The sequence below is a fragment of the Uloborus diversus genome, chromosome 4 (genome assembly GCF_026930045.1).
Source record: "Uloborus diversus isolate 005 chromosome 4, Udiv.v.3.1, whole genome shotgun sequence".
Lineage (NCBI taxonomy): Eukaryota > Metazoa > Arthropoda > Arachnida > Araneae > Uloboridae > Uloborus > Uloborus diversus.
Genome location: NC_072734.1, coordinates 23947434 through 24013334, shown reverse-complemented (window position 1 = coordinate 24013334; position 65901 = coordinate 23947434). Strand labels below are relative to the sequence as shown.

General features: G+C 34.0%; 2 protein-coding genes and 1 pseudogene across 2 annotated transcripts; 1 reads left to right on the top strand and 2 right to left on the bottom strand.

The window, feature by feature from the left end:
• Positions 1 to 3100: 3100 nt before the first annotated feature.
• Positions 3101 to 10165, bottom strand: LOC129220068 (eukaryotic translation initiation factor 3 subunit A-like; annotated as a pseudogene).
• A 9557-nt stretch (positions 10166 to 19722) lies between these two features.
• LOC129219630 (eukaryotic translation initiation factor 3 subunit A-like) lies at positions 19723 to 23824 on the top strand. Its single transcript, XM_054853888.1, has one exon. The coding sequence runs from the start codon at positions 19913 to 19915 to the stop codon at positions 23390 to 23392; it is 3480 nt and encodes a 1159-aa protein (XP_054709863.1). The 5' UTR covers positions 19723 to 19912; the 3' UTR covers positions 23393 to 23824.
• A 17020-nt stretch (positions 23825 to 40844) lies between these two features.
• On the bottom strand, positions 40845 to 63780 carry LOC129220242 (ras-related protein Rab-27A-like). The gene is made up of 4 exons (XM_054854610.1): positions 63607 to 63780; positions 56770 to 56855; positions 47451 to 47678; positions 40845 to 42350 (listed from the first exon to the last, which is right to left on the bottom strand). The coding sequence occupies exons 1-4, from the start codon at positions 63775 to 63777 to the stop codon at positions 42155 to 42157; spliced, it is 681 nt and encodes a 226-aa protein (XP_054710585.1). The 5' UTR covers positions 63778 to 63780; the 3' UTR covers positions 40845 to 42154.
• Between the last annotated feature and the right edge of the window lie 2121 nt (positions 63781 to 65901).

Below are 65901 nucleotides of genomic sequence, written 5' to 3'. Positions count from 1 at the left end.
AAAAAAATTACTTAAGAGGACTTTTTATTCTAAATTTTCTGAAGTATATTTGTTTATTTTAATTTCTGGTAAATGGGAAATAAAAGAAATTTTTGAGTGACTTACATATAGTGATGTAAAATACCCGGGTATTTATTTTTAGGGGTAAATACCCAGGAGGGTATATACCGGGTAAATACCCAAAACGGGTATTTATTTTAAAAATTTATATTAAACTAAAATACTTTTCTGTATGTATTTCACTATGTATATTTATACAAACCAAACGCGTTTAAAGACAACATCCTACGTAGGCTTTCATTGAATTTTTTTTTCTAAATCATTCCTTTAATTAAAAAAATTATAATGATAAATTAAATTTTTATATTTTTAATGTTTCATTTTACGGTTTATGTTTTAAAAAGAAAATCATCACTTTTTTATACTACCTAAATTATTTTGCAAAATGCGCAATTATTGGGAGATTTACCCTGCCTTCGGATAAATACCAAAAAAACAATATTTTCCTTCCCATCTTACATCACTAATTTCGTGTATTAAAAATAGTTTGAATAAATTTTCATCATGAAGTAATGGGGAGCAAATACAAATGAGCAAGGCAACAGAAAACAATATTTTGACTTTTTTTTTATTATTAATGTGAAAATTGTTTCTATATTTGCCACGTTATCACTTAAACAGCAATAAAATAAATAACATCATAGTCTAAATAACTTCTCAGTTTATTTTTCCAAACATCCCTCATGCTTCCTTTTTTTTCGTTTTGGATGACTAACTTAGATTGTGATTTTGAAATCCTGAAGTTCATCATTGAATTGCTTATACTTCTCCAATTATGACATTGAAAAGAAAGATTCTTTGGTTCACGATATGTTTCTTTCATAATTTCATCAAGTCTTTCAATAAAAAATACTATAAACTGTGTAATACATATGTATGTATCAGTTTTAACCAATTATTTCATATTTAGATTTTAAAAAAAATCCCATTCACTTTTTGCATTTTTTTGTAAAATACCCAGTTTTTGGGTATTTACCCAGACCTTAGGTAAATACCCAAAAAATTTTTATCTACCCGCTGGGTATTTACCCGATCCACATCACTACTTACATATTAACAGAAAGAAAGTTTGCTAATGATTTTTTTTTCTTTTTTGATAAAAAGGTCCCATTTTGATCTACTGCTTTTTTTATTTACTTTGAAAACAATCAAAGAATTTATTTACAGAACAAACAATAGATTATTTGCATTATTTCAAAAAGTGCTAGTGCTTCATCTTTTCCTTTATTTTTTACAGATCTGTTTCATCACATGAGAGAGGCATTTTTCGTGTCTAGAAATCAACTTTAGATGTTAAAATAGTAAGATTGACATAATTTGCAGTCTTAGCTAAGTAAGAGAATATTGACCAAATGCTAGACCGTCGATGTTGGTATACAGGAAAGAAGGCTTGTTATATTTCTCAACAGAACTTCTTGTTTAACATTACATTACTGTAAGCAAATGGAATTATGACTCTTACTTGTTGCTCTAAACCAGTGGTGCCCAACCAATGGCCTATCTGTCTATAGAGCCCGCAAAGCTCATCCATGTGGGCCCTTGCTATGTTCATTGTTACAAATTGAGAATAGAGACGTACCGAGTACTCGGTAACTACTCGGTACTCGGCTAATTTGCCGAGAGCTCAGTACTCGGCCAAATTCTGATCAGATACTCAGCCAATACCGAGTAGTTGCAAAAAATTGAATAATGTCCAAGACAGATACTAAAATTTATAAAAAAAAGAGCAAGCATTATATTCTGCAATCATTTACAATTAAAATATTAAAATTTATAAGTCAAATTTAAATTTTGAGAAAAATGAAGTTTGTAATGCTTCAATGGAATAAATCTTTATTTTAATGTCCCCAAAGTTAATAAAATTTATTTATTAAAAATTATGCAAAAAAGGTAAGTATAGAAAATATGGAATTTTTATATTAAGAATGGATTTTTGCTACAAACAAAGATTAGTTATAAAAAATATAAAAATAACTTTGCTTAAAAAATAAAAGAAAATAAAACAACGTTAAAAGCACAATGCAGTAACACTGCAGACACGTGTTTTGGCGTTACAAGGAATTTTTTTTTTCAATGCACAAAATGGGAGCTCGTGGATTTAAAAGCATCCGACAAAAGTCGGATTTTTTTGTCATATGTCTTTACATTCTTTAGTTCACATGTTATGCACTGAAAAAGACGTTCCTTGTAATGGGGGGTCAGAAACACGTGTCTGCAGTGTTCCCGCACAGTTGTTGTATCTGCTTTTAAAAATTATTTATGTTTAGCGGACTAGAACTATAATTAATTGGTATACAGTGAAACCCCTCCTAACGGACACCCCTCTTATGCGGACAATTTTTAATTCCCCAGTTCCAATGCAAATAACATTATTAAGCTCCTGTCCTGCGGACACCTCTCTATTGCGGACAAAAAAAAAATTGTCCTGTTAGTATCTGCATTAGAGGGATTTCACTGTAATTTGTTATAATTCCAACTTGATTAATCAAACCTTTTATTTATTTTTAATTTAAAAAATAATTTTTTTGTAAAATTTTTGACACAAACAAAACTGTTTATACAATGCGTAATTAAATTTCAGCAGGAATTTAGTTTTAAAAACTATTATATGGACAAGGAGGTCTATACTACTATTCCAATAAGTTCAAAATTCATCACATGTGTGTCGGTGGTTCTTCTTAAAACGTAATTGGTACTTGGTAACTTGGCCGAGTACTCGGTAACTCGGTACTCGGCCGAGTAGTGAAAGGCCGAGTACTCGGCCAAAGTGCTACTCGGTACGTCTTCAATTGAGAACTATGTTTTAGAACTTTGCAAAACAACAGATCATCTTCATTAGGTATTAGAAATGATTGTTACAAATTCGGAGCCAAATAGTCTCAAATTCGTTTCTAAAAAACAGATAGAAAGTTCGTATTAATAAAATAAACTTGTAAGCAATTATAACAATTTTTAGTTTGTAATTTTATTTTATTTTCCATGCTACCTAGAAACAATTTAAATACTTAAATGTTATATGCGCTCTCTTGCAAAATCCATTTCAATATGAGGTTGGCCACCACTGCTCTTGACTTAAAGAATTAAATACCTTTAAAATAAATAGAAATCAAAAGACACAAAAATGAATGAGGTTTAGATAATTTATTAAAACCAGCCTGTCATAGTAATAGATGAATCATTTTGAAGGTTACTTGTATTTTAATTTGGTAATTAATAAGCACAACACTGCTGAACTCAAGTTTGGATTCAGGGGAAAGAGGAGGGGAGAGCATGACTCCCCCCGCCCCTCCTTTAAGAAACCAAATATTGCCTAACAGTGGTAGTAACAGAATTCTCAAATGTGTGTCAAGGCTAAAAAAAAAACAAACTTTAATAATTGGAAATGAGAAGAGAAACAATCATAATTTGATATTTAATTTTACACATATAGTCATGTACATATAAAATTAATTAGACGATGAAAAATAATCTTTTGAAAGAGAAAAGAAAAACTTTTATTTCTGTTGTGGGAATTTCATTTGGAGTTCCCAGTGAGGGGTCTGGACACAAGGAACAACCCTCTTCCTATACCACTATTGCCTAACGCTGCATTGTGCTGACTTTTATTTGGAAAAATGCACCCCAGATCCACTACTTGTACCGAAAATTATTCCCACAGATGCCCTAAAGTAGGCACTTGGCCAGTATCCAGTAGCTGAGGATGAATGAAGAAAAAAAAATTAACTGATAAAAAAAGTATTAAAATATGAATTTATAGCATACAATCATTTGCTATTGCTTGACTCATAAAATATGCCTATATCCCATACAAAAATCAAGAAAATTTTCACACAAAAATGAATTTGGAAATTTAACTATACATTTTTGGGGTACAGATGTGATATACCCCCCCCCCCCCCATTTGGCGACATCCGATTTTTTGCACAAAATTGAAATATTTTTCTCGCCAATGAGGCGATAAATTTTTAAGCATGGCATCCCTGGTGAAACTAACCTGTGGTTGGCAACGCGAAGGCAAACTTGTTCGAACTTGTTTACTTGGGTTCTTTACTTGGTTTTACGCAGGAGAGATACGTGTTGTTTTGTACAATATACCTTACAGGAATGCTTATTTTGTGTTAGTTTTGATTCAGTAGTTGTGTTTTGAAGTAAAAACATTAGAAAATGCCAGTTTCTTCAAACTTGAAGGTTAATTAAAAGTTAACTCCAACGTGGTGTGTATCTGTAACGTGCCATTGTCATATGATGTATTGTTTTAGACTGAGTGTGAATATTTATACCATATAAAAAGGTAAGTTCTTTATTTTAGAATTCCAAAAAAACCTCTCACTTCCAAAATTATTTGTTTTTACAAATCCTTGAGGGGTTCTTGTAGTATACATAACTGTGACCATACTCCGACTGTAATGTATATTAACAGTCGGAGGGATAACGGAGCGAGGTCCTGGCGAGCCAGAGGTCTCATAGTACTTTCGTAATGAGACCGAGGCAGGGCCGGCGAGCCGAGGTCTCATTACGAAAGTACTATGAGATTAAGGGCTCGTATCCCGGAGAAATGATGAAAAAAAAATTAATGCATTAATTTCGACTTGTAAATAATACAATAATTTATTTCATTGTATTTTAATATGTTTACAAAAAACCCCGGCCCTGTACATTTTTGAAGCATATATTCGTGATGTTTTTTGTTGTGCCTTTATGTTGTTTTTATATATATTGTGTTCTGAAGTGCTTTGATCATGTTTTTTTATCTGATTTTTTCCTGTTGGCGCTAAAAAAGCATCGCTAAGAACGATGTATGACATATGTCGTCATACATCGTTTTCTTGGCGACGCTTTCTTGGCGCCAACAGGAAAAAGTCGCCAAGGGTGGGGTATATCTCATCAGTTCCATTTTTGGTTTTACCCATACCTTTATGAAGATTTTCAAAGATAATATCAAATTAAAAATTTTGACACTGCAACATTTAATCAAATAACTACAAATTACAAAAACTGGTTCATCAAAACAACTATCACCATCTATTGACAACTTCAACTACCTCTCAAATAGCTGAAAGATAAAAATGCTGGCAAAACAGAAATTAAATCAGAGAAAAGAATCTGGTCGTATGACATATGTGCAAATCAAGAAGTGGTAGATTAACGGTGAATGTAGTGTATGGTCAAAACTAACCAGGGCCGGATTTGAAAGCGTGAGGCCCCTCAACAGTGTTCGAAAAGATCACCATATTTTCGAAAACATCCGATACTTTGATATATATCCTAATATTTTGATATATATGTACATATCCAATATTTTCGACCCGTGAAAGTTGGGATATTTTGTAAAAATTTTATTGTGGGGGCCTCTTGATTGTGGAGGCCCCAAGGCAGTGGCCTCTCCTGCCCTTCCCTAAATCCGGCCCTGAAATTAACAAGTAAGCAAACCTGGGTTCACCAGACACCAACCAAGACACCAACAAGAGTTGTAATTGAGACAGAAGTTATCCAATTACATATAAAAACATTCTAAGGACACTAACCCTTTACATCATCAACCCCCATGAGATCAAATGCCAAGATTAACCGGTAAGTCTATTCGAACTTGACCTACTTTGAACTTGACTAATTTCAAAAATCCGAATAAATGGAGAAGAGTTTCAGAAACAATATTTATAAATTAAATTTTTAGGCTCAGTAACGGGACCTATGTATGAAATAAACATATATTTCTTAAATAGTTTCCTGAAATTTTCAAAATTTAATTGCATTACATTGAGTTTATGTTCTTCCTAATTTCATGCAATGAAATGAGGATTTAATACTCTTTGTGTTTTTAAAGGATATTTTGAATAAAATTGCTTTTTTTTCTGTTGCTATTCTTACTAAGAGAAGAAAAAAACTTCTTTATGTTGTAAGTTTAAATGCTTTAACAGAATATAGGCAGCGAGTTTTTTAACTTTCAAGAAAACAAATCTTTCAAGATAATAAAACTTTTTTGCAGAAACAATCTTGAATAAGAAGACGCAAATCAACTTTTTTTGGCTGATAAATTACAATGACTTTATCATGTTATTAAAACTAAACATTCAAAATGATTCCTCTAACACTAAAATATGACATTAACATTAAAATAGATTTAAAAATTACAAAAAGGTAACATTCATTATTAATTTCTGCATAGAATATTGAATGAGAATATTTTAAAAAAGCATAAAATACTGAATTGAATCAAGTCTCATAGAAATATTCTCAACAATAATGATTTTCCTTATAAAACAATGGAAGAAAATCATATTACTGTCAAAAAAGTTGAAAAAAGTTATCAGTACTTCAAAAATAATTATCTTCGCACTCTTGTAAAACCATCATCATCAGCATTATTACGCGTATCTTTTCGGAGGGGTTCTCTTTCATCTTTGGGATCCCCTCTTCTATCGGAACGATCATTGCTCGAAAGATTATCTCGAGCCCGCCAGGACGATCCACCAGATGGTGCAGAATCTTCCTTTCTAGCACTTCTCCAGCTATCTCCAGAAAATCGAGCACCTGTACTTCTCTCGGTTCTTCCTCCACGATCAAATCTATCTCTGCTATCAAAGCCCTGATCCTTTCCGAAGCGGTCTCTTCCGCTATCAGGAGCATCTGATTGATCTCTATCAAAGCCTTGAGGTGGTCTATCTCTCTGGTCTCGAGACCGATCACCTAGCGGCCTCCTCATATCTCTATCATCTCTGTTTCTGCTTAAAGCTCCAGACCTCCAATCACTCAATGGGCGATCCCTATTATCATCTGATCTTAATGGGCGATCTCGATTATCATCTGATCTTAATGGGCGATCTCGATTATCATCAGATCTTAATGGGCGATCCCTGTTATCATCCGATCTTAATGGGCGATCCCTGTTATCATCCGATCTTAATGGGCGATCCCGATTATCATTGGACCTTAATGGGCGATCCCTATTATCATCTGATCTTCTCCAGGAATCACCACTGCCATCCTGTGGCATGTCACGGAAAGATCGAGAATCTTCTTTCCTCCATACTGATCCTTCGTCCTTGGGCTTTCTTCTCCAAGCATCATCATCCCTCTTGTCATCTCTTTTGCGCCAGTTCATGTCTTCTTCAACAGGAGGCCTGGATTCTTTTTCTTCCCTTCTTGATCCCCAGCCTTCTTTTCTCTCTGGTTCCCGCTCTCTCAATGATGAGGATAAGGGTTTTTGAGATAGCATGGATGAATCCTTCAAACTCTTCTTTTCTTCATCTTTCTTCTTTTCTAAAGCAGCAAACTCTTCTCGGCGCAGTCTTTCTTCAATTTCCTTCTCTTTAGCTCGTTTTTTAGCTTCAATTTCTTCCAGCTTCGCTAAAACTTCTTCACGTTCTCGTTTACGTGTCTCGTCTATTTCGCGTTGTTTCTTCTCTGTTTGGTCCTTCACCCACTGTTCTCTTCTATCTAGCTTTCTTTGCTCTTTTCTCTCTGCAAGACGTTTCTTTCTTTCTTCCTCCAGTACCTTTTCAAAGGCAGCCAATTTTTCTTCGTAAAGAGATGCACGTTCTTTCTTCAGACGTTGTAGAAATTTATCTCTTTCTTCCTTCAACTTTACTAGGCGATCTCTGTATTGGATCGATATAGCACGCTCTTCCTTAATAGCTTTGATTCTCTCCTTCTCATGCAGCTCCCAAAATTCTATGTCTTTCTTTCTATGTTCTTGGTACTCTTTCTCAAGTAATTCAATCTCTTCTATCCTTTTAGCACGTTCAAGATGATCTAATTTTCTTTCTTGCTTCCTCAGTTTGGACTGCAGCTCTTTCTCTCCTCACGATCCAATTGTTCAACTTGCTTATTTAATAAATCATCTGGATCTAATGTTTTCCAATTCTGCTTCATCCATTCCTTCAAAAATCCTGCAGCCAATTTCAGTTTTTTTTAAGTTGCTCTATTTTCTCCATCACTACTTTTCGTTTCATTTCATCCTGTTCTCGTAGCAATCTCTGTTTCGTCCGTTCTTCTGTTTCTCTAGCCATTCTTTCCTTTTCTGCTTCTCTCAATTTCTGTTGTTTGTCCTCTTGTAACTTTCGTTCTTCAGCTTCCTTTTGATAACTCAAATTTTCTAGCATCTCCTTACGTTCTTCAATTATAGCTTGACGGTTCAAGATGCGTATGTGATCTTTTGATGATGTTAATAAGTAAGCTTTGATTATTTCTTTGCTAAGATCCTTCCTTTCTGCTTTTGTTTTATCTGGTCTTATGATACTCACTGCATTTTTCAACACAGAGTTTATAAATACCAGCTGATTCCGCATTTGTTCACTGGGCATACTTTGAAGATGAGGGCCTTCCACTATTTCCATTTGAGATACATTTAATTCTGAGCCAAAATGAAAAACACTCCTTTTTGTGATCAATTCGTACCTGCAAAGCATTTCTTCTGGATATCTGAACAATTAAATATTCTAGAGTAAATGGTTGAATAAAAGGAATTAAACTCAAAAGCCTAGAAAATTGGATAGTTTGATAAACTTGACTTATTTCCTTAACTAATCGAACAACCGTAATGTCCTGAAGAGGGTGGAATATATTGTCGAAGTTCGGGAAATTCATCCCAACTATTTAAAAAGTCAAAGCATTGCTGAATGCGTGAACATAATTTCAGGGGGTGGAATTCCGTTTCCAACCATTTGTAAAGGTCTTGAAGTTGCGTGGGGAGCATAGTGGATAATTCCAAATCTTACCAGATCTTTAATGAGATTAACTCGACTAGGAGGATTGGGGAGTCCAAGCAATGTAGATAACAGGCGGTGATTCTTATCAATCACATTTTCATCAGTTTCAACCAGGCGATCAATTTCAGGACGATTTGGAGGCATTGGTATAGCAAGCGTTGCAAGAATGACACGAGAAGCCATTTTTGATATTTCTTCAGCTGTGATATTCTTTTTTTGTTCTCTTGATAAATAGAATAGACGAAACAATGCTGCTGCATGAAACAGATAATTTTGGCTTTTCCAAAATACAAGAGCAAGTTTCTGATAATAATTTGCCATAAGCCTAGGATTTGGAGCTTTTTTGGAGAGATTCATTAAGCCATGAATATCTTCGATTGCTTTGTAAGCTTCCTGATACAACTCCATTTGAATAGCGCTGTCCAGCTGCACAAGTCGAGTTTCCAAATGCATTGCTTGGCTTTCAGGGTTATTCAAGTTAACAGATGTTTGCTGATTTTGATGCTTGTGTATGTGCCCAAGATGAGCTCTGAGATTATCGCAGAGCTTGCGAAATTCCGTCTTTCGATTGTATTTCAAACAAAATCGGAAGGCTTCTTGAGCAATATCATGGTAAAGGCGCTCAACTCGTGAATTATTACGCAACAGCTCCAAACATTGGCGATAAGACTCCCAGAGAAACTTTACCCAGGGAGCTAGGACGACTCGATCGGTTCTGTCTTGTGTATCTTCACTGCTCACAGCACTTAGCAGAAGATCTTCAGGTGTTTGGACTATATCTAAGTCATCTATGTCAACAACACTTTGCTTAGATTCTTGTCTTGCAGCTTCCGTCTTCTCTTCAGCTAATTTTAAGTAACCACGGACTACATCTTCTAAGGACTTAATATTAACTTGTTGACAGATATTTCGATACTGAAATAATCCTTCTTTAGCCACATGACTTTTCTTTAAATCAACACACAACTCCAGGTACTTGTTCATAATAGGCTCATGAATTTTTTGCCAAGTTCTATGTTTCCGACTTTTAATAACATCGTAGAGAGCGTCAAGCGCTCTCTGCTTTTTGCCAACATCAATGAATTCATTTGCTCTTTTAAGAGCATTTTCTGGTCTTTGGAAATAAAGCGGCATTTTGGTTTACTGTTCGAGAGATGATATCAAATTATAAAATCAGAATTAAGACATAAATCAATTAACAAGCACGGCGACAACTTCATGTGATTAGTGCAGCAGTCTCTAGAAAAATCTCTTACGAAGTCAAGACTTTTTTGCAAGCGATTGCTTTTTTTATGAACAACGATGATTTACTAATAGGAAAATTAATTAGTAAAAATGTAAATAAACTACTCAAATCTTATATGGAACTTCTATAAAACACAATGCTACACAATCACATATAACAACAGCGAATCGTATCCAACGTTGATGATTGATGATCACCGGTTACAGTTTAAAAATCTATTAAAAAATATTTTCTAGTATTTTAACTAGTTAAATGTCCTACGTGCTGCGCAATTTTGATTGGCTAATATAAGTTGTAGTTTAATGGGCTACTTTTCGCAGTAAACGCGCTTCTTTTGGCGTGAGAAAAATCAGAAACGCCTCTTGTATATTAAGTTCCATTAGAAGGTGCATGAGGGATTTCAGTACAAAAAGACGAATACGGCTTTTAGTTTCCAGGGAGAGAGGGGGGGGGGGCACGATAGGGGCGGACTGGTCGATGAACCTTCATCCTTGTGCGCCTTCGTTTTCTTTTTAATTAATTTTATTATTATTATTTTTTTTTTTTGGCGTCCTCAAACAATTGTGTCTTTGTTTCTTTACTTTCTAAGTGCTTTCTCCCCCCCCCCCCATCTTCAAACCTGAGTGATTTTGTTTTTGTTTTCTTCGTTTTTTTTTTCTTGTGCGCTTAAACATCCTTAAACCAGATCACCTTTATGTTTATTATTACTAGTATTATTATTTATTTATTTATTCATTTTGTGCCCTCGAATGCTTACTTCGTTTTTTTTTTTTTTTTCTCTCTCTTCTCCTCGAATCTGTGCACCCTTCTTTTTTCTTCTTGCACCCTCAAATCTATATGCCTCTTTTTTTTTTTAGCAATCACGATTGCTTATTGTTCTCACTTGACCGTCCTTGATGTTGTGGTTCCTTTTTCAGTTGAACCGGGGACCTCTGCAGCACCACCGCTAACCGGCCTCTGCAGGCGCGACTGCCCCCCGGTAGCCGCTTCTCCTGGTCGGTGGCGTCCATGTCCTAGACACACGCACGCCCATACACACACACACACACGCACTCATATACACACATATATACGCCTACGTGCAAACAGACAGGTCTACACACACACAAGTCTACACATGCACGGACGTGCACCTACACACACACATACACATAACCGCCCAGGAGGTGGGACAGGCTTTGGGGGACAGGAGCCATTTCTAGAAACAATAACTCCATGTCGCAACTCGTGATTGTGAAACACATAATTTAAATTCAAAGTTTCAGAATTCAAATTAATTTGTATTTTTAAAATTACTTTTGCTTAAAAACTTTGCTGAATGAATTTATTACACCTAGCCAATAGTTTAGAAGTGTTTTTTTTTTTTTTTTTTTTGAGCAATCACGACCGTTTCATTGTTCTTACTTGACCGTCTTTGATGGTCCGGTTCCTATTTCAACTTGGACCAGGGGCCTCTGCAGCACCACCGCCCACCGTCCTCTGCAGTCGCAGCTCCTCCGGTTCTGAACAATCCGCTCGTCCTGGTCGGAGGCGTCGATGTCCTACACACACGCACACTCACACGCCTTCACACACATACACGCACACGCCTTCACACACATACACTCATACATGCCTACGTGCATACACGCAGGTCTACGCACACACACAGGTCTACGCACACACACAAGCCTACGCACACTGACAAGCCTACACTCACACACTCAACATTTCACTCATTGAACCTTTATTTCAAACAAATCTAAGAAGGTTCTTCTGCCTTTATAGGAGTTTAGTAAGACCCCAATTGGAGTATGCTGTGCAGTTTTGGTCGCCTTATCTGAGAAAAGATATTTGTGTATTGGAAAGAGAACCTGGAATTAAGGAAAAATTACTACTTCAGTAGGATTGTGCATGAGCACTTGGAACAGCTTACCGGAAGAGATGGTGATGAGCAAGGGGTTGGATATAGCTATAAGAGGGCCATTGATCTTCATTGGGGACAAATAAATTGACTATAACCGGCCTAGTTGGACCAGAGCCTGTTGCTGGTGCAGTGTTGCCAGATGGTCAAATCCAGATTTCCCCAATTCCCTTCCAATTTTTCCCCAAAAAGCGATGTTTTCTACCAAAATTCCCCAAATTCAAAAATTATTTTCCCATTAATATTTTCAGAAAATGAATCGACTTCCTCTAATATTTTTGTTTCTTGAAATTTTTTTTTTCCCTAAATAGCCAAATTTTCTTATAAAATTCCCCAACTTTTTTCTTCCCATTTTCGGTTTTTTTTTTTCTTTTCTTTCTTTCTTTTTTTTTTTTTGGTCTTCTTAATCAATATCTTTCTTTATGTGTGCTAATAATAAAGCTGAAGTCTCTCTGTCTGGATATCTCTCTGTCTGTCAGGATCTCTGTGACGCGCATAGCGCCTAGATCGTTCGGCCGATTTTCATGAAATTTGGCAAAGAATTAGTTGGTAGCATGGGGGTGTGCACCTTTAAGCGATTTTTCGAAAATTCGATATTGTTCTTTTTCTATTCCAATTTTAAGAAAATTTTCCCGAGCAAAATTATCATAAGATGGACGAGTAAATTACCAAGCTATCATAACGTGGAACGGTAACGTGGGCAAGCCAATTGGGGAGAAATTCATCATGCATTATTTGTAAATATACAGGGGAACCAAAAGACCTTTTAATTTTCTACTACGGGCAAAGCCATGCCGGTGCCACTAGTCATAAATACAAGCGCCTGACTGAGAGATAAAAAATAGCCAAATGTTTTTTTTTCTACTTGCATTTACTACTCTGCTTCTGTATGTATATTTACGCTATGATTTTTGTATATATTTATCCAAGAACATTCTTCATCACACTTATTCTTACCCGTTTCACGAATCAACTAGTTATACTCACCCAGAACATTAATGCGAATTCCGTAGCATAACATTCCCCATAATGCGAAATGCGAATTCCATAAAGTTGAGTAAAGCTAAACCAACGCTGCTTGATACAAACAATGTAACTACTTCTGATGAAAAAAAAAAATATTTTTTTCCTTGAAGTTTTTTCCCCCAGGTTTTCCCCAAGAAAAAAAAATTTCCCCAAAGAATTCCCCTCAAAACCCATTTCCCCAAAATTTCCCCAGAGAGCACCAGATTTCCCCAATCTGGCAACACTGTGCTGGTCGTCACATTTGCATTTGTAACTATACACACGCAACCGCCCAGGAGGAGGGGCAGGCTTATGAAAACTTCGTTTTCATATAGGAACTCTAGGGGGGACAGGAGCCGTTTCTAGAAACAGTAACTCAAGTAGAGTCCTTGCAGCTCGTGATTGTGAAAAACATAATTTGAATTCAAAATTTCAGAATTCAAATTATTTATTTATTTATTTATTTATTTATTTATTTATTTATTTTTGTGCCCTCAAACTTATGCTCCTTTGATTTTTTTTTTCTGCACCTTCGAACGCGTGCACTTTTTTTGGTTACTTTTTCTCTGCCCTCGAACATTTTTTTTAATTATATATTATATATATATATATATATATATATATTACTTTGTTTATGTCCTCATACGTTTGCGCCTCCGTTTTCCCGTTTTCCTTTTTTTTTTTCTTTTTTGCGCACACTTGAAATTGGGCGCATGTCTTTTTTTTTTTAGCATTTTCGTTTTTTGTTTTTTATGTTCTTTTAAACCTTTTTTAAAATCCTCCCCTCCTCCATTTTTTTTTTTTTTTTTTTTTTTTTTTTGTTTCACCCTCAAACCCAAAGCTGCTTCGTTTTTTTCTTTTTTTTCCCTCCCTCGAGCGTGTGTATGCCTTGTTTTTTCCCCCGCCCTAGAAAATCTTTTTTTTAATTCTGTTTTGTTTTACCCTTTATTTGCGTCCTCAAACGTGTGCGCCTACACATTTTTTTTTTTTTTTTTGAACAGTCACGATTACTACTTGTTTTTACTGGACTGTCCTTGACGTTTAGTTCCTTTTTCAACCCTGCCGTCCTCTGCAGGCGCGACTCCTCCCAGTAGCCGCTACTTCTCCTGGTCGGTGGCGCCCATCTCCTACACACAAGCACGCTCATACACATATTACACACTCACACACCTACACACATACCAACGTGCATTCACACAGTTCTACGCAGACACACAAGTCACAAACCTACACATACACAACTATACACACGTGTAACCGCTCGGGGGAGGGTTGGGGGGACAGGACCCAAACAATAACTGCAATGAGTAGGGTCCTGTCGCAGCCCGTGATTGCGAAAAACATAATTTGAATTCAAAATTTAAGAATTCAAATTAATTTATTATTATTATTATTATTATTATTATGAGCTCTTATACCTATGCACCATCGATTTTACTCCCCGCCCTCAAACTTTTGCGCTTTTAGTTCTTTTTTCCAGTTTTTTTTTTTTTTTTTTGGTAGTCGAGGTTGGCGCCCTCTTCTTGGGGGACTCAGTCCGCCCCTGCGCAACTATAGGCTCAAGGGGTCCGAAGCACTCATGTTTGAGAATTGGACCTCCTCAATAATTGAGAATCGGACCCTCCGATAATTGTCAGGAGAAAAAAATTCTTGTGAGATACTACTATTTCAGCAAAAAAAAAAAAAAAAAAATCTTCATGCAATTGCATATACATCATTTCCTGTTTAATTCATTTCGATAGCCCAAACAACCAGGGCCGAGTAGTTTTGCCGCCCCAGGCGATGTTGAAGTCTCGCCTTCACGTCTTAATAATCAGTTCTGACGATTGGAGCTTAAAAGTTGGGAGAGGGGGGGGGGGGGGCACAGCCATGGAACCTATCGCGGCAGCAAAAAAGATGAAAAAAGAAAGAAAGAAAATGAATTACGTAATTTGAATTTTGACATCTTGAATTCAAATTAATCTTTTCGCAATCACGAGTGTGTGTGTGTATGTAGGCGTGTGTGGGGGGGGGGTAGGTATACGTGTGCATAGGCATGTGTGTTTGTTTCTGTGTGCAGGCATGAGTGTGTGGGTGGTTGTGTGTAGGTGTGTGGGGGGGGGGGTGTATGTGTATGTGTGTGTAGGCATGTGTCAGAGCCGTGTCCAAGGGGAGGGTTTTAGGGGTTAAACCCCTCCCATTGAAAAAAAAAAATCAATGAATCATTAAACGATTTTCCAAAACGTATTTTAAGTTTTAATTAATTTTAGAGTTAAACTCTGATACAGTATTCACCCTCTTTAATATAACAATTAACATTTTCCTCAATTGTAGGATTCCCAAGCACCTTCGCTTCTAAGTGCTTGAAAAAATGGAATGGTTGGGGAGTCCGGCAATGCTGTAAGCATGCAGGGGAAAATTATTTAAAAGAGTATTAGACAATGACGTAGCCCCCCCCCCCCCCCCCCCCCGCAAAAAAAAAAACCTTAGGGACAGGGAAAATGGTTACTTTGCTTTTTGTTTTTTTATGGTACGCCTTTAGTGTTGGATGAATTAGTCGTTTCACACAGTAGAAAAATGTTTCTATGCGAAACAGCAATATATATTTTTTTTAAATAAAATTTTTATTTTCATTCAATTCCTGTTCAATGTTATTTGATGGCAAAACAAAAGAAAAAAAAAGAAGGAAAATGAGGTGGCATAAAAGAAATGTGTGCTTTTACAAAATGTTCAACTGTACAAATAAGATTTCATTAAAAAAAAAAAAAAAACGCAAAACGTATTAAAAAAAAGCCTAGTTATCGAACTAAAATGAACTATTCAACACGCGTAGTTAGTTTTCCTTTGACAACGGAAGTTACAAAGGGAAAAGGTTTAAACCCCTCCTTTTATGAAATCCTGGACACGGGTCTGGCATGTGTGTTTGTGTGTGTTGGGGGGTGGGGATGTGTATGTGTGTGTGTGTGTAGGTGTGTGCGGGTGTTTGTATCTGTGTATGTGTAGGTGTCTGCATGTATGTGTGTGCGTGTGTTTGTGTCTGTGTGCATGCATGAGTGTGTGTGTATGTATACGTGTGTGTGTGTGTAGGATATGGACGCAAGCAGGAGCCTTAGCTCGCTAGAGGAGCAGCATCGGGAGGGGCTGGTCGCCGGTGGTTAAGCAGAGGGAGGCGAGGGGAAAATAAAAGCATAGTACACCAGAAACAGTCAAGTAAGAATAAGCAATCGCGATTGCTCAAAATAAATAAATAAATAAATAAATAAATAATAATTTGAATTTTGACATCTTGAATTCAAATTTATGTTTTTCGCAATCACGTGTTATTTTGCGTGTGTGCAGGCATGTGTGTGTATGTGGGTATGTGTGTATGTAGGTGTGTGTAGGCGTGTGTTTGTGTCTTTGTGTAGGCATGAGTGTGTGTGTGTGTAGTGTGTGATGGGGTTTGTGTGTATGTGTGTGTGGGTATGTGAGTGTGTGTGTAGGCATGCATGTGTATATGTATGCGTGTAGGATATGGACGCAATCTGGAGAAGGTTTTCGCTAGAGGAGCAGCATCGTGAGGCCGGTCGACGGTGGTGCTGCAGAGGGTGGTGGGCGGAAAATAAAATCATAGCACGTCAGAAACAGTCAAGTGAGAACAATAAGCAATCGTGATTGCTATAAAAAAAGAGAGACAAAAAAAAAAGTACAAAATTTTGCTAGTGCTGATTTTGAAAACAGATAAGTGGAAATTGATATAAATCCAACATCTTAATTTAACTCACTGTTTTCTTAAGACTTTGAAGAACTTTGTACACAATAAACTTTCCCTGAAGAAACACTTAAAGATGAATTAGACACATTTTTTGCCCGAAGTATTTTGAGATGACATAAACAGTTTTTAATAATGTTATTAAACAAGTATGGCTTGTTTCAGTAAAACAATTGATTTACTAATTATATTTAAACAATGAATACAATAACAAAAGTAATTGCTTGTACTAAACAGGGGCATGCAGAGGGGGGGGGGTGAGAAGGACCACCTGTTGGCCCGGGCCCGAGCCTGAACGGGGGGTCAGAGATTTTTAAAATTAGGGGTGAAATATAAATAGGGTAAACAATATGGAGGTTGCACGTAAAAGTCATTTTCTGACGGGTCCCAAAATTTCTCTACACGTCCCTGGAGCTAAATAATGCTTCATAAAATGGTGTACAAAAGTAAAAAAAATAATTAATCTTCTGAAAATTTTGATATTTCCGGTTTTTTTTCAAACTATTTCTAGTTTTGGTTCCTTAATTAAACTAGTATGTTGTGGCCATCACGAAACTTTCTTCTATATTTTTCCTTTTTCTGATCCCTCCCCATGCTTGACGAGGAAGCAATATTCCTAACAAAAACAAAATTACACATGCAAAAACTTGACGACCATCCCAATGTCTGAATTATTGTAAAAACAAAACAAAGAGCGAAAATTGAAAGTTACTTTAAAAGCCTTACTTGAATTAATTACAAATATTTTATTTATTAACAAACATAAGATGGCAACAGTTAAAAATTTTAAATAATTGAGATAATATTTCCGATCATTTCCATACAATTAAAATCACGAGAAATACGCAGACGACAATCTATTACGATTTATCTTTCTTATTGTTGGATTAATAAAACTATTTTTATTCGCAAAAAAAAAAAAAAAAAAAAAAAAAAAAAAAAAAAAAAAAAAAAAAAAAAAAATCAACACCTCTTGGAGCGATTGGAGTCAAAATTGAACCAAAGCCTGTTTACGTATGGATTCACATATATTCCAAATTTCAACCAGAACGTTGCATTACTTCTTGAGATAGGGCACTCACAATGGAAAAAAAAGAACGGGCGATTGCGCTACCCCCTTTTTAGCTGGTTGACACCAAAATAAAATCAGCTCTTATACCCACTAAGGGCTACTTGTCAAAAAAATTTTGTTTGATTCCGTTAGTTATTTCTTGAGATACAGCAGTCACAATTGACGACAAAAAACGTTCTATAATTCAACCCCCGTTTGAGCTATTGACACCAAAATTGAATCAGCACCTGCTCCTGTTAGGGGAAACATATGGACCAAATTTTGTTTGATTCCGCCAGTTACTTCCTGAGGAATAGCAAGCACGCGTAACTCAAAAAACGTCCCATTGCTCCACCCCCCTTGGAGGAATTCGCGCCAAAAACCAATGGGCACAAGTTCACATAGGGGCACATATGTGTACCAAATTTCGTTCAATTTCATGCGGTAGTTTTTGCTGTAGAGCGGCCACAAAAAACTGGTCACACACAGACGTGACACACACACACACATACACACACACAGACAGACAGACATTTTCCAAAAATAGTCGAAATGGACTCAGCACACCTTAAAACGTTCGAATCCGTCAAAATTCGAAATTCGAAAATTTGCACGAATCCAATACTTTCTTCTATATATTAGATATAGAAGAAAGTAAAAATAGGTTGAATAAATCAACCATAAAAAGTTGAGGGGCGGTTGTCCCCCCCCCCCTGAATTAACGCGAATTTGAGCTGCGAAAAAAAAAACTTGCAGGAACAAATTTGAGTTTTCGATTTTTTTTTCTTCGTTTTTTGCATTAACATTGAAATCGTATTTCCCGTTCGTTCCAGACTCAATCCGCAGTTATTGTTTCAAAAGAATTTTTTTCTGATTTTCTGTAGAACAGTTGGTTACAATCTGTCTATCTGACTCTAATTAATTACACGAGGAGTTCTTATAAAGAAAGAAATCCTAATAATTAGAGCCCGAATCTTGGATTAAATGCATATGCAATTGCACGTTTTTGCTTTTTTTTTCATTAATGCTTATAATGGAAAATTTTCAAAATAACTTCATATTACTCGTTTTTCATACAAATTGATACAATAAATTGATGAATGAATACAATGTTTTTCATAAAAGAAGGATTACAAAAAAACATTTTGTTCTTCACCAAGAACAAAAAAGATCAGGTGACCTGTGGTTTTTCTTGGATCATTAGATTATTTTGCATGTTATATGTTATCCAGGGGTGCCACCTCCCCACCCCCCTAAGGCCAAGGTCTCACCCTCAGAAATATCACGAGAGCCTCCCAAAAATGAGAAAAATATTCCTCAAAATACCCCGCCCCCCTCCTAAATATTTCAATAGCGCAGTCTGTCCGTGACTCCGCCCCATTACGTGCACCTAGAGGGGAAGTCACCACTGTGTTATCGCCAAAAATATTTTAAAAAAAAAAAAAAAAAAAAAAAACAAGAGTAGAAAGGTCTTTTGTGTTTTTATTGAAATGTGAAATTTGCTTTCATAAAAAATTTCACTAAAAATAGTTAAAGCTTAGTTCTAGAATTTTTAGTGCAAATTTAAGGATATTTTATGGCATATTTTGATAAATTTTTGCGCATAAAACCCGGCTTCTACTCAAAATATGTTTTAAAAAATCCCGATGGATGTGCGAGTAATTTCATTTTTTGTACGTAGTATCTTCACCAGATGGCAGCATGAATGACAAATTTCGGTGGCTTGAATAAATCAAAATGATTGCCAAATGTCATTGCCAAAAGTCTGACAACACGCCAAGTCACTGAGAGGGTTGCTAGCGAATTGCAGCCATTGTTTGACTCTTTGTGTTATTTTTCCTGATAATTGTAATTTGTTGAATATTTTTTGACACTTTGATTTAAATTTACCAACAGAGTTGTTATTTACAAAACAATAATTTTCTTTCGCATTGAAAATCGTCTTCGTGCGGAATAATTAATGCGTTAAATGTACAATAGAGTCTGACTGTGCCCGTAATCATCCATGCAACATTTCGTTCAACGTTGCTGGATGATAAATTTGTATCACATCCAGTTTTATTTTCGTTTTCGGAATAGTCAGACAAATCAAAAAGTGAAAAACTCACTGTGATTCTATTTTTTCCATGTGTTATTATATGCGGTTGGTTTTAACACTGATCATTTCTCCTAATAATCGTTGTACTTCCTGAACATCGGACGAACCAAAATGCCGCTTTATTTCCAAAGGCCAGAAAATGCCCTGAAAAGGGCCAACGAATTTATCGATGTTGGTAAAAAGCAAAGAGCACTTGATGCTCTATATGATGTTATTAAAAGTCGAAAACACAGAACATGGCAAAAAATTCACGAGCCTATTATGAGCAAGTATTTGGAACTATGTGTTGATTTAAAAAGAAGTCATGTTGCTAAAGAAGGATTATTTCAGTATCGGAATATCTGTCAACAAGTTAATATTAAATCTTTGGAAGATGTAGTTCGTGGCTACTTAAAATTGGCTGAAGAGAAGACGGAAGCTGCTAGAGAAGAGTCTAAGCAAAGTGTTGTTGACATAGATGATTTAGATCAAGTCCAAACACCAGAAGATCTTCTGCTAAGTGCTGTGAGCAGTGAAGATACACAAGACAGAACCGATCGAGTCGTGCTAGCTCCCTGGGTAAAGTTTCTCTGGGAGTCTTATCGTCAATGTTTGGAGCTGTTGCGTAATAATTCACGAGTCGAGCGCCTTTACCATGATATTGCTCAAGAAGCCTTCCGATTTTGTTTGAAATACAATCGAAAGACGGAATTTCGTAAACTCTGTGATAATCTTAGAGCTCATCTTGGGCACATACACAAGCATCAAAATCAGCAAACATCAGTTAACTTGAATAATCCTGAAAGCCAAGCAATGCATTTGGAAACTCGACTTGTGCAGCTGGACAGCGCTATTCAAATGGAGTTGTATCAGGAAGCTTACAAAGCAATCGAAGATATTCATGGCTTAATGAATCTATCCAAAAAAGCTCCAAATCCCAGGCTTATGGCAAATTATTATCAGAAACTTGCTCTTGTATTTTGGAAAAGCCAAAATTATCTGTTTCATGCAGCAGCATTGTTTCGCCTATTCTACTTATCAAGAGAACAAAAAAAGAATATCACAGCTGAAGAAATATCAAAAATGGCTTCTCGTGTCATTCTTGCAACGCTTGCTATACCAATGCCTCCAAATCGTCCTGAAATTGATCGCCTGGTTGAAACTGATGAAAATGTGATTGATAAGAATCACCGCCTGTTATCTACATTGCTTGGACTCCCCAATCCCCCTACTCGAGTCAATCTTATTAAAGATCTGGTACGATTTGGAATAATTCATTATGCTCCCACTCAACTTCAAGACCTATACAGATGGTTGGAAACAGAATTCCACCCCCTGAAATTATGCTCGCGTATTCAGCAATGCTTTGACTTTTTAAATAGTTGGGATGACTTTCCAGAACTTCGGCAATATATTCCACCTATTCAGGACATTACTGTTGTTAGATTAGTTAAGGAAATAAGTCAAGTTTATCAAACTATCCAGTTTTCTAGGCTTTTGAGCCTAATTCCCTTTATTCAGCCATTTACACTAGAATATTTAATTGTTCAGATATCCAGACGAAATGATTTGCAGGTACGAATTGATCACAAAAAGGAGTGTTTTCACTTTGGCTCAGAATTAAATGTATCTCAAATAGAAATAGTAGAAGGTCCTCATCTTCAAAGTATGCCCAGTGAACAAATGAGGAATCAGCTGGTATTTATAAACTCTGTGTTGAAGAAAGCAGTGAGTATCATAAGGCCAGATAAAATGAAGGTAGAAAGGAAGGATCTTAGCAAAGAAATAATCAAAGCTTACCTGTTAACATCATCAAAAGATCACATACGCATCTTGAACCGTCAAGCTATAATTGAAGAACGTAAGGAGATGTTAGAAAATTTGAGTTATCAAAAGGAAGCAGAAGAACGAAAGTTACAAGAGGACAAACAGCAGAAACTGCGAGAAGCAGAAAAAGAAAGAATGGCTAGAGAAACTGAAGAACGGACGAAACAGAGATTGCTACGAGAACAGATTGAAATGAAACGAAAAGTGGTGATGGAGAAAATAGAACAACTTAAAAAAACTGAAATTGGATGCAGGATTTTTGAAGGAATGGATGAATTAGAACTGGAAAAATTAGACCCAGATGATTTATTAAATAAGCAAGTTGAGCAATTAGATCGTGAGAGAAAAGAGCTGCAGTCCAAACTGAGGAAGCAAGAAAGAAAATTAGATCATCTTGAACGTGCTAAAAGGATAGAAGAGATTGAATTACTTGAGAAAGAGTACCAAGAACATAGAAAGAAAGACATTGAATTTTGGGAGCTGCATGAGAAGGAGAGAATCAAAGCTATTAAGGAAGAGCGTGCTATATCGATCCAATACAGAGATCGCCTAGTAAAGTTGAAGGAAGAAAGAGATAAATTTCTACAACGTCTGAAGAAAGAACGTGCATCTCTTTACGAAGAAAAGTTTGCTGCTTTTGAAAAGGTCCTTGAGGAAGAAAGAAAGAAACGTCTTGCAGAGAGAAAAGAGCAAAGAAAACAAGATAGACGAGAACAATGGCTGAAGGACCAAAAAGAGAAGAAACAACGTGAGATAGACGAGGCACGTAAACGAGAACGTGAAGAAGTTTTAGCAAAGTTGGAAGAAATTGAAGCTAAAAAACGAGCTAAAGAGAAGGAAATTGAAGAAAGACTGCGCCGAGAAGAGTTGGCTGCTTTAGAAAAGAAGAAAGATGAAGAAAAGAAGAGTTTGAAGGATTCAATCATGCCATCTCAAAAGCCCTTATCTGGATCATTAAGAGAGCGGGAACCAGAGAGAAAAGAAGGCTGGGGATCAAGAAGGGAAGAAAAAGAATCCAGACCTCCTGTTGAAGAAGACATGAATTGGCGCAAAAGAGATGACAAGAGGGATGACGATGCTTGGAGAAGAAAGCCCAAGGAGGAAGGATCAGTATGGAGAAAAGAAGATTCTCGATCTTTCCGTGACATGCCACAGGATGGTAGTGGTGATTCGTGGAGAAGATCAGATGATAATAGGGATCGCCCATTAAGGTCCAATGATAATCGGGATCGCCCATTAAGATCGGATGACAACAGGGATCGCCCATTAAGATCGGATGACAGCAGGGATCGCCCGTTAAGATCTGATGATAACAGGGATCGCCCATTAAGATCCGATGACAATAGGGATCGCCCATTAAGTGATTGGAGGTCTGGAGCTTTAAGCAGAAACAGAGATGATAGAGATATGAGGAGGCCGCTAGGTGATCGGTCTCGAGAACAGAGAGATAGACCACCTCAAGGCTTTGATAGAGATCAATCAGATGTTCCTGATAGCGGAAGAGACCGCTTCGGAAAGGATCAGGGCTTTGATAGCAGAGATAGATTTGATCGTGGAGGAAGGACGGAAAGGAGTACAGGTGCTCGATTTTCTGGAGATAGCTGGAGAAGTGCTAGAAAGGAAGATTCTGCACCATCTGGTGGATCGTCCTGGCGGGCTCGAGACAATCTTTCAAGCAATGATCGTTCGGATAGAAGAGTGGATACCAAAGATGAAAGAGATTCCTTCCGAAAAGATACACGTAATAATGCTGATGATGATGGTTTTACAAGAGTGAGAAGATAAATGTATGATTTTTGAAATACTTATTTCAAATACCAAGTTTGTTAAAGTTATGACCTGTAATAATTGAAAAGAACTATCTTGCAGCAAGAAATATAATTAACTCAAATTTAATTTTGCAGACAAAATATGTTTCGAGTTGCAAATGATTTCCTACTGAGGTGGTTGGGGAGAAATATAAATGAACAATTATCCTATAGCAGAAAAAGCCCAAATCTAAATGCTGAAAATTGTGGAATTCCAAAATAAAATTTAGCTGCATAATTTTCCATTATTACTTATCTGTTCATTTTTAATTAATCTATCAGTAGAAGTACTAATCTGTTTAAATTATATTCTAAACTAAGAGTATTGTAGAACCTTCCTTGACTGTGCTTTGAAATTTATTTTTGAATAACTCCTAATTGGTTATTAAAATAATTTTGTTTAAATTTATTTTTCACTATTAGTTGTGTTATTTCCAATATAGTAATGAAAAATCAATCAAAAAGTAATATGAAGGGAAGATGAATTTTGGAGTGTTTTCAAAATTTGATGATTAAAGTAAGCAAGGATCTACATAAATAAAATATGATAGCTGATTGTAAAAGAAAAACTGGGAATGTAATTGATGTACTAGGGAAGAAGGAAAGCAAGATAGAATTGAGTAAAAAGGGGTGTCTCAAATTTAGTTTTTATTTAAACAAAAGGGTTGAATGTGGAATTTCATACTCAATGTCATTTGAAAGAAAAAAGTTTTTAATTTACCTTATTTTTAAAACAGACTCAAAGGTAGAAAATAATTTTTCGAAAGCCTCATGTAAATTTAAAGCCCCATACAGATGCAGAAGTTCTTGCTGATTGTCTAAAATTTGGTTGTGATTTTTTTTAAAATAAAGATTTGAAGGCACAGTGAAGTTTCACACCACTGATAATTGATGCATTTAAAATTTGAACAATTTTATGGCACTGCAAATCATATGAATTGACGTTTTCTGATTGATAGCTACATTTAACTTTTAAACTGTACAAGTATTTTGATGTCTATTACCAAAACTACAAATTTTAAATACAATCTGCAAGAAGTTATGCATCTGTATGGGGCTTTAAATCTACAAAATGCTTTAAGAAATTTTCTACTTGAGTTTTTTAAAAATGTGATGAATTGAAAGCCTTTTGTTTCAATAATATTCTGCTTTTTAGCGTCTTGTGTCCAAAATTTTGCATTGTATATTAAATGCTTTGACAATATCATAACAGAGATGGTTAGGCTTAATATTGTTCAGTCTAAACAAACAAAAACCTTGAATAAAATTAAGTAAAAAAAATAAATAACATTGAAATTAAACCCTCAAAAACATTTGGTTTTACTGACATATTTGTCAACAACATACTTTCTATGCAAACAGAATATTTAAATATAAATACTTCAGAGCCATAACCAAACTTATTTCTTGTAAAATTTAGATGATCAATTCAATTTCATTTGTATTTTCTATTGAGTTTTGTTACAAAAGGTTTTTTAAATAAAGGGATGCTGCTAGCATTAACATGAGCAAATGTTTAAAAAAAATGTGTATTAAAAGGAGAAAAAAATGCAATGCACACCCCAGTGGCTAAAGTTTTGTGGTTGTCTGCGACAAGCTTTTAGAACTTCATAATCTGTCTGCAAAATTTCTAGCGTGGCTTTGATTTTAAAAAAACGTCTTTTTTTGAAATAATTATTTTTAAAATAAAGCAGGAGATGACCCCCCCCCCCCCCAAAGACAATGGCCCTAAATTCTTTGAAGCACTTCCCTCTCTAGAACGGGACCCCCCCTAAAAGTTTTAATGGTGCAATCTGATGACCCCCCACCTCCTGCCTTGGTGGACACCTGACATTTGCAAACATGCATTGGCTATTGAACAGGGGTCTATTCAGGATTTTTCATAGGGTCCATTTTTTTGTGAAAAATAGATTCATTTTGTGAAAAATCAAATGATTTTGCGTGGGGAAGGGGGGGGGGGGGAGGGATTGTAAAACAAAATTTCAATGTGGGTGTTTTTGTGATATTTTTTCTTTTTTCTGTTAATAATATTAATTTTTGTTCAAAAATTTAAAAAAAATAAAATAAAATTTAAGCAGTGGTTGAGCATTTAACTCTTTGAAACTCTAAAATAATCTCAGAATTTCGTTTAAAACTTATCACTGATATATATTCACCGAAAATTCAGAGTCGTGACAAAAAAAAGGGGTTGAGTAAAGACCCCCCCCCCCCCCCGAGAAAATTTCAAGAATAGTTTAAAAAAACCTTTTTTGAGCATAAATGCAAAAAACTTTCCTTATAATGCATACAGAGTCTAACAATGAGAGGGGGGCCATCGCTACCCTGAGAAAATTTCAAAAACAGTTAAAAACCTTTTTCAGAGTTGAATATTAAAAAAATCCTTATTATTCCTCAAAGTCTAACATGAATATAAAAACAATGCCAAGGAGCCATAAAACCACATTGGAGGAAGTTTCAAGTATAGTTTTTTTTGCTTAAATTGAAAAAAAAAAATCATTGTAATTCATGTGAAGACTAACATGAATGGAAACAATGGCAGAGGAAAGGCATGGCCACCCCACGAAAATTTCAAAAATATCAAGTGTATACCAAATATTTGAGTTCATTTAGCACTTATGACCGCGGTGTCTCCCACAAAGCAAGCAAGAATACCCGGATGGTTTCCGGTCTCTTTGGAAGGTACACATATTTTTTTGCTATGTCAGAAAAAAAAATCACGATTTTGAAATCTAGAGAAAATTTGTGTCTAGTTTTATATGTGATTCAATATAAAAATATGGTATTTGAGAAATAGATTCACACCCCTGAGCCAACATCTCACTACTGGATAAAACGAAAACTATTTTTTCAGCTCCTAATTTAAAAAATGGTAAGTTATTTTAGTAATTAACACCTACACAGATTAACTATATTGTATGCAATACTAAGTTGAAACTAAAAGGAAATTCCAATTTGAGAAAAAAACATAAGCGCAATTAGATCCGAAGATTTTGTATGATATAACGCTTTTGTGTTGTTCTTTTTCATACTTTAAATGTATTTCATTTCAAAAACTTAGTTTTTCTAATTTTCAAGCTAAAAGTATGAATTTTGCTTACAAATTTATGTTGCAAAAAACCTACGCTTATGTACATTGGAAATAAAAGCAGCTCCTAGCTTAAGATTCAAAGAAATTTGTACAGAAATTTTTAAAGAAACATTTTATCTATAATATTTTAAAAATATTTTTTTACTAGCCTGTCAATAGATATACAACCTGTTTTGATATTCCCTCCGAACAGACGAACGAAAATTTGTTAATAATAAAATTAATTTAATGATTGCGCATTAAGTTAAAGTTAGATTTAAGTTTTAACCTGGCTTTATGCTGTGCTATGTAATTATTCTTCATTCACTTTTTAATATGGGACCCTCCAAACCACTCTTGTTAATATTACCGAAGATCGTCTACAAACAGCGTTTAAAAAAGTAACTTGTAAAAGTTTCTAGGGGAGGGTTCCCCACCTTTCCTTTTCGCCAACATCATTCAAGATCGGCCTAAATTTTGTTTTAAGCGCCCGAGTTTCAAAATGTTTCCGATGGAGAACTCCTTCCTCCCCTTACGTCATTGAAAGTTTTCAAGAATTACGTTTTTGGAGCTTCAGTTTCGAAAAACTGCTGGTCCTCAAAGAGTTATTCATGAATCATGGATTGCCTACATTTCTAATTTAAAGAGTTAAATTTTGAAAAAAATTTGGGAGTGGACATCAGAATCTCTTCAACCCCTAACCTTACCAAAGATAGTCTAGAATTCGTTTTGAAGTCTATAAATTAAAAAAATTCTTGGGATGGGCCTTTTAATCTCTCCTCCCCTTAACATCACCAAAAAACGTCTAAAACATCCTTTTTAGAGCTACAGTTTCCGGAGGAGCACTCCAAACCTCTTCTCCCCTACAATTACCAAAGATAACTAGAATGCATCTTTAAGATTGTAAATTACTCGTAGAAAAATTTCTTTGTGTGGGCCCTCGAATCTCTCCTCCGCATATCATCACCAAAGATCGTATTAAACTGCGTTTTTAGCTCTAATTGCAAAAAAAGAACCTCCGCACCTTCCTCTATTGGAGATAATGTTTGCGTTTTTATGGTTTCAATTTCAAAAAATGGGGAGGGGGGGTCGCACCCGAGCCCTTTATATTACAAAAGACGGTTAAAATACATTTCTAAGATTACAAATCAGAAAAATTCCCTTTGATGGGCCTCAAATCTCTCCTCCCTCTAACATCATCAAAGATCGTCTAAAACTGCATTCTTAGAGCTACTATTTCGAAAAATATGCAGGGGAGCGCCACGGAATCTCTTCTCCCCAAACATTACCAGAGATCGTCTAAAATGCGTTTTTAAGACTAGAAATTCGAAAATTTCTCCAGGGGAGCAACCCCCGGGCCCCCCTTTACTTCGGAGTTAATATTATACTTACGGTTGGTTCATATCGGATTCCTCTTAAAACAGAAGTCCTATACCAGTCGCCTCAGAAACTTCTAGTACTGATTACAGGAATACCACTTTGAGGCAATGATATATGCACACGTTTGTTCAGAAAAGAGGAAAATTATTGGGAAATGTTATACAGCCTTTATGTTCAATTTGTGTCGCCTAGTGAAAATTCCTAAAAAAGCTCTGGTTAAAAGGTGGGCTATATTGATATTTGTAAAATTCTAAAATTTCCAAAGCATCATATTTTTCCAAATGGCCCCCTCCGAAAATTCTGTCTGGATCCGCCCCTGTTAACACCAGACACTAAATGGTGATAATTTTAAAGCTGGTAACGCTATTTGACGCGATGAAAAAAAATTCAATTCGCTGATAAATGCTTTTTTTTTTAAAGTCATTAGCGGGAAAAAAAGTTCTTACACTGCATTTTTCGAGAACTTTATAACGCCACTGCTAAGGATATGATAAAACAAACAAACAAGCAAGCAAAATTATTCACCAGGCTAGTTATTTGTCCCTTGCATCACAGAAATGTGCTGACTTTTTTTTTTTTTTTTGTACACAGAAATATAGGTTATTTAGATTTCAGATTTTCTTTTATTGTGAACAATTTGAAAAAGATCGTTTTGTTTTGGTTTAAAAGTGCAGCAGGCAGGCTGGCAGGGGAAAAAGAACAATCACATGTGCAGTTCATTTAAATAAATGTCTGACAATTGGGGACAACTTTTTTTCCTCTGCGGACTACCTCTTTTTTTTTTTTTTTTTTGCAGGCCACTTTTATTTTTTTTAACGCAAACAGAACTGTCCAGGTTAGGGTTTTGTTGTCCGCAACATTGTCGCCGTGTTGCGCCGTTTCTGCCACTGGGATGTACCCTATGTATGTAACCTCCACCCAAGTTAATAGTTAATCAATCATAGAGTACCGATCAATGTAGTTTTACTTTCACTTAAAGAAAAAAAAGGATACAAATAAAGCTTGACATCGAAGGATTTTTAGATTGATAAAACTTATAATTTATTTTATGAAACAAATTTAAACAGAACCACTTTGAAAATTGGATTTAAGTTTTAATATCCATAACTATTTTTATAGTATAACAAATTAATTTAAATTAAAAATTTTAAACTTATTTTAATTAAATTTATTAATTTAATTTTTAATTCATTAAACTAATATGATGTGTAAATTACAGAGAAATAATTTTTCAGCATGAAAAAATCTTATGAAAATGCCAATGATGACTGCATTGATAATAAAGTCAGTATTAGAGTTTCCGACTGGTTTATTTTAGTCTAGTTTTTCACATCAAAACCCTGGCCTGGAAGCATAAGGCGCCAAAATTTGGAGGTAACTAGTGCAATTGGTAGATCTGTTTCGAGGCAAGAGATGGTAATCAGCCCAGGTTGATGTTACTATACAGCATTATTTAGAACAGTGGTGCCCAACAAAGTTGACCTGTTGTTTTGTTCAATGTTAAATTGAGAACCAGGATTAGTCGATGGCACAAATTTGGAGCCAAATAATTAGTTATCTTTTTGATTGCAGATGCAATTCATAAAATAAGCATCAAGTAATGAAAACAACAATTTGATTAATAATTTTCTTTATTTTTTCATGTTTTTTTTTTTTTTTTTTTTGCAAAATTAAAAATATTTTGAAATTGTGTTAAGAAAATCATTTTAATATGAGATAGGCCCTCAGCAGTGATGTGCCGACCAAAACTCGCTTTTGGAGCAATCTTGGGAGCAGGAAAATGGTGAGTTTGGAGCCGTAAAACAGTGAATCTGGATCAGTAAAATAGCCAATTTTGAGCTGCCTGGAGCAGTAAAATTGCAAATTTGGTGCAACTTGCAGCAGCAAAAATTTAAATTTTGTATCAATGTATATTTCACACTCAGAAACACGTGTGACATGATAAAATAATAAAAAAGGAGATTAAGCATGCAAAAACACCATAACTACAACTACAAATTAAAGCTTTCTTAATTATTTTTTTTGTCGAATATTTTTCCCAAAAGACAAGTCCTGTCCTGCTCTACTTTTTTCTTGCACTTCTTGATTTAAATTTAGTTCACACATTTACTTGTATTAATACATCACTGCTTTATTGCACATTTAAATTTGATTGCTTTGATACCCATTTTTAAAATTTGTTTGTTTTATGTAATATATTCAAAAAGGCTTTTGAGGCATCTAAACCTTTCGCACTCTGCACGTCATTAGATACGATAACAACAAAAGATAACAAAGGTTGAAGATAATGATCAGTGCAAAATTTTTCTAGTCAAATTAACAGAATCACATAAAAAATTAAAACTATCGAGTTTTTCAAAAGCGGATGCAATTGGATTTTGAAATGCGCAAAAAATCGGGACTAAGCCAAAAAAACGTAAAAATAATTTTTAAATGCATAAACTTGATGATATTTTCCCAAATATTCTAAAGGAACTGCAACATTAAATGCAAAATTCCAGTTTTGGTGCAAATTTGTCCGATTTTGGCACAGAAAAGTCCATTTGGCGGTCTTTTGGAGCAGGACCGGCGATTGGCGCAGCTGGCACATTGCTGCCTCAGGATAAAAACAAGATTTGCTGCCACTAATTTAGAAAAACTTTTCAATGAAAGCCTACCTATCATTTGAACATGTTTTACACAAAACTTTTATTTTATCACTTGTATCCCTTTGCTTCTAGCTGCCTCATTTTTAATTGGAATGTTACATAAGATAAAAAATGCTTTCCATATAAAGAAAAGGTCTCCCTATACAGTGTCAGATACTGCAAAGACAAATGGGGCAGCCATCCTGGGCGCCAAAAACTCATAATGTAAGTTAATTATAAATTGCTTTTACTATTATACAGTTTCAAAGTATATTGGCAGAGGCAGTGATTATAGATTTTAAATGCGAAGGCAAAACATTTTAGAACCCCTGAAGATTTTACTTTTGGCTACCTTTGGGGGAACTTAAGGCTTCGAAAACTCTAGCCAGAAAAATTTTCGAAACTGAAGTATTAAAAGAAACGCTTAGGCTGTCTTTGGTGATGTAAATAAGGTAACATCCCGAAAAAAATCCCGAGACTGGTGTCCAAAAAGGCAAATTTATGACATTTTTAGTAAACTGATGGCAAATCGAGCTGAAGTTCTCTCCCGAAAATGTTGCAAAGTTGAATGTTTCAAAACCACTATTTTAAGACATCTTTGAGTGACTTAATGAGGAAAGAATAAGTTCGAAGGTTCTCCTTTGGAACTGATTAAGCCTTGAAAACTCGATTTTAGATGTCCTTTGGTGACGTCAAAGGAATATTCGGAGGTCTACCCCTGAATTTGTTCTGTAATGGGAGTTTAAAAAACGCAGTTTTACATATTTTCACCGATGTAAGAAGCGTGTAGCAAGTGGCTTTTCTGCCTAGAAAAAAAAAAACATCAGAAATTGGAATCTAAATAACGCAAATTTAGGTCATCTTTGAAGTTACAAAAAGGAAGGAGCATGTTTACGGGTTCTACCATGGAAATTTTTTGAAACCAAAGTCTAAAAATTGCAATTTTAATCTATCCTTGATGATGCTCAGGTGACCTCTCGAGAAATTTTTTCAAATTAAAATCTTAAGAAAGTTTAGGCAATCTTTGATGATGAAAAAAGTGCGGGGATGGTCGCAGCCACTGTATCAGGGATCTGTCCAGGATTTTTCACAGGGTCCGTTTTTTGTGAAAAATGAAATGATTTTGTGAAAAATGAATTAATTTTGTGAAAAATCAAATAATTTCAAAAAAAATAAAAATAAAAATAATAAAAAATTAAAATAAAAAAAAATTGTTAAACCAAAATTTTAGAATTAAGAGATTTCACAAACTGCATTATTTAAACTTCAAGTTGAGTGTTTTCCTCTTCTACATCGAGAATATCATTCTGGAGTGTTTTTCTAGTTATTGGCGGGGGAAGGGGGGCGGCATCGCTCTCTCAAGTATCAATATTTATCTACCATTCTGCATTATGTTAAAATGTACTGGAAATATTTCTGAACAGTATTTAAAATAATTGTAACAAAGAAAAAAAAATCAGAAAAGGGGGTTCAGCATTTAACTTTTTGACACAAGACACTCTTAAAAAGCACAGAACTTCGTTTAAAACTTATAAATTATATGATTTTAACAAAAAAAAAAGAGATTTTGTTTGTTTACCTCTTAACAAAGCATACTAAACATCAAAAATTCGAAAAACCGGATTCCCATAGCGGATGCAAAGAGATCACAATTCTCAAGGTGAAGGCATCCAAAATATAAAAACGGCTTGTACAAGAAATATTTTCGATAAAATTATTTTAAAATTGCATTTTAGAGTCCTATGATAAACATAACATTAATATCTGTGGACACAGTTGAAGCAAAAAAAAAAAAAAAATTAAACCATCGATTCAGCATTTTATTTTTTAACTCATAAAAGAAAATGGAATTTTGCTTTAAAAAACTTGAAATGAGAGTTCTAACGAAAATAGAGACTTTTCATTTATTTGCATCCTAATAAAGCGAAGTTAGCTTGAAAAAAGAACAAAATATGATTCTCATATTGGATGTTAAAAGATTGCATTTTTCAAAATGTAGGCATTTAATGAAAAAAAAAAAAAAACGGTAATTAAAAGAGTTTATTTAAAGTTAATCATCCTTGTTAGCATCGAAAAATCAAACCCATATAATTTTCTCCCAAAATAAGTTAAACATCGCACCCCACAGTAAAAACGCAAATATTGAAAAGCAGGTAAAATGATGAGAATATTTTCTAATCAAGTCATTATAAAGGTTTAACGCCAGACAGACGGACGCTAAGTGGTGATAATTTTGAAGTTGGTAACCCTATCTGAAGCGATCATATTTTTTTTTCCACCCTTACCATCCCTTTGCAGTTCTAAGTTCATTTCGCTGATATATATTATTATTATTGTTTATTAAATCATGAGTGGGGAGAAAAGCGCGCTTGGCAACACCTTTTCAGAAAAGTTTACAACAACAACGCTGCTAATTAGCTGTGATAAAACAAACAAAATTATGTAAAAACAAACTTATTTTCAGTCAGCTTCATTTCTTTCCAAGAAACTAACAGGCATTATATTTATTTGGCAGTAGCAATTATTTATCGCTTGCAGGAGCACTGCAAGAGTGCAGTTTTTTTTTTGTAGAACTAGCAGATTTTGTATAAGCTGATCCCTCTAATTTGACTTCAAAAAAGGTTCCAAAAATTATCGGTTTTATACATGGAAATCTACTTTATTTTGCTTTCGGATTTGCTCTTTCAATAAACAATTTGTGAAAGATCCGATCTTGTTTATCAGTATTTTGTGAAAGGTCCGTTTTGTTTGATCGGGATTTTGTGAAAGGTCCGTTGCCGGACCCAAATATCCTCTGGCCAGACCCCTGTGTATATTGGTAAAATTGGACCACAGCAATCCTAAGGGAGAAGCCCCCAAAGCAGGTCAATTCCAGTGGTACATTTAGCATGTTGTGGGGCCCCAATGGCCATACAAAAATGCACATGATTATTTTGCATAGTTCTGTGACAAGACATAGGGGCCCCCAAAAATGTATTCTGATAGACCTCCAAATCTGCAACTGCTTAATTCAGGACCTATCCCTAAACTGTATTTTTTCAGGCATTTCTCTTTTTGATTTTCATCATTTCTGTGGATGATTGGTAGCTTTTGAGTAAACAATTCACTCACAAAGCAACATAAAATTACGGAAGTTTTCATGTTAAATAAATGTGAGTAAATATTAGTACGGAATCTTCACTAAATTGTAGAATTATATTCATTTCTAAAGGGTTATTTATGTTTATCTAGAAATTAGTATAATTTTGACAAATTTTTATATTACTTTTTAATTAAAAAGTCGAAAACATTCAAACTAAGTAACTGCAAAAAACTCTTATGAAATTATTTCTATAATGCATTATTCAACTGGAACCAACTATTGTATTTTCTGTTGAGTTCTGTTTCATGTGTCTGCTTTACATGTTCGATAGAAAAAGAAGGAAAAACAAGAAAATATACATTATCTCACTCAACTTTTATTAATATTTTTATTTATAAATTGAATAAAAATCTAAATTTAGGACTTCAGTACATGATTGCCAATATAACTTTCACTCTCAACAAAGATCCCATTTTATACAATATATGTTTTTAAAAAGTACCGTTGTTTTAAAATGCAACAAAATTGACTAGATTTTTGAGAAATGCATCTTGGTTCATACAGAACACAGTAAACATCACAAAAGACAGCTTTTGCATGTACAATATGTAATTGTGTTGAAGTGAGCATATTTTACATTCATATAAATAAACACAACATTGAAGTTTACTGTAAACAGCAGTTTTGGTCTCTGTCAAAAAAAATGAATATTTATTTAAAAACTAATTCATTTTTAAATTTGAAACAAATAATAATAATAGTGAAAAGATTGAGCAAGTGAATGAATGAAAACTAGAAATAATCATGTCAATGAAAAGTTTTACAACTTACATTGAAATAAAGCTGTTGATAATAATATTAAATTTCAAATTGCCATTCTTAATTTTTTTTTACAAAATATGGCCCTAGTTATTAGGAAGAGCCTCTGTCTACTATACACTTCTTACAACAGATTTTATACTGCAAACTCCCATACATTGGCACATGGAACGGGAATAGTTTGCAGATTTTAGAGCACAGATTTAGGATTGTTTTTACCCTAAAGTTGTTTTGCATGAACCGAAATAGTTATAAAATATAAATTTGCTAAACATTAAAATAAAAAATACATGTTTTGATATAAACCCTATTTTTCAAACATTTGTTTTTCAATAACTTTCTAGGCCAAACAAGATAAGCTAATCAGAAGCAAAAAATGACATTAAATAAGATTTTTTTAAAAAATAAACAATGATGTCGCACAATAGCTTCTTAGCAAGCATTTTCGTTTCTAACAAAGTTCAAAAAATTTATCCCCCAATTTCAGCTTTTTTATCAAAGAAAATTTTAGTTTTATTATGCAGATTTTAGAAGATTCCATCTATTTTCAAAAGCCAACTACTTCATGGCTGTAATCATCTAAACTCATAAATATGACCTATTTGAACCTAGATAAAATATGAAAATTATTTTTTTAATTCTAAAGACTTTCTATAAGCTTGATTCACACTGAAATAAAATAAGTATATGATTTCTTGATTACAACACTTAGAAACTGAAGTTGATTTTAATAACTATATATATTGGTCAATTCTAAATTCAACGAATAAAGTTTAAATAAAAAACTTGAGAGAAGAAATAGGCAGTACACAGCTTTGTATGATTAGCTTTTACTATACCACCTATATCTCTTGGCCTCCCACTTTTTAATTAAAATTCAATTGGCTATTTCAGAATTAACCTAAATATAAAGATATTAAAATCAACTTCAATGTTTGAGTGTTGTAACCAAGAAATCATATATTTATTTTATTTCATACCTTTCCACTCCCCTCATCAAACCGATAAGGTCTAGATATCATTTGGGGGGGGGGGGGAGAGTGGAGGAGTTCATTATCATATATTTCAGTGAAAAGTGTGAAATTGTTTCAGTGAAACGAATGTATGAATCCCCAAGCTTATAGAAATAGTCTTTAGAATTTTAAAACATTTTTTATATTTTATTTTAAAGTTTAACATTTTGAAATTTATTTAAGGTGAAACCTTTTGAAAGCAACTTTGAAATGAATTGCACATAATGAGAGAATAACTTATATTTATAACCCCCCCCCCTCCCATATGGTTGTATGCTCAAACTTTAATGCACTTTAACCAAGTATAGATGGAAGAAAAAAAAAGCTTTTAAAAACCCCCACAAAAACAGTCAATTCGCGATAACTGAAATCTAAAGGGACCGACGAAAAACTTACGACTTATCGGAAGTTCAACTTACCGCTAGTTTCGGTTTTCGACATTTTAATATTAAAAACTGTTAAATATTTTAATTAATATGTACATATACCTATATGAGACAAAATTACAAAACTTAAAAGTTTTAAAGCATAATATGCACCGTTTAATCAAAAATATTGAGAGAAAAAAATCAAAAGCATGGTTTTGATTTCGATATTGCTGGAACCACTTGAATAGAGTTGATTCTACTTCAGGATAGGTGCACATCTTCATTCATTTGGAATTCGGATTCATGGATTCTACTAGAACTTTCTCTTTTTCTTTTAATATTGATGTCTGAGTATTTGCTTAGACATCTTTAATATTAAAGAAAACTCATTCTGTCTCTCAGGAAATTAGCAAATGATTGAACTAAAGAATGAAGGAGAACGCATCTTAACTTAGGTCAGCTTTTGAATAAAGGTACAATCAGTTGACTTGAAAACTTCACAGCTTAAAAGCAAATTCGTAGTCCAGCAACATGTCAAAGTGTAAACACTACAGTACAAAAAAAAAACCAAACTAACTTATTTTCACACGTGTAACTCTTTTATCACAGATTGGCTCAACTGTTGTTGTTCTCGCTTTAGAGACCTATTGTGTAGAAATTTCAAGTGAAGTTGAATTAATTTTTCTCTTATAGTCACTTCTTTCTCTCTTCTTTTTCGTTCTTTCGAAATAAATTTCGAGTCATCTTTGAAAAAACTTCGAGTTAAAGGAAGTTAAGTTTGGGATATTGAGAATAACTGGCATAGAATTGAAGACAAAGGAGTCAGGACTCGATAAAAACTTTGAGTTATCGTAATATTCGAGTTATCGCCAATTGACTGTATATTAGGGTGGGCCGAAAAAACTTTTTTTGGAAATCTGTTTTTGGATAGTGCGGAAAAGTTGCTGTATGGGCCCGTTAATACCCATAAAAAATTTCGCTAAATTTGTTTAATATTTAGCCGGCGCTATTTGACCTTGAAAAACTGAAAAAAGGGCAAAAATGTACTTTAAAAAAAAAAAAAAGAAAATGGGGGGGGGGGTAAAAATAAAAGTTTGAAGCTAGCTTTAGCAAACATTAGAAGTATCTGTCAGTGAATTAGTTGAAATCCTCAAAGACTTTTATACATTTTGTAGAATATTTAGCTACGCTCCTTTAAGACTGACACATGGGAAAAATGAAAAAAAAAAAAAATTAAAAGTAGTTTGAAAATAATTAAATACTGAAATATTACGCAATACGTTACTCAGAAAAAACTAGTGAAAATTCAATCAATTTTATGCGACATTTGTACGCCAATTTTAAAAAATGCACAACCTCAAATGAAAAATAGTTACATAAGATGCTAATTTTTTAATCTTCGGTTCCAATTGTTTCTCCTGGATAATAAACGGCGCTCAACTGCTTCTATTACTCCTAAGATTATGTTATAACTATTTTATATATGTTTGACAAATTGAGCCCTTGAGTATTAAAAAAATGTGAATCCTCTGAAGTCTTTTAAACGAGAGCCGGACATTTCGAATGTCATTGCATTATTATCTTTGTTTTGGTATACAACACGACTGTTATGTAGAAACGCGCGAAAAAGAAAGTAACGCGAGCAAGCACAAGTAGTCTTCTATTTGGACCTGGAAGAGATTTGTCTCCTCCCGATGCTTTATTTCTTCCAACATATGAGGACATTATCAGATGTTATCAAATCACTAAGATGCAAATAAAGGGAGAAGGAAGTAAGCAACCATCTTCAGCAAGTGTGGCCGCTGTAGTTGCAAAAAAAGCTATTGATATTTGGGGGCGTGCTTCCCTTCCCCTTGTTTCGATAAGAAGAGTGATTGCCATAATTTTATCTTATTATTCTAAATATAATAGCGCAACAAAAAATGCTAAAAATATAAAGACGCAACTTTTACAATCAAAGCTAGGCAAATTTAAAGTAGAGGCTACGACTTTATTTGACGTTTGTGCCTGCAAATGCGCAGATTTATATTCGTGTAATTGCAGAAAAAAAGCAAAAGTCCCTGATAGAGAAAAAAAAATTGTAATTGATCAAAGGACAGTAAGAAAAATGGCTATTGGAAAAGTGGATAAGGTAACAAATAATGCATATTTCGCTCATCCTGAACAGCTACTGTTGACAATGTTGTTTGATTTAAGGAAATACATTCGGGAATTAGCTGTTAGGTGCATTCTGAACTCTAGAAATAAGAAGACGAAGAGCTCGGATGGTTACGATTTTTTAAGCGTCCTAAACTCATTTTGAAGCCATTGATTATGTTGATTTAGTTCATTGGGCAAACTGTGTTGCTACAGAGCCACCTCTTACAATGCATCTAAAAGACCAACAATTGAAAGAAATGTGCAAAGAACAGCCTACAGCTGTTTCGAGAAATTTCCCTGTCACACGGAAGCTGTGAAACGTTGTGTGAAACTAATAACCGAAGCTGCAATATAAGTTCGTGGTGAAACTGCACAAGATGGATACATTCGTGCCAAACTTCAAGCTAGGAAAAAACTTCCATCATTTGATAACAAGGGACAATATTATTCCAAAAAGTAATATTCATTATGCATGAGGTATTATAAATAAAATTTGAAGATTTCTTTTTCAAAATTTTATTATGTAATTCTAGAAAATGTATGATATTATTACGTGATAATAATTACTATGATTAATAGTGCTATTTAATTAATTAGTCTATGATTTAATTTTGAAAAATAATTTTCACAATGGTTTTTAAAAAATTCAATATTTTTTCATTTTTCTCCAATTTTTTGATGTCTGAAAGGAGCGGCTAAATGCTCATTAAAATCAATGAAACATTTTATGGGCTCGAACTGGCTCATTATATAACATTTTCGGTGCATTCCAGCAAAATATTTGGAATTTAGTTTTTTTAAAAAAATTTCGACAAAAATTCATTTTTCTCATTTTTTTTTCGGTTTTTTAGTGTTAAATAGCGCCGGCTAGATATTTTTTAATATCCAAGAAATTTTTTGTGAGTGCTAACTAGCTCATCATGCAACTTTTGCGTGCTATCCAAAAATTGATTTCGAAAAAAAAAAATTTTCGGCTTATTTCGGCCCACCCTACTGTATATGCTTGTTTAGGCTAGCCTTGAAATTAATTTGTTAAATTTATTAACAATTCATTTTTTTTTTACTGTTTTCAGGAACAATCAAAAAGTGAAAGTATGATAACTTTTTAATAACTATTAATTTTCATTGTTTTTGGCAACAATTAAAAACTGTAAGCAAAAACACAGGCATTATGATAGAGAAAGTAAACTGAGAAATAGTCTTTTAAAAGAGTTGCAGCTACAGCTTGGAACTGTATCTTTTAGTATCTCAATTAACTTTTATGATATGGTTTTGATGTAACTGCTTATCGTAAAAAACTTCTTTTTTTATCATTGCATTCATTAGCATATTGTAAGGAGACCCTTTTACATTATAATCATGATGGCATAGATTGGATCTTATAAGGGCGCAGCCAATAGTAAAAAGGTTAACTAATAACATGAGGCTTTTTGTAACATTGGGAAGAATAGTACAACAAAAAGTAATGAGTGGTTGGAGTATTGAATGGTGAAAAATAAAAAAGTAGATAGTATTATTTAGAAATATGAAGAGCTTATACAGTGACCATATATTTTTTTAACATGTAACTATTTATCAAGTTATTCATTTAAAGAGAAGTATGGTTTTACATTTTTATCAGTTTGCAAATATCGATTAAACAATTCACAAAAAACATTAAATTGAATGCAAGAGACATTTCAACCATGTATTGGACATTTAAACAGACATCTACAAATGGTTTTGACTTCTAAAATGAAATATTTTGGGTTAAAATCTTTTTGAACTAAAATTAAAAAGAAAATCCAAACATAATATTTATGTAAACATGCAAGAAAAATTATTTTCATTCAAAAATATGTCATATAAAAACAGTATAAAATATAGGCTTTATTTCTCATATAATCATTTAAAATTTTGAAATATGATTGTATTACTCTGAGTGCCCAGTTGAAAAGAACTTAGAAATTTTTTGATGGTAGTTAAAGTGCAACTTCATGAAAAGTGCCAGAGATGCTCAATCCTTGATGTAATTTCTTTGATTGAGCATGAAAAATGTTCAGTTCAATCGAAAATGCAGCAAAATGGAAAAGCGGATCCAATGTCTGGTTTTGGAGGGGATCTTTAGTGTCATTTTTGGGCTAAAAAACTCAACATTAGGCAATCTTAGGACCCTTAAAAGGGTGGGGGGGGGGTGATCTTCATGACAAAGTGTCACATGAAAATAAATTTAAATTAAATTGGTTTTGCTGGATAGGAAAAAAAATCAAAGAAATAGTTCATAAAAAAAAAGAAAAATATTGGGGCAAGAAAGAACTCCATATTGTCCAGTCAAGAAAGATAACCAACAAATTTCTCAACTTCAAACTTTATTATCTCTTAGGAACAGGAGTGTCATACATGCATCCTGTCACCACCAGGCATCTTTCTTAGGTATCACTGGAAATTGAGCTTTGTGGATGACTGGTGCATGAATTTGATGCTGAAGCAGGTTTTAAGGAACTTGAGATAGTACCCTGGGTCTATTGCTTTTGAACTGAACTTAGTTTTGGGGGTTTTGACTTCAGTTTCATTATGGCCAACTTAGGTTGATAACTGAGCTTTTTCCACATTTGCCGTTTTAAAAGATATACATTAATAGGAAAGAGAGAGAGAAAAAAGATAATTAGTTATTGCTACTTTTTTTTTTTTTTTTGCACATAAAAGAAGGATTTTTCTGGTGAAGTCATCACTAACAACAGTCAACTTCCATTTTAATAACTTTCAAAAAAGAAAGATTTTAAATTAAGACAATAACAGAGCTGTCAACCTGGAAATTTGAAAATTACTACAATTCAGATCTAAAAATTGTACAATTCATTGAAATTAGTACTATAGAGAATTAACAAATACTTAAATTTTTAGTTTGACTAAAAAAAACAAAAACAAAAAAAAAAAAAAAACAAGAGGCACAAATATTCTTGCACTTTAATTCAATGGTTTTGTATTGTGTACAATACAGAAAAATATCATTAAAAGGACAAACAAGAAACATACTAAAATATTGTTACTAAAATTGAGTAAGCCAATTGCTCATATATGTACCAAAAATGGATATAAATGAGTTAATATGTTACAATAATTCATGAGTAAATTTTGCTTCAAGTAGGGCAATAAATATTTATTTTAAAATTCAACTTTTTGGGAAAATGAAAATTTGCAAAAAAATTTTTAATGTGCTGATTTTCTTACATTATTTTTGAAAACTGGTTGTAATTAACTCGAGAATTGTCAAAATGGATTTTTCAGGCGTATATACATTCTTAGGTATATATGCACGTGTGGTTGGGTCGAAAAAAACTCATCATTCATTCAGGGGTGAGCAAAATGGAAATTAAAGTCGATTTTTGAGTGAAAATTTTTTCGCGAATACAATACTTTCTTTTTTGTAAAAGGAAGTAAAAATACTGTCACAACGAGATTTTTTTACGCATAATGCTTAAAGGTTGATAGTTTTGAAAATTTTCATAGTGGTGGTGTTTCTTTTCAGCTGTTAAAACTAGCTGTAAAAAGGTTCCGATTTTTTGAAAAACCTTTTAACTGAACACTAAAGCATTAAATACTGGCATTTTCTGAAATGATTTATAATGTCTGACTATTAATTAAAGAACACAATTATAGCACTGGCTTAACTATATGAAAGTGAGGAAATACTGAATTCTTAATTTGAGATTTTCCTGTATAGTCAATTAGGGGGAAATTAGAGCTTTTTCTTAAAAAAATGAATGTTATGAGGCTATGAGAAATTCAAAAGCAAAGCTTTATTCATATTAATTAAGATAAAGAGCAAAAATTTATGAAAACCATTATTGCAAAAATGAACTTTTAGTGATTTGCCATATCTTTTTATACACGTGTATGAAAAATTGCACTTTTCCAATTATAAAACTATCTACTATATTTCACTTTTTAAAAAAAATGTTTATTTTTAAAAATAAATTATGCTGCCAAGTGTCTCAATTTTTCTCAGAAAGTAGAAAATCAACTCATATATGAATCAATTCTGTCTAAAGGTGGTGATTCAACTTATACATAAATATTTACGGTGAAAGAATCTCTGTTTTCAATATCACTGGACACCCTTGCTTGCTGAATGTTACAGATAGGAAAATACAAGACACATGGTGCACAAAGAGATATGTTTTAGAAATTTAAATGCTTCCTTAGGATTTTTGGCATTTAGGATATATATATATATATATATATATTAATTTATTTATATAAAGTCAACATCCACAGGATTTTTGTTGGGAAGGCTGTCCCTCAGATTGCAATTGCATACCTGGCGCCCCACGTCTTCTTCCAGGCAGGGTGCCTCCATCCACTGTCTTTTGTATTCTCATCATAACCATATCCAAAAGGGTATCAAATGCTTTGGTGACATTCTGACCAGTAATTGCACTAGTTTCAAAATATGGAAGCCTAAAAATCAGAAATAAATATAATTATTCAGCAATATCACTGTAAGTTTTTGACATAGACACTATGACAATAATTTCAGTGAAAAAAATCCATATTTGCCTTACCTTCAAGGGATTGGCTTTATGTCTTTAATTTAGTGTCCGTCCTTATGTTCTTGTCCTTTATGTTATGTTTTATGTATTTTAAAATTTATAACTTTGTTATGTATTTATTTCGGTCATGCTTTTCAAAATTCTTGAAGATTTGTGTCCTAGACTCTCTTAACCTTTTCACTCTTTTTCTACTAGACATTCGTTTGGCACAACAAAGCCTACCAAGGCTCTTGCGCCGAAAAAAAAAAAAAATAGAACCAACCAACCAACCACATTTGCAAAACTGAAGCAAGTTTCAGTTTTTTGGAACAAAACTGCAGTAACTAAAATCTACAGTAAAAACAATATTTTTGAAAAGAAAAAGAAAAAATGACTTCAAAAACTGCAGCTAGAAATAGCTCTAAAAAGTAAAAAAATAATTCCATTCTTTGAACACTATCGATGCTACTTTTAAGCATCATTTTTGAAGTCGGCACAAAAACTAAAATTAATAAAACAATGCATAACAATATTTTTTCTATTACATTTTTAAACAAAACACTCAAAATTGAGGGGGAAAAGACCACATTTATACTGTTACACAAATATGTTGTTATCAATTCAAATATAATATGTATATTCAAATGCTGTTGATGAACCTGGGTCCATAAAAATGTATACTTCATTTGTTATAAAAATTATGGTTATGAATGATTTGATCTATTGTTTTTTCTTCGACTTCAAAAATTATGCTAAAAGTAGTATCAATGGTGTTGAAAAAATGAAATTATTTTTTGCTTTTTAGATCAAGTTTTAGTTGTAGTCTTGTAAGTGTGAGAAGTTTTTTTTTTTTTTTTTTTTTCAAAAATGTTTTTCTTTCATTCTGAGAATGTATTTCAGAAATAGTATGATGATAAGGTGCATCATGATACTGAACCTTTTTTTTTTCATATAAATACTTCATATTTAAAAAAAAAGAAAAAAAATAAGGCATCTGAAATTTTTAAGAATTGGCACTAAAAACTAATCTTTGTTCGCTCTGAGATTTGAGTGCTAATTTAACTAGAATCATTTAAAACTAACGGTTTCCTAAGCTAATTTATATTTTACAACAGTACAAATTACTCATGATAAAAATCTTATGTCTAATATGTAAACTTATGTTATTTATCTCAAGAAATCAGAATTGTTACTTGCAATTTTTTGTTGACGAAAAGGAAAAGGTTAAGAACAGTGACAATCCCTCCCACTTAATTTTAAAAAGATCATTATTTTTGTAAATGAAACTTAATTGTGATGAAAATTTTAATTCTGACTAAGCAACTTGGCAATTTGAGCAGCAGTAGTAACTTAAGCTTGACAATAAATGACCGACGTTATAGTGCCTAGAAAGAGTAATGTGCCGACCGGCGCTTTTTTCCCCACGATTCTTGAAGACAAATTGTATGAAAACCGCTAGATGGCAGTGCGGTCGAGATGTACGTTCAATTTCGCGGTGTTTACGTTAGTAGACGCGGGATTTTGTTACAATTTAGTTCCGCGTTTCTCTTTTTTTACCTTTATTTTGTGAATATTTCATGAAACAGCATTTAAGGCTTTTAATAGAGGCATCAAAGTTGAACATTGGAAGAAATAAAGCTTCATCTTGTTTCGTACCAGAGTGCAAAAGTGGGTACAAAACAAAACATGCAAGGAAAAAGTTACGCTTTTTAAAGCTCCAGCAGATGAAGAAAAACTAAAGTGGAACGTTAATTCCCAGGTTAGATAAAGTTTTTGATAAATATTGCTTAATTTGTGCTCTGCATTTCGAAAAACATTTTATTGAAACGCATTTTAAGCATATTATAAATGGTGAGGAAGTTTTGATTCGTCGGGGAAAAACTTTTTTGAAAGGTGAGGCAATTCCGACAATTTTCCCAAGTCTGCCAACATACTTTACTAAAAAATTACCAAAGAAAAGGTCCATCAGGAATTATGCAGTTAAGAAAAGTGTTCCTTGTTTGAAAAAAATAAAACTTGATCTTTCGGCAGATGAAACTGAAATAACCACGTATAAATCTATTATAAATGAAATTGTTCATATTAATTTGCCTAACGAATATTGGGTTTGTATGAAATTTAAAAAATCTCCAAATATTGTAGTTTTTGTAAAAATGAAAATTATGTGGAAAATAATATTGACGATAAAAAGATCATTATTGAAGTAGACACAAAGACAACGATGTTTTCAGAACAAAATTTAACACAATCGACTGAAAATTTGATACTTATATTTTAAGGCAAATGTATTATCAATCGAGATGGCTTAGGGCGCAGTTTGTTGTTGTTTTTAATGCCACTTGGGAGACTCAAGCCCCATTCATGTAGCCAGCATGAGTTTAAAGCAGAATGGAGCGACTAATGAGTCAATGAGGCCCCTAAATGAGAAAGAGCCCGACTTGGGCCACGGTATATGGCAGCACCCACCTCTAACAGTTTATAGGTCTGGAGATTAGGGATGAAATCTCCAGCAACGCTACGCCTGGTAACTGTTAGCGACCGACCATTCGACTTTCGGACAAACGGAATCAACGAGCACGTAAGTTATATTTAAAAAAAAAAATTAATTTTAGCCTTTTAGAATCCTGTATGAAATTGATGATTATTTTTGTTATCGTCCCCCGTTATCGAGATAAAAGGTATTTAAGTCTCCTGAAATTTTAAGAAAAGTGGCAAATTTAAACATTTGGCAAGGGATTGAAGGTACCAATTTCTCACAGACGATTGCCTCGTCTGCATGTGGCAGGACATCCATATCTACAGGGCGTGAGAAAGATGTCTGTCCCCATCGAAACTCGCTAAATTTGTAACAACGAGACTCGCTTTTCTTAAAATTCCCATTGGCTTTAAAATCTCATATATCAACAACGGGAAAATATTTTTTGCCTCCAAAAAACATGTATCACAATGTTCTTTTGATCGCTACTTATTTAGATTTTTTAATTGTAGCACTGTTATGTTGTTTCCTGATTAAGGGTAGGGAGATTCAGAAGCTGCGCTTCCTTTTAAAAGAACATTTTAAAGCTATCATAAGCAATGTTAGACAAAGGAGAGGGACGAGGAGGTTCCCATTTGTTTTTAGTTTTTAAGGATACATTTCTTTCGCTATTTTACATATGAGATAAAAGATAAAAATACATAAATACTTTTTTTTGACAATGATAACGTCAGATTCAAAAACACTTCTATTTCGATAATTATCGACAACAAAACCGTTTGCTGACAGGTTCTAAAGAACGTTATAAAAATAAGCAAACTAGCAGTTTGACGTTGATAAGTATTACCGAAAATTCAACAAATAATCAAGCCAGCTCTTTGCCAATTGCAGTTATTTGCAAATTAGTATGTTATATGTGATCGGAGCAAGTTGACCCTATTATATTTTTAATGTAAGGAAAGTCCTTGAAAATTTAAAAAAAAAAAACAGGTCGGAGTCTGTAGGTTTTCAAGCGACTCCGACTCTTCGATTCAGACTGAGAAGCCCTGATAATTTTAATTAGCTTAAGAATTTCGAAGCAGTTTTATTTTGAAAATAGCGGTACCTGCAGGACTTTGCCCAGAGGAGAAAATTAAAATGTCATTTGATTAGCTTGTATATTTACAAATAATGGATGATGAATTTCTCGCCAATTGGCTATGTTCATTCGCTCTTCCCACGTTACGGTTCCACGTCATTATAATTTCGTAATTTACTAATTTTGCTCCGGAAACTGTTCTTAAAATTGAAATAAAAAAAGAACAAAATCGAATTTAAAATCGCTTCGAGGTGCACACCCCTATGCTACAAACTAACTTTGTATCAAATTTCATGAAAATCGGCCGAACGGTCTAGGCACTGTCCGCGTCACAGAGATCCAGACAGAGAGACTTTCAGCTTTATTATTAGTAGAGAAATAAGAGACGCGCAGTTATTGAATACTTAGGGGCCATTCATTAATTACGTAAGGATGATTTTAGCAATTTTTGATCCCCCTCCCCCATGTAAGGGTATGTAAGATTTTCCCCCACCATTCTTATGTAAGATTCCATTTCGTTTTTCAAAATGATAAAATAACAAATCTTGGAATCGTTACATCACTGGAATCGTTATTAAATTCACATTATTAAATTTAACTTTTTGCATAAAGAAATAGTTACTGAAAAGTTAGAATCTAAACTGAATGTTTTTTCCACTTTTTTTTTTTTTTTTTGATGTAATATTAATTAAAAAAAAAACATGCCATACATAATGCGACTCTTTTATTATATTTTACACTATTCATTCTTTGTAAAACAAATAAAAAAACGTCTTATCCTAACACGTTTCTTACCTTCCATACGCAAATGGAACATAATCTCTGCCAAATCACTTGTTGACCGCGCAATTTCTAATGTGAAATATCGACTTGGAAAATATTACGTAAGAATGAGTTTGACCCCCCCCCCCCCAAAGGTACGTAGAGGCTTTTCCAATCCCCCTCCCCACGGGACCCTTACATATTTAATGAATGGCCCCTTATAGTCTACTATTTTCATTGAAGATAAATTAGCATAAGGTAATTTTATATTCTTCAAAAAATAAATGAACACCCATGTAACAAATAGCACTTATTACAGAATTTGTCTTTTGCGCAGAAATAAGTTCAATCCGAAAAACGGGGCTTTTAAACTGCGAAATGAGCATGCAATCGATGATTTAAAACGAGTCTGATTGAGGAGCATAACGTACTACTCGAGCGCAGCGCCATCTGATTTTTCCTCAGATCTGACCTCACTAATAATTACTTAAGATTAAAATTATATGTCTGGTGTTTGATAAAGTGATATAACATCAGGAGTGGCCTGTCATCAAGATGTCAAACCATTTATAATAAGAGAGATCTAGATAATGATTAGATTTATTATACATCACTTATGATACTTAAAAAACATAAAACACAAACTTATATTTTAAAAAAAAAATTAATATTAGCAAACTTGGACAGAAAAAAATTAAGTTGAGAGATCTTACCCATACTTCTCTGCTTCTTCTCTAAGTTTTTCTTCTTTCATAAATCGTGTGTCCTCTAAATCAGCTTTATTGCCGCAAAGCACAATATCCGGATTGTCACAGTAAGCATGGGTCTTTAATTGCTCTAACCAGTTACGAATATTAAGAAATGATTGTTCATTTGAGACGTCAAATAGTAAAATAAAGCCCATGGCATCTCTATAAAAAGCTGTTGTCAAACTTCTAAACCTGGAAAGAAAGATAAGGGTTCATTTTTTTTTTGAGAAGTGATTTAAAAGACATGGCAGTAACTATACAATGGAGAAAAATTCAACCTCAAAATCTTTTAATAATAAAACAAAGAATGTATGTGTATAGTTGTATGTATGTTCCCTATACAAATCCGGTATCGTTGGATCTCGACCTAATTTGGCAGCACTGGCGTAGCAACACTAACACTAACAGTAACACTAAGAGTGGGCGAATAAATTTTGCAAGCCCCCCCCCCCCCTCCAGCAAATTTGAATAAAATTTTAGATGAAGTTGTTCTTGTATTCTGTGCAGGGCCGGCTGTAGCAGTTTCGTCCCGAACTAAAATGCAAAATGCTGACTCCTCGTCACGTTTGAACTATTCAAAAATATATTGTCCACTAAAACGAGCCAATATAAATCTTGTTAACCCAAAAAAAAAAGTTATAAAATAAAACCACATATTTATTAAGGCTGTAGTTTGAAGCATACAAAAGGTGGGGGGGGGGGGGATCAAAACAGATTCCACAACAACATTCTTTAAAATAGCCTCAATGAATAAGTCATCATTAAAAAAATAAATAAATAAATCAGGATGAACTTTTTATTTTTAGGTCACATATGCTTCAGTGGCTTCAGGAAATATCTAAGGGTGGCGCACTTAAAATTTCCCGTGACAGCTCCTTAGCCCCCTCCATGGGTGCGCCACTACTGGAGGGACTAAGATTTTTTTTATGATGCACAATCCTCCTTCGAAAAAAAAATTATTAAATAAAAACAAAAAACCCAACTGCGTAAAAACCAAAAAAACTAAAAAGAAAAATGTATAAGCCCAGTAGTTAAGAATGTTATTAAGTACTACTGAATAACTACACCGTTGAAATAGTTTTATAACCATACACAGATAAGACAAATAATAAATTCAAAAGCAGAATAAAAGGATCAACTGTCGGGGCCCATTCCTTTCTGATTCAAGGAACCCCGTAAAATTTGAATGGGCCCCGACTGTTGATCCTTCTATTCTGCTTTTGAATTTATGATTTGTCTTATCTGTGTATGGTTATAAAACTATTTCAACGGTGTAGTTATTAAGTAGTACTTAATAACATTCTTAACTACTGGGCTTATACATTTTTCTTTTTAGTTTTTTTGGTTTTTATGCAGTCGGGATTTTGGTTTTTATTTAATAATTTTTTATTTGACACTTTTTAGTTAATTTTCATTGACTTAGTTATTATGATTATGATACGGTACATTTCACAATCTTGTCATTTCATTGAGAGAGTTTGTTTGTATCGTGAGGTCTATTAAGTAACTTGCGGTGGTCTAAACTACTAATAATTAGGTTCAGTGGCGGATTGGTTGAAAAAATCGGCCCTGGCATTAGGAGATGTAGCGGCCCTATAGCTCTTATAGATGTTAAATTTTACCTAACGATTGGGATATTACTTAAATATGAGGAAATTATTCTTAACAACTAAATGTTTTATTTAAACAAAGTTTAACAGATAGGAACACTTCTGCGCTTTAATAGTGAACAAATTGATACAGTAAACCTTATTTTTGGGGAAAATTGTGATTGTAATTGTCCGTTTAAGTATTTTTATAATGCCCGGAACTTGATGGAATATTTCCGTAATGATAACACTGCTTGGCTAGCATGTCCTTTTCTGCAGTCATAACAAGTAACTTAATTGCCCCTGTTTTATGAAACTGATCTAGCGGATGTTTATGGGTGAAAGACTAGGACCGTCTTAGAACGTGATGGGTCCCTAGACACAAACATACATTACTGGGCTCTGTCATAAACACTCCCTTTTTTATACTGCCATACCCTGACGAACCCCAGACCCGATGCAAGATTGAAAACCTGGTGGGAGGGATCGGGTGCGAGTTTGGCAGCCCTCATTTTTTTTTTCAAACGCATGTATCAATACAAAGAGAGAGAGAGTGGACTTAGCTTTCTGGCTTCTGGGAGTCATTAAAGTATTAGCAATATAAACTCAATGGAAAGATTAACATTGAGTCTAAAATAGAGGTGTCCAGGGGGCCTCTCCCCTGGAAACTTTTTGAAATTGTAGTCTTAAAAACTCAATTTTAGACAATATTTGGTGATATTAGGGAAGCGTAGGTTCAGGGTTTCTCCGGCTGCAATTTTTCGGAAGTGGAAATCTAAAAACAGAATTTTAAATTATCTTCGAGTATATGGTATGAAGTGCGGTTCCGGGGGCTCTCCTCTGAAATTTTAAAAAATATATTAGCTCTGAAAACGCAATTTTAGAAGATTTTTGGTGATTTTAAGTCGAGATAGATTCCGAGGCCATCCACCAGAAAATTTTCAAATTGAAGTCTTAAAAGCCTTTTTCGGTAAAGACTAGGGCACCAGCAGTTACTCGAAAGTTAAGTTTCAAAAACGAAATTTTTGATGACCTTTAATGATGTTAGGAAAAGGAGTTTTAAGGAGGCTCACCCCGGAAAATTTTCGGAATCGAAGCACTAAAAACGAGGTTTAAAACGTTCTTCATTTATGATGCCGAAAGAGAGGAGGGGATGGGGCACTTTCCCAGAAAATTTTTGATACTGTTAATTTAAAAACATGGTTTTAGACCATCTTTGGGAATGTTAAAAAAATGGGAGAGGTTTGAGTACTTTCCTCCAGCAAATTTTCGAAACTGGAATTCCATGTTATGGCTGGAGTGGATTCGGCTGTTCTCTTATGAAGTATTCAAAATTGAAGCCCAAAAATTTAAATTTTACACGATATTCGATGATATTAGGGAGGGGGGGGGAGTTCTGAGGACCACCAGAATTCTTTCCAATATTGGCTTCGATCAACTTATTTTCTTTTTAAATTGAGTGGCCCGAAACCGTAAGTTTGTACAGCATACAGAATACTTTGTTTCGTCAAAAAATGTTTGAAACTCACATTTTGGCCGCCTTTGACCTTTGATTTGATAATCTTAATAATCTAGAGTCTTTCATACTCCTCAATGGTATTTTAAAAACTGCTTTTTTTAAATAATTTTATGGAAATAATATTTTGTCATTTTTATTCCTATTGTTATAAACAGGGTCGCTGAGAGCAAAAGCGGATCCGGGAAAAAATCCGGGGGACATAGGTCAATTTTTTCACTAGCCCTCTTCTACACCTTTCACCATTAGGATATTTTACCCTCTGCACGAGTTCAATTCCGAGACGAGCCTCTATTCTCCAATAAGCTGATACAGTAAAACCTGTAAAGTTGACCACCCTTGTAAGTTGACCACCTGTCTACGTTGACCACTTTTGTCAGGAACGGAATGAGTCCTATCTCATGTAATGAAGGAAAACCTCTGTAAATTGACCACCTCTCTATCTTGACCACCTGCCTATCTTGACCACTAATGTATGCCAAATTTGGTTTGGAGTATTGTAAAACACCCTTTGTAAGTTGACCACTTGGTTTATTTTTTAACTTTTTTTTAAGCAATTTTTTTTTATTATTTATTATTTTGATAGCTTTCTAAGAATGTTTTTGATGTTTTGATGACAGACTAGCATTTTACTAACTAGACTGCAACATAAAGCTTATGCTGCTCTTTATTCTCAATTTGTTTTTCATTTGTTGTTCTACTTGAGATAGCTTTTTGTAGTCTGTTCACTAAAAATAGGTGTTAGTAGAAAAGTTAGTCTTTTCTTTCAGTTGCAATATGTTGGGGCAACACAGGAACTGTGCTAAAAAGAGCAGGCTCAGATCTATAGATTTTGGGCCCCTCCCTAGTGGCCAGCAGTGTCTATTTGTAAAGTGAATAAGTCTTAGTGCTATTTTTTTTTTATATTTTTTCCTCAATTTCTAGGGCCATTAGCCCTTTTAAGGAAGCGGGCCCCTCGCACTGCGGGTACTCAGATCTGGGTTTGCTAATGAGTAAAGTTACATGTTTCTGGTGCAAGGGATTAAGAGATAGTATATTTTAATTTTAACTTTATGAACTGGGAGAGTCGTGCTTGTTGCTCTTTGTGCTATAAGTTTTACATAAAAAGGTTTCGAAAAGAAAGTTAGTTGAACTTGAGATTAATAAAAAGTATGAAATGTTAAAATTAATTGAAAATGGAGAAAGCCAGAGAAAATTAGCTGGCATATATGAAATTTCTAAAACTACAGTGTCTAATATAGTTAAAAACAAGGAAAAAAAACCAAATTATTTGAATAGTATTTTAAATTATTGTTTCACTTTCAATAATGTTAAACAATGAAAGTGAGTTGAATAGAAAGAGTAAGGGTGAATTCCTTTAAAAAATGAATATATGGTGCAAGAAATGACAAAAAATAAAATAAATAAAAATATTACCACCCTTTATAAGTTGACCACCTGTCTAAGTTGACCGCCAAAGTACTGCACCGCGAGTGGTCAACTTACACAGGTTTCACTGTATGACCTCATGTCGGCCCTTGTTGTAAGTTGCATTTTATAGCGATTGTGAATTGCTATTTATCAATAAAAGCGTCAAATATACCAAAAGTATTTTAACTTTCTACGACCGCTAAGGTTCCCTGTTTTTTTTTTTTTTTTTTTTTTTTTAATTTATTTATTTACTTTTATTACACCACTAAAAATATATTGGCAGCCCCAGGGTCCGACCCCTGAAGACCATGCAGTGTTTGATTTACATTTTTAAAGCACGAATGCACATTTGGAGGCCTCTTTGTCTAATCACACATTTATGTATAAATCACTTATGTGCATTTATGAATCCCCTTTGGGTCCTTCATAATCTCGATCAAGTAAATTCGTTACTGGCAGAATGATTAAAAATTCCCCTTTAAAGAATTTTTTTTCCAATTAATAAGTCATAATTTTTTATTTTTAAAAAATTACATGTATTTTTCATATTGTTGCTATGCTATGCATAATTCTTTAAAAAATGTGGGGCCCTTTAGAAACATGGGGCCCCAGGCCTAGGCCTAGTCGGCCTGTGTGGTAATCAGGGCCTGGGCAGCCCCATTTCAGAAATTCCCCCCCCCCCCTCCCCTCTTGGTGACGGCCCTGTCTCCCTCCACCAGCAAGCTTTAGCTCATGCGTAAAGAGGATCTGAGGCTGTGTTTTGCGAATTTGTGTTATTCTAAACACATGCGCGCAAAATTTAGATTTTGCTGTTAGTAAACAGGCCCGAAAGACTTTGCTGCTAGTTGATCGGCCCGAAGCATGACCGGCCCACCGGGAAAATGCCCGGTTGCCCGCCCGCTGTATCCGCCACTGATTAGATTCTCTAGGGAGCAAACTCCGCTTAAAGCTACATGTGCTTGGTCTTCGGCAAAAATGCGCGAAATTAAGTCAACCACAGCACAGCTATATAAACAGTCTGTATAACTCATGATGACGCGAAATCGGAAACGTGCCCCCCCCCCGCTCCCCCTTCTCTCAAAGCTAAAAAAGCCTATCGTACGTCGTAAGTACACGTCGCCTAAGTACGCCCCTAAGTACACGTCGCGAAACTCAGTCCCTTGAATCAAGGCAAAAACAAATGCAACATGTTAGAGATGAAAATCGAATTAGTAGACTTTCTTTCTTTTGGTGCTTATTGCACGGGTTTATTTTGATGAGGACTACAATCTGAGTGTCTTGCCTTGGTTACGCATAATATACTTTTTATTACAGTACAGAATACAAATAAAGAACACATGAAAGAATTCACATCAGAAAGAGGGGAAAGTACATCCAGAGCGAGGGTGTCTTGATCCACCGCCTCAAGTGGGAGAAGCAATCGCTTAGACCACTCGGCCACTAAGATCCCAATTAGTAGACTTAGTAAACAAAAAAATTCAGGCAGCGAAAACTACCTGAATTTATCGCACGCAGGTAGCATGCGACAGTGTGCAACACCAAACGTGTGCCGATCCCGAACTGCCATATTTTGTCAACTGGCTGTTGATATGTTGAATTTTGATTACTGTCATGTGTTTAGTGACACTCCCAAGGTTAAAACAAATCGATTGATGTAAGAATTACCAAAATTGATCAAGGCATTTAGCCCCTAGAACGCCACATAGAAACGGACATACATACATAGACTGATAAACACATTACCCTCCTTTGCGTCGCGCATGCGCAGTCGGGTAAAAAGAACCTGAAACTTTTTTTAAATCATGCCACTAAAAACTTCAATGGCACAGTCTGCAGTGCCATAAAAAGTCTATGATACATTAAATTTCAGAATTATACTTGGAGAAGTACTTAAAAATTACTAAGTACTATTCTTCAATTATTATGGCATTATTGTAAGAATCAATAGCGTTAAACAAATGCAGCATACCTTGCATCAGTTTCGGAAAGCAAAATGTCACGAATCTTGCACTTGAAGAGAAAAAAAATTCATATCTGAAGATTCTAAACTGCAATATTAGACGCAAGCGACATAATGTGTTCGTTAGACTCTAATTCATGCGATGTCTTGCAGAAGTCGACTCTACTCATTGCCTCAAAAGTTCAAAATATAAATGAAAATAAAAGAATCTTTGTTCGGAAATCGGAATTATAATGCCCTAGGTGCTGCGCAAACAGAGATAGTAAAATATATTGCCCCGTACGACCCATAAGAATATGGTGCCTCGTAACTGAAACAACATGGCTGTTTGTGTGGTCAATTGACTTTAATGGCACCATCAACAAAAACTCTTGTACTGAGTGTCCTAAGAACGAGGAGCGTTGAGGCCAGACTTCATCAAACGAGAGCGAGAGCAAGTTAATAAATACCCCACATGTGGTAAACCCAGGGTGGTAACAGGAACTGTGAAAAAAAGTTCCCTGACTTTTCCCTGATTAAGTTCACCAAATTTCACTGATTTATGTTATCAATGATAATGGTTTCCTTTCTTTGCTCTACTTGAAATCCATTGTATGTTTGTATAAAATGCAGTATTTTAAACGTTTTAAGTTGTGTAAAGTTGATGAACTAAAGATGTATTTTAAAAAGATGCTACTTTTTTAACAAAATGGTAAAAAAAAAACATATTTAGTCAAATTTTTTTTTTTTTTTTTGGGGGGGGGGGGAACTACAAAACAGTATATTAAATTTTTCTACATGGAAAGATTATAGAAAATTTTTAAAAAATACTTTACTTCCAGAAACCACTTAGCATAAGAATTTTAAGAAACTATTAAAATCACTCTTAAAAACATATGTGTATTTATGGTAGGACTAAAAAGTAATTGAAATTATTTTGAACTAAATTTTCAAACAGTATAATAATTGTTGCAAGAATAACAAGTAATAGTGAAAGAATAGAAGTAATGTAGTTACTCTTATATAACTAATTGACATATTTATGCAAAACAGATGAAACCTTTTGACATTCATTCATAGGGAGCTTTTTTCTAATCGAGAACATAGGTTTTAATGAATGAATACAGCATTTTAACAATAAAAAAATAAAGATATTTACTTAAGTACACAAATTAACTTTATTTCAGATGATTTAAGTATGTAACGAAAAAAATCTTAGATTGCTTTTGTAACAAACAACTTTGAAATGCAAGAAAAAAAAAAAAAACAGAAAAAAAGCAGTTAGTGAATTTCAAAATACATAAAAGAGCAATACAACTTGGTTATAAAATAAAAGAATCATTTAAGTCTGAACAAAAGAAAACCTTTATAATCTGCAGCGATAGCAAATAGTATAACGGCAAAAAACAAAGTTTTTTTGATTGAAAGTTCAATTTCAGCAATTAAATTAAAAACGTGAAGATGTAATAACTTTTAAGCTTTTATCAGTATTAATTCAAAAACCAAAGATTTCTTCTTAAAACCGTGATTACAGTACGCCAATCACTTCGAGAAAATGGAATAAAGGCAAAGGAGCTAAGGCATTAATGAAGGCTTCCTCTTTGCATGTACGGTTGTTTATTTTACGTCGCATTGAAAGCATGAAAGGAAATTTCAAGCTAGGCAAAATAAACAACCTAACAGACACAGAAGCAATCTTAGGAAGTTCATCCTGTAGTTAAGATTTAATACTTAGACGTTGAGGAAAAAAGATGCACAAATATGCGGCAGTGTATAATCGAACCTCATTAATTTTACTTTTTTTTTGAACAGATAATAGGCGGAAAATGCATAGGGAATTAGGATGCTTAATTTTGTAAAGCAAAAAAAAAAATTTCTTCATAAAATCAATTTTTCCTGATTTTTTGTTATTTTTTCGAATTTCCCTGACATTTCCCTGATTAATAAAGTTCCCTGACATTTCCCTGATCTGTCGCCACCCTGGGTAACTAGACAGTTTTGATATCATGTCCAATTGAGAAATACTCTGCGGTTGAACAATTTCTGGGTTGCCTCATACGCATAATCTTTCTCATGTGTTATCAGAGATGAATATGTGGAAGCCAAAAAGCACATTCCCTTCTTACCTTCTTTGTCCAGCGAATACCCATAGGGTTGTTGGCAAATTGAAAACAACATGTTTGGCAGTACTAATAAAAAAAAATACGGGGAGATATCCCGTATCTCATGGCGAGCAAGGTTCACACATTAAGGGGTAAACTCCCAGCTGGGCTGACGGCCAGCACAGGGACTTTCCTCGGCGCAATAAGCACCAAGACCGTCCATAGCCACCAGAAGACTATCGACCGTCGCACCCAGCGGGACGGCGAAACCTAAGGCTTGCAGCTAAGTGGTGGGGTGTGTGCGGAGAAAAGTACTAATAAAAAGAAGGAAAGAAGTAAGGAAAAAAATGAGTCAGCGAAAAAAAATTTCCCATTTTGAATTGATCGAATTCCAGAAAATGTTTTTGGCTGAAACAAAGGTTTTTAAAAATTTCTTCCTATTTTGTTAATCACGCCATGGTAATAATAAAAGAGCTTCCAAAATACTGAATTCGGGAATAAATAGAATACATAGTAAGATATGAAACATGTGAGTCACAAAAATTTATCTCAAACAATATGTTACAGAAATGTGATAATCATGATTGCTACATTTTTGATGCAAGATGTAGCAAAAAAGTTCAGTTCATAAAAATTAAGAGCTCTCCAAAATGGATTGATACGGCAAAAGGCTCTACTAAAATCATTTTGAACTTAATTTAATTTTTTCACACAAAATTCAGCAAACCTTTCCTGTCCAGCAGTATCCCATAATTGCAGATGAACTCTTTGACTTCTCCCTGCAAGGCCATCTGAATGCTGAGAACGGTACACCTGGGGGAAAAAAATAAAAAGATTTTGAGCAAGAATACTCAATGCTCATGCAGAGTAAAAATTATATAATTTACTTACAATATTGTGAAACTATTTTGACAAACAAAAATCAAGCATGATTGATAAAACTTCAAGTTATATAAATTTTAATCTCACAATCACTTTTAATACAAATACTACTTCTATACATATAGCCATAAAATTTTGAAATGATTTCCTTCAGTCAGTATCAAATTCTATTTCTAACTAAGTATATATTACACATATACATAGTAGAATATCTTTAACAGAACACTAGTATCTGTACTGTTTTTAAAAGATGTATTTCCACACATGTAAAAAGTAACTCAAAAAAATTAATTGAAAATAATATTAAAAAAATATTTATCCTTGCTTCAGAGGATGATGATGAAAACTTTGGAAGAGAAAATTGTAAATTCTTGTGAAGGATGCAAAATTCATGCTGAAAATGGATTAGAGGAAAAAATCTGTTGTTATGAAATTAATTTATTTTGGTTTAAAGATACAATGCAATCTTCATAACGCGACACTCCAAGGGAACATGAAAACATGTTTACTTAAGCGGATGCCAACTTACTGAGGTCCCTATATTTTAATTCCAAAAAGTTTCTACATCACCTACTTACTAATGTTAACATTCACATTATAAGAATTAATTGCAGCGAATAAATTGTCTTTTTGTTTTCTTTTTTTTGAAAAGTATATGCATAATAAAATTACTAATATTATTTGAATACTTTGTGAGAAATAAATGAACCCATACTTTTTGAAAAGAGGTGAAAAAGTTTCTTGTCAGTCAGGTCTGGTAAAGATAAAAAGTCCTGCTTACAGCATGTCAGCAGCATGTGCAAAACATGTCATGGTGCCTTCTTTCTCTAGAGGACTTCAATGGGTCTATTTATTAGGACTCGACCGATGCATCGGCCTGGCCGATGCAATGGTTCAACAATTTAGCCATCGGCATCGGCGGCCGATGCTAACTTGCAGGAAACATCGGCCCATCGGCCTTAAAAACATCGAAAAGCCGATGGAATTGGCCGATGTTTTTTGAAAAAAAAAGACCTTTGTTTTACTTTTTAATACAAAGTAAAGGGAGTTGTTGTTTTCAAACAAAATTGTTTACTTAAATTTCAGTATGAATTTATATTTTAGTCACCCCTGAAAGAGTTTTTAATACTGCATTCAGGTACCAAACACGTTAATTATTGCGTTGTTTCTTGCGGCTGGATGCACGTATGCATCTCTCATAAGTCATAACTAAAAAATGGTAAGCTCTAGAAGACTAAATTTTCGCCTGTGGGAAGTGCGCACGTTCCAGTTGTGACCTTCCCTTTTTGATTTCGATCGGATGTTCTAAAAAGCCTATTAACTGATTTTTTGTGGCTATTAATTACTCATTTCAATGCAAAACTAATATAGCGTCTCAGACTGACGATCATTTGGTGATATTACCGAATTGGAGACCGTGGAAACAAATATGAGATGGCGAAACCGGTTTTGTTTCATTTTGTTCGATTCCCGTTGAACCGACGGTAATTTTTAATTTTTCGATGTTTGTAATATGAATCACAGTAATGCAGTCTTTTCTGTATCGCTTCGGCGGAGCTACAAGATTGGGGCCCGTCGAAATACATTTTGGGGCCGTATTTCTCGATCACAGAAGTTGTAAAACATTTATCAAAAGCATTGTTGTAACTCCTACGGTGCCCCTATGGTTATGGGGCCCTCGCGCAATTGCAACATTTGCTACATTTTAAATCCGCCATTGCACGTCAAAACAAACTCGGGTGCAAGTTTTAAAAGGGTTTTTCTGCTCAATGTTTATTATTATTTTGAACTCTATTTTTTGTGACTATTTTTTGTATTTCCGAGAACACTTGCGTGCTCCTCCTCCCACACCCTCAATTTCTGAAATTAAACTAAAGTTGTACTTCTGAGTTGTTTAAAACCAACACCATTCATAAAATTAGAGATTTTTTTTTCAAGTTTTATCTATTGTTTACGAAGAGTTTAGAGCATTAATTAGAAATTGATTAAAGACGTTTTGAATTGTGACATAATTCGGAAAAAAGATTTTGAATTTTTCTTCGGAAGTGCTGAAGTAGATTCAGAAACTCTTCCGAGGCGTTGGTGGTAGTGCTTCTGTACTAAAAAAATTAAGCCGAAGTTGGGGCCGAAGTTTAACATTGTGAGTTACTCCGAAATTAGAGGGTGACCCCCTAATCCGCCCTCGTCGTTTCAAGCATTTCTTAAATATTTAGCGATTATTTATTTTGGTCAAGAAATGTCATTTTGCGTATTTTTTATACTTGTTTCACCTATATTTTGTAATGCGTCACCTTTTTTGCATCATTAATAGCGATCGATTTTTTTTTCTGTTGTAACTATTTTTATATATTTATATAAAATCAATGAATAAGTTATTTTCGTTTTCATTATATGTTTAATAATATGTTATAGAAAAGTTTCAAGGATTTTCTACTATGCAATTTTTTAAATTTCAGAAAATTATTGTTAAGTTGAAAAATTTAATTTGAACGTGTTTGTAGTGCTCCATAAAAGATTAATCAATCAAATTGTTCAATATTACGTTTGCAAACATCAAATCAAGTAGTATGTATAATGTATTCAGTTATTAACTTGGGGTAAATATTGAGTTTGTTTATTGTAACTGCGTTTTAAGAATCTCACTCATTTCGTGGCTATTTCTTTTTCCCGCAAAATTTACGCCACTGTTATACATTTTATGAAAAATGCCAACTTTTCTATTCATAAATTTTAAATAAGTATAAAAATATTCCCATTATGATTTAATATTGTAATTTATCTGTTACCTTTTTTGTTTAACTTGATGACTAAAAAATGTCTACGTGCAAATCTTTCCACTTTAATAGCGTAATTTGTTGACGGTTTCATAGTTTTTTTTTTTTTGAATGATTAAACAACATAATTTAATGCTTTTTAACTATGTTTAGTTTACCTAAATCCAAACATTATTAAAATATTACGGAAATCTTAGTTATATGTTCAATTTAAAAAAAAATCAATTGGTTATTAAACAGTCTCTTTGTTTTTCCTCCATTTTTTTTTTTTTTTTTGGCTGTTGTTCTTCGTCTTCCATCATACAGCAGTCAAAAAAGGAGAAGCATAACTACACCCTATACAGATTGTACGTAGTACGATCCAAAAGTTCGAGGGATAAGCTGTATAAAACCTTACCCAGAATAGTTCACATTACCCAAGCACATCCACCTACAAAAGGTCATCTTGAGGGACTATGTACTTCTGCCAGTGTTCATATAACTTTTGGAAAAACTCCTGGAAGCCATTTTTCACTACTTTCTGTGATGCAGCTTTATCTTCTCCTGACGGAAGAAAGCGGCGTCCATGCAAATGTTTTTTTTTGCTGGGAACAGGTAAAAGTCACACGGAGCTAAGTCCGACGAAACGTGATGTTTTTGGTTTGTCATATCAGAGTATTGACCAATCGAACCGTGCATCCTCAACATGAAAGTCGCCTTCTTCCCCACGATGAAGTCAAAGCAGCAGCGAAAGAGCCCTTACAGGAGGTTGCGATAAATGTCTTCCAGGAGTCCTTCTAAAAGCTATACGAACGGTGGCAGAAGTGCATAGTCGTTCAAGGTGACTATTTTGTAGATAGATTCACGGTAAATTTTTATACAACTTGTCCTTGAACTTTTAGATTTTACTACCTACGTACGAGTTTTCAACTTACTATTTCATAACATTTTTGAGTGACGTAAGTTTACGCGCATGAAAACCTCACAAGAGAATTTGCGATAATTTTAACTAAGGAGGCTTTCAAAATGGATATTTCGGTCATCTATATGTTCTTAGGTACATATGCATGTACATATGCGCAGAAAAAACTTGTGAAGTTTAAATTGGATGATCGTAAAATAAAAATTTAGGTCGAAATCTGATTTTTTTTGAGGGGGGGGGGGGAGTATTACAATTCCTTATCCGTAGAAAGGAAGTAAAGTGAAATGAATCAATGATACTTTAAATCCCTGACAATTTTATCAATTTATTTCTGTTAGATTTTTTTTTTTTGCCATCGGCCAACAGCATCGGCCATCGGCAATCGGCCATTTGGAGGAAAACAATCGGCCATCGGCCATCGGCCATCTTTGAACAATCGGCCAACAATCGGCATCGGCCCATCGGCCAAAAAATGCCATCGGTCGAGCCCTACTATTTATACTACGCATTTAGAATTGCACAAACCGTACAGAGTGTGGTGGATTCCTTTACATAAAGGATGGAATTCTCAGAAAGAGCTTTCGAGAAAAGGATTGACTGAGAAGTTTTCCTCAATTGAAATTAGTATTGGGCCAACCATTAGAAAAATAAATGTTGAGTTACTGGGGTAGTCGAGTTACCAAAGTTTTACTGTACATTACACAAGAATCAATCATTAGTAACAATATCTACATACATCTCATGTCCAAACAACTTTGCTTTTTAAATAATATGAGGAACTTTGTACATACATAAAAAATATTTGTCCATGCCTTATAGAATAATGTTGTAAACTTTGGAAGAAAAATTGCAATTCACGTGAAGGATGCAAAAAGATTGCACATTTCACTGCATAGATGCTAAAAATGGATTAGAGAAAATAAAATCAGGCTTTTAAAAAAGTTTTTTGAACTTCCATGGACAGGATGTTTTGGGACTAGTTTCAGGACATGGATTTCGGAAATTTTGCCAGAAATCCCACCATCCTGTCTTGAATTTTAGTCCTTATGATCTCATCATTCAACAAACATTAAATTTATCATGAACTGAAAAAAATTTAAAATTTGAATGAATTTTTTATGAACAAAGTATCAACGCAGAGGAGCATACCAAAATTTCTGTTTATGGTTACATTCTGGTTTGGCTATGGTTACATTCTGGTCAAACTGCTGGTTTTGGAGCACACAATTTATAATTTTGAAAAATGAAATTTTATTATTCAACAAATAGTTTTATAATATCTTACATATAATATAATACTTAAAGAAATTACCTACATAAGTTATCCACTGAGAACAGAGTATTAAAATGTTTCGATTCTTTATTTTAATTTATAATCCCTATAAATAGGTCATGCAGGGCCCGATCAAGCCAAACTGGTGCCCAGGTCCTGAGTAGATGTTAGTGCCCCCCCCCCCCCCACACACATGAGAAAATCCGCGCAATTTTAAAGTCAATGTTTCATACTAGAAACCAAATATACTAGAAACTACATTTTAAAGGAACATTACTACATTTGAAAGGAAATCTGGGATTTGAATACCAAACACTTGATAGTCACCAAACTAATCACAGTTAAAATAGTCTCTTAAGGCGAAAAAGAGTTAAAAAACAATTCAAAACTGCAAAAAAAAGAAAAAATCTTACTAATTCTGAAATCAAGCTTTAAAAAAGCTTCTTTCTGGCTTTATAACAGAGGCAAATGTGTCGATCAAATAATTGAAATCTATGTTTGATGTCACAGAATTTTCAATGGTCAATATGCCTGTAAATTATCCTGAGAAACGCAGCTTCTCAAATGATTTTTTATTCTTTTCAAAAATGAAAAGGAATGTTCACTGGAACAGCTGCTGATAGGCAAGGTAAGAAGAAACTGTAGGGTTGAATTCACGTTCGGAAATGTATGTGTAATGTTTAGTGATCTTATCCTTTTAAAACATTCTCCAGGAGAAGGGTTACCTTTTGCAAAAATTTGAAAGTGTGTTAATTCTTCTGGAAAATGTTCATCTAGGTCATCCGAGTAATTTTTTTGAAATTCCAGAGCTAAGGGACAACGACTTCTTTGTGCGAAATGTTTTTAACTTTATGAGGTTTTGAGCTGATTTTTTAAAAAATTTGAGCCTCCTCTTCTTTAAAGTTGAGAAAAAGTAAAATGAGCTTTAAAAAAACAGGAAAAAAAAGGAAGTAAATAAGTGAATTTAATCTAGGCTATTTTGGTGCCCCTAAATTTGTGGTGCCCAGGTCCGCGGACCCGCCGGACCGTGCGTTAATCAGGCCCTGCATCTTAGCTACAACAATGAACTACTAGCAATTTCTATTTTTAAAGGTTTACATAAATTTGTCTTGTGAGATCTGATAATTGTAAAACATTCTAAAAGATATCAACTTCAGTAAATCATATACAGTAGAAGACCATTATAACGCACACCTTGGGACCAAAGCTTTTGCGTTATACAGGTTTTAACGTTATATAGGTCATTTCACAAACTTTTTAAACTAATATTCAAAATAAATCTATATATTAGCACTTCAGAATGAGTTTTATCTATAGTGAGTATTAAAGCACTAATTATACAATTAGTTATTCACAAATAAATATGTTTTTTCATTACAAGAAAGTGAACTATCTTGCTTTTCTGCTAGCTTCATGGTTTGCATAACAGCTGCATTTTCAAGAATCATCTGGTATTTTCATTTTATTGTGAATGCTAATTTTTACTTAAAAGCTTTGAATTAAGATGAAAAGATGAAAAACTGTTTCAAAATTAAATTTTCTTAACAATTTTTATGTTTGCAAGGCAAAAGAGAGGGAGTTCTTAAACTTCAAAACTTATTGTTTCCTTCTGAAAAGTTATGCCGTTTACAGAGAATTGCATTATACAGGTTGGCATTATAAAGGTATTCTACTGTACTAACGACAATTATACTAGTAACACAAGCATTTAAGAAAAAAGGAAATTATACTTACAACACGTTTTTCACTAAAATCAATTCCAACAGTCGATATAAATTTTTTATTGAAAACGCCATTTGTGTATTGGCACAGCACACTTGTTTTACCAACACCCGAGTCCCCAAGAGCCAGAAATTTAATCAGGTAATCATAGTCAGGAGTAGAAGAACTATTCACATTGCTCATACCTAGAACTAAACCAATTATTTCAGAAGCAGAAAAATTATACACTTAAACATACAAAGGAAAAATAAAATACTAGCTTAACAATGAACTCAGTAATCAGAACAATTATTTAACTGAACAAAAGAGTGGATTATGGGGTGTTAATGAATGAGGGAGAATGAATAATACCACATGTATGGTGAGTTTATTAACTATTGAATATTCAGCCTGGTTACCAATAGTAGTTACCAAGTCCAGGCCCAGATCTATAAATTTTGTCCCACTCTCTCCCTGTGCAAATAAGCAGCAGGGCCCCTAACCACCAACTGGATTACTCCCCCCCCCCTCAACCGAATAATGATTTCTCTAACGAGTGAGTGTTGCTTATTTTTAACTGCTTTATAATTTCTCCCTTAATTTTAATCTTTAAATCTTCTTATTTATTTATTACTAGTGGTACCCACATGGCTTTGCCCATAATTGAAAAATTAAAAGGTCTTTTGGTTCGCCTGTATATTTACAAATAATGTATGGTGAATTTTCTCGCCAATTGGCTTGTACCCATGTTACGATTCCACGTTATGATAATTTCGTATCTCGCCAATTGGCTTGCGCCCAAGTTCCCTTTTCCACGTTATGATAATTTCGTAATTTAGTTGTCCATCTTATGATAGTTTTGTTCTTAAAATTGGAATAGAAAAAGAACCACATCGAATTTTTGAAAAATCGCTTCGAGGTGCACACCCCCATGCTACAAACTAACTTTGTGCCAAGTTTCATGAAAATCGGCCAAACGGTCTAGGCGCTATGCGCGTCACAGAGATCCATACATCCTCCAGACAGAGAGACTTTCAGCTTTATTATTAGTAAAGATTACTAGTAAGTTAAGTAAGATTTGCTGTTGTTCATACGTAATATGCGAGTTGATTTTCCATGATTTTTTCTTAAAACAAGACAAAAATATTTTCAACATTTAATATTTGAGTATAGGTTCTATTAATTTAAAAAAAAAATTTTCTTGCTTTTTTGGATTGTGGGCCCTTTAATGCTGCGGGTATGTAGATCCGGGCCTGACCGAGTCTATGGACCTTCTTTGTTCCAGTGATTTCCCCTTGCCCTCTCTCAGCCAGGGCCTGATAAAGATATAAATCTAGGTCAAACACTTCTTTTTTTCCTGGTACAATGTAGCTGAACATTTCAGAAGTGTTTCAGTGCTCAACCATTAACACAAAATCTTTTTAGGGATGCAGAACATCCCACACTTTAACCGCGGGCCCAGATCTACATACCCACAGACTCTGAAGTACAGGGGGCCCACACCACTAAAAGTGCCCACAGCCCTTAGTGACATAGAAATCCAGTAGGAAGTGAGGAACCCTGTTGATATTTTGCAGGGGAGGGGGGCAAAACTTATAGATCCGGGCCTGCTTAACCACTTGAGTACGTTGACAAAAGAAGCAGACTGCTTCCCATCACCAGGCTTTGCAAAAAACAAAATATAAATACAAGGGGCAGAATAAATTTTAGTTTAATAAAAGAAAATTTCTTCACCTGGAATACATTCTGGCCCACTACTAAGCTTTGTCATCCATATTTTGTTCAAATCTATACTAATAATATAAAGCTGAAGAGTATGTTTGTTTGAAAGTGCTAATCTCAAGAACTACTGGTTTGAACTGAAAAATTCTTTTTGTGTTGAATAGTCCATTTTTTGAGGTAAGACTATAGGCTGTATAACATCTCGCTATGACCAATATGATTGGAGCAGTAATAAATTGAAATTAAATCAATAATAATCATGATGCATTTTTTTATTGCATCAATAGCTCAAACTTTTGTTGCCCGAACAGCTCAGTTGGTAAAGTGCTACGCCAGTAACCTAGGGTGTCGGGTTCGAACCCAGTTGTGGGCAGGAAGATTTTCAGCATTTATTGCCCGGCTCATTTTCAAATTAAATAAGTTATAAATCAAGGATTTACTTTTATTGAGACAATTACATTTTGTTGAAATTTTCTTTTTTGATTTTCTTATTTAATGTAAAACATCGATGTGGATAAGGGTGGGTAACTTTTTAACTATGTATAATATATCATAGTGTGATTTACTTAAAATAGTTTTTTAATACATTGTTGTCTTATTAACACG

What these genes read in the sequence shown, in the direction of transcription:
- LOC129220242 (XM_054854610.1), bottom strand. Translation starts at nt 63,777, where the DNA reads ATGAGCAATGTGAATAGTTCTTCTACTCCTGACTATGATTACCTGATT. An exon ending in GATACTGCTGGACAGGAAAG is followed by an intron (nt 47,679 to 56,769) that starts GTTTGCTGAATT and finishes CTTTCTTTCCAG; the next exon opens with GTTTAGAAGTTTGACAACAG. An exon ending in GAAGAAGCAGAGAAGTATGG is followed by an intron (nt 42,351 to 47,450) that starts GTAAGATCTCTC and finishes TCTGATTTTTAG; the next exon opens with GCTTCCATATTTTGAAACTA.
- LOC129219630 (XM_054853888.1), top strand. Translation starts at nt 19,913, where the DNA reads ATGCCGCTTTATTTCCAAAGGCCAGAAAATGCCCTGAAAAGGGCCAAC.